Consider the following 51,526-nt stretch of genomic DNA (forward strand, 5'->3'; position numbering starts at 1 on the left):
ATTTGTATATGTGCAATCCATGGTTGTACATGGGATGTCATAGGATACTGCCAGGGCGCCAACACCTAGACAGGAGGACGATTAGGGTCCTCAACCAGAGCCTTTGGCTAAAAAGCCTAACCACAAAGCAGCGGTGTTTGGCGGGAAATGCAAATGCATTATCATTTCTACGGAACAAGTCGCCACATGTTCCAACCCCCAACCTGGAGGGCCAGGAGAGTGTGTTCGTCAGACCTCTAACCATTGACCAACCTGGTATGAGAGACTCTGTGAGTGTCGTGGGACACTCTCCAGTATAGCTCAATGGATCGCTGAGGTGCGCAAACCGTCACACCACGGTAAGGTCCAGTCTCTTCGTGACATTTCCTGTACGGAAATAACAAAATGTTTTTTTTTCTGGAAGGAGCAACCGTCAGGTCACCGGTTGTCACTAAGCTATAGCTAATCACGGTACCAACGACTCATTTTAGCAGATCCATATTCGTTTGCGAGAGTTGTCTGTTTTTGTCACCAAGACGTCTTTCACCACATATGTTTGAAGTAGGCCTACGGTTTCAGTCGCTAGAAAACAAACTGGTTGCCATTATGGCGAATCTTGCTCCCGGTTCTATAGCGCGGGCTATCGGGGGCATTCATGAAGCCGACTCGTCCTCTAGCATGGTTCAGCCGCAGTACTGAACGCCCTCTGAACGAGACACATTTACATTTCTCACGTTTTGCGGTAGCTGAGGACGAGTGTTGAAAAGCAACGCCAATCGACATCAAAATGTAGTCTTAGGTGCAAACAAAAAGTGAGGTCAGGCCAAAGCATTTTGTGCATTATTGTGTACTTACTCTTTAATCGGTGGAAAATTGACCCCTCCCAACAACATTTGCGCACAATAGGAGACTAGAAATTAACGCAGGTCTCGTTAGAAGAAACGGCGCAGAGGCGAATCCTGTGTTGAACACTGATGTCATGCTATTGATAATGAAAGCAGAAACAACTACTGCACTTCTGATGACGAGTGTTCCAATAGGTAAGGGGGGCACTGCTACCAAGGCAAAATTTACCGTCCTCGTGTCTTTCAATATAAATCCCATTTTTGTCCAAGCTATGGTTACAGAAATTTGTACTCTTCGATCAACAATTAACTGCAACGAAAAAATCAGGCGATCGTTCGTGTACTTCAAGGCTTTATCGTGTTGCTCTGTTATTTTGTGCACTCACATCACTCTTTGTAAGAGTACGTTCGGCACAAGTTCATCTATACTGGAAATATCCCGCTACTCAGATCTTCCTCTGATGGGCTTTATAGATAAGTTGCGTTTTTACGAATGAGTCATGTAAGATCACAGCTACGAATCAACATATGCGTGGAACCCATGCAGCTAGGACACAGAAGGGCGGACGCACCCACAGAAGAGGAGCAGGAATCCAAGAGTTCAGTCCGAAGCATAAACATCTGAGCAGGGCTTCGCAACACAACCCTTGGCCTAGCTTCAGCTCGAGCACACCTAACTTGGCCCCGATTAACCTATAATGACTGAGTGAGCAGAGGAAGTTGCAGAAAATTTGATTACACCCGGTTTCAGCTAGCGCTGGGTCTCTTCAGTTTGGTACTTCAATAGGGAGTTTTTCTATTATGCGCTTTTACAGCCGTACCGCAGTAAAGCATCGCTACTTAAAATTCAAACTGCTTTTATGGACCGCCACGACGGAGTGAAAACGTTATGAAGAAAAAGTTGGAGTGGGTAAAGGTACTGTACTTTTCTATCTATTTCAGCATCACTGATTATTACCAGTATTTAGGGAACTAGTAGGGACTGAGGCATCTTAATGACGTTCCGTGTCGTTCCAAACTGGTTCGTTTGGCTGATGAAATAAATAAGACTTATTAGAGGACCACTCGTTCTAAGCGGATGACCGAAAACACATGGTGTGATAAACAACCTGTCCCTTCAAAAGGAGGCCCAGCTGGATAAACATACGAAAAGCAAAACAAATCCATTTGCAAGTTCACTACTGCCTTGTTCATATGGTAAGATTATGTATGAAATAGTCCTGTATGGCCATCTGATCAGTTCAGGTCTGCGCACAACACTATTTAGGTCAATTGAACGACTTAATAACATGAATTATGAAGAACAGGGAGTATTACCGAAAGTTTGATGTACGGGTTGATCAAAAGCGCGAAAAGTAAAAACCCAGGTGGCCGTCAGATAAACGTATGACACTTCAGTAAACTTAGAGTGAGACCAATGATTTAAATCAGCCTTCGGCACAAAGTGAAGAATAACCGGCTTCCTTCAGCCTCAGTAGGAAAACGATAAGAGAATCACAGTATGATAACAAGCAAAAGATAAACAGATGAAACTAACCCGGAGTCCACTACTTCTTCGACCATCTGATCGTGTTGACGGGTCTTCGTTGACGATCAATTTCGATGGTGGCAATGGCGGTCCAGGGTCTCGAAGCGGATGACCAGCCTGAACAGCTGTGACAACATCATCCATGGCACCCAGAGGTACAGCATAGAACGTGGTTCCACTTGTAGACTGCACACGAGGTGTCCAAACAACCAGACTATTTATACGGACACTAACACTGGTTTTTGCGCCTACATCTCGTTTTGTACGCATCATCGAAGAGTCCATGGATATGGCAGCATCCCAAACTATGTCTGACCCGAAGGAAGCTATCCGCAGTTGCCCTGGTGGTACATTATGCGTGGCTAGTACACTCCCATCTGACATGATCAAGCTAACAGAAAGTAGGTGAACTGGACAGGTGGCTGAAGAAGAAGATCGAGTAAATTCCGGAAGCTTTCGACTGCTCGGATTATCTCTGTACAGCAATGATCGCAGAAACTCCGGGCTGCGGGTCGCCGAGGATGCAGCAGATTGGATCAAAACGTCGTTGGGTGAGTGAGATCCATGAAGTTGAACGGATAAAAGTTGTGGATTGGGAAGGCTAAAATCCGGAAAGGTTTTCGGAAGCTCAGACGGGTATCCAAAAGGACTAGGTCTGCCAAACTCGGTTACATGTAATTTTTCGAATCCGGTCCCCTCTGCGCCAATTGACAGATTTGCTGTAGATAAATGACCAGATAGCCGAACAGAAGGATCCTAAAAGAAAGTGGAAGGTCGTGTACATGAGCTGTCGAAATGCGAACGGATAAACGCAGCTATCAAAGCTATGGATAACCGAGAAATTTCACTAAGTGAAGCTTGAAATAGAAAAATCGCTAGCAGCAACAAAGAGGGGAACAAACGACAAAAAGATAGCCCATCTTTATAGAAAAGGCGTTTCCGAACGCCCAATAAGCTGATTACATGAGAAGAGGAAGGCCATAAACCAACTGCTGCTTTGCAGAAACTAGTTTCGAGACCTAAAAAAGCAAGTCGGGCAATCTGGCATATCAGACTGACTGCAGCGACAGTAACAAATTCCAAATTGGATAAACTAGGAGAAAACGAATGAAAGGATATCACGCGGCTACCAGAAAACATTATCCACCAGCTAATCCACACACAGTGATCAAGAAGGCTGAAAATTTACGGTGATACAAGACAAGCAAGACAATACTAGGAAGCACGGCACTCCATGACAAATTCTATCAACTGGATCACTTCTAAACAGCATTCCGAAAAAAGGACAACGAACCCAATCACAATACAAATAAAGCTGATTATCGGGAAAACAAACCTAAACGGGAACTCATGCGGCATCATGTTAGTGTTTAAGGTGAGGACTGAGGTCATCATACGGGTGTTGACATGCCTAGGAGACAGACCGAACCCACAGGTCATGTAGGATTCAAGCAATGAGAAGACAAATTCATGGGTCTACAAGTGAAATAGCCCAGCCAAGTAACCAGTCATGTGCAATCAATTGTAGTCTAGACAGCGGGATACTCGAATATCGCACGTTTCATCGTAGCTAGAAGAGTAATACACTGTGGAAATTGATCGGCACCAGGTTCAATACGTTACCATACAGGGGCTCATTGCGATGAAAATAAAACGAAATCGTAAATGGTTAAATGAGAATTTTTGAACTGTCTTTTAGCGCAAACTGAAACAGCTTCGAAACGGGTCGTTCGGCCAGCCGGACATTGGAGCTCGCGAAGCGATTGGTCAATGCCAGTAGTCAATAAGGATATCGTAGTGTGTTGCTGATGAGATCAATATCCTGATATAGAAACTGTGAAGCTCTCTGCACGTAACTGGAGATGTTACAAAGCATTGCTGAAAGCCTAAGTCAATTGCGGCAGCCTCTGTCCAGGGCGAATATTTCGCACCTCAGCATGCTGGCGAAAAACCAGAACCATAGTGCAGGCGTACCCGAGGTGCGAGGTTGAATCACGATGCACTAAAGTGGTGCACTCACAAAGTCTCAGTTGACAGGTTATTGGGGTTGAAAAAGCGTCAAAAATAAGCACGCTTTAGAAAACGGTATGATATAGCTAGATTTTAAGGTTCCAATCACCCACAAAATCGAGCGTCTTGAGAAAGGAAGAGAAAAACTCACGTCCAGTTCAAGGAGCGCGGAACTGTCTGTCCTAATCAACAGAAATCAGAGCCCCGACACAAAAGAGAGAATCACACATCTACGAGGGACCTCAGAGGTTACGGTGATCTCATTCGAAGAATGGGATTTGGTCTGATAAACTGAGGGACAGAGACATTTTACTTGGGGGGGGGGGGATCGGAAGAGAATATCAGTCACTTACCAAACACTCAGCACGGATGGCGACCACATTGAGAAGGTCTGGTCCTCCGTTCGGATTACCAATATCAATATACGTGGTGGCCAGGGGCTGTGAGTCTCCAGATGTGGCGACGAGACTGACCATCACTCGTCCGGGGCGTCTGCCAATCAACTGTGGACGGCCGCTATAAGCGTCATGGAATATGTAAGCTGCGGGTGTCGGGTTCGCTGGTTGATGCTTATCCAATACGGGTCGGACGACCAGCGCCCAGTGAGGAAGCATGCGGGTGACATCAAATTCCATGGGTTCCGCACCATTGTGATCTTTCGATGTCACCGATCGGTAGTTGTCCATTGAGACGTCTTGCGAAGTAAATCGTGATGTGGGCGATGTGAGATAAACTCTCTGACCGGTACCAGGACGAATAGTGTAAATCCTAAAGAAAAAGAAAATTCAACGAAAGCCATGGTTTCAGATTCCAATGTGAAAAAGAGTGTTCTTCAGGTACTCAAAAAAAACTGAAGACCAATGACGCCACTTTTGTTGTGTAATGCCCGAATTCGATCAGACATAGTTTTACAAATAGTGTCTTATGAATAAATCTAATGGGTTTCCCAACTCCATTCTGGTCGAGCGGGATTGGTTCAAAAAGGCCCCGCTAGTTGATGCAGATGGGTACTTATGATTGACCTTGAACCCAGAATGGGTGGATATACACAGAAAAGGTGTATTGAAAAAAGTTAGTTAGCCTCCAAAATATATCCGAAAAGGAGGAGCTGATGTTAAAACGTCAAACAAACCGCAAAAGCACTCAATCACCGTGGACTGTGCACACTCAGGTGGCTCACGTATACCCTGAAATTGATCGCCGCTAGTTCAGTGATTAGCCGGCTAGTAAGAAGTATGCCTTTCGTTGGACTGGGCGAACGTCTCTTGAGACTGATGGGAACAAACGCAGGATTAACTTGCAATACACACCGAGACAACAGGTTACAGTTCTTATAGATACGAACGGGGTTATGTTTTCCTGATAGCGATCTACCGGTAACAGATGGTATTTTTCCTGTCTGGTTAGCCCATTCCGGATGAACGAGTAATGGGTGGGATAAACACACGGTATGCCATTTGCGAAAAACATGGGGACTTCATCTTAGTGGAATCAAGCCTTCATTAAGATAAAGGGAATCCTCCCTGTATAGCATTCAACCCACACTACTGACCAAGTAAACGAATGGTAGTCAATCATAGGTGCAGCTTTGCTCTGATTTTGATGCCAAAAGTTTTATCGTTATTCTATCAGTGTTCAACGCATTTATATTAGGGTACGATCAAAACGATAAATGGACTAAACGGTCATCTTACAGTGAATCACTTTTTCATTTCTGGAATCGGTGACCGTGGATCCTTCGATTACAAGTAGCAAAAGCAAAAACGGAAGTGGTTTCCACGTACATACCACTCACATTTACACTCGGAGAAGTTTCGAACCAGCGACAACCTAAAGGTGTCACGTTACGACAGAATTTGGGATTTACAAAATTAAAAAAACACGGAATCAGATCATGTGGCGTGTTCGAAAAGCTGGCTTATCAAAAGACGAGTTTCCAACGACTGTCCTTGTTAAAGCTGCTCCCCCTGGTGGGAACACACCAAGAAAACTAACTCTAATGCATTTACGTATCCAAGAAGAGAGGATGAGCGTGCAGTGAAACATACAATCCAAAGTTTCGTGTGAGTTATCTCTACGTTGTGACCCGAAAAGTTCACTCAAAGGAATTTGATTAAAAAACTGATGAATTTTAGCGGGAGAGAGAGTTAGAAGTAGGCTACTTAATTCAGTAGCCTACTTCTAACTCTCTCCTTCCCGCTAAACTTCATTGGCGAGATGGTCCAAATGGCTAGAGCGCGAATTTACTGACCGAAAGGTCCGTGGTTCGAATCCGACCTCCGCCACTCGATTTCCCCTGTCTAGAGTTGGGCAACCTGGCAGTATCCCAGCCCTCGTGCTTCCTTCGGGTGGCATGGCAGCTAGGCACGGAAAGGATGTTACAGCCGAACGCTTTTTTCTTTTTTTTCTACTTAATTCAGATGATGCGCCAAAATAGTCTATTGTGGGGCGACTTCAAGTCTTCGAAATTCACATGGAGACTTCAATTGGAACGCGGAATATGGCAATGAGTATAAGAGATACGTTTGTAGGGGTCGAGTCTCTCCATCCTGTATACCAGCTACGATTGATGAAGTGTCCTCCGAGTTTAGCTGACCTGACATGATCAATCACAGGGAAGCAATAAAGATGGATCCGCAATCAGACTGCGAAATGACCCGATATTGGACCGAAAATTATCGTGTATACTCACCTGGCCGTCACAGTAAGCGGAGTTTGTTCGATACGATCCACGTAATCGTTTGAGCTGTAAAAGTGGAACAGGTGGAATTTATGTAAAGCACAAATATCTTTCTTTTATTCTGTCAAGGAGCACAAGCCAAATTACACACCATTCACAAACAAAACTTTATCACTCGCGTAACGAACGAAAACAGAATAAAAGTTGGTGAACTGAGTCATTCAACTGTCCGACTAAACCAAAACAGTTCAGCTTCGACCCAGCGGACATCTAATGTAGCCAGCTCACTGAACTGGCGGTTGGGCAGTTCGTCGTTCTATGTTGGGGAGGAAAAATAAACGGACGGAATTATTCGTCCAGACGAAGCGAAGAGCTACAAATAAGCGAGAAACCCAAAACGGGCCATTCCAGTAACTAATACATCGTCATTCATATTTCTGTCGATTTAGAACAAAACGGAATGAACTGTTCTGATCTCTCTCCATAGGACTGATTGCCATCTGCCGCTACACTGATGCGGGTAGAAGTTTTCCGTTTTCAGTGTCGTACAGTCCGAGAAAACAACTTGAGACACCTTCAAGCACAGGGTTGACCTACAAGAATGACACATTACACCTCCTGCCCAAATTATAGGCTCAATCGCCGAAATTTGCTACCCAGATCTACTGCTGGTATTCATAACGCAACATCAAACGTTTGACTACGTTGTTTTTTTACCAAGGCTGGAGTTCTTTTAGCTTACTCTCCAAAGCCACCACGGATCGCACGAAAAAGTTGGTCATCGCAACCATTGGTTGAAACTGATATCAATTTTGGGCTCGAATATCACCCAGCTGCTAATGCTTCGGGTTATGCGGATTCGTCTAGCTTATCACTGACTTCGTTGCTTCCCACAAGAGCTCCCACAACACAATACTAGTTTAGCAGAAAGCAGGAATACCGATTATTAAAATTGATTTGTTTGTTACAGCAAATGTTATCATAGATAAGAAGGATTTTCGAACCCGGCAGCAATCTCCTTTATAGTATGCATTTCGCCAATAGCTTTTGGAAAGGCAGGTTCTGTGTGAAGTGCTCGTTGGGACAGGGCGGTTCCCAGGAGGGTCGCACATAAATGTTTGCTTCAAAAATTGACGCAAACGTTAGCATGTGTACAAAAAATTCTGTCTAGTCTTTCTTTTCTCGAAGGCAGCATTCTAACGGTGACACGACTTTTTGTCAATTTCAGAGACCAAGAGTAAAATGGCATTTAGCATCCTCGAAAATGGAGCCGAAAAACGATTTCCTTTGAATCCAATGAGGACCTACACCAGTTGACGGGAGCAAAGTGTCAAGTTGCAATGGGAGAGTTAAAAACACTGCACCATACCCGAGGATATAAGTAAAATGTTCGCCCAATGTCCTATATCCTTATCTCTAGAGGTGTTGGGTAACATAGGCACATACTCTTTTCATCCAAACCTGTACGGAGCAAAATACACCTTCTATTTAGGAGGAGCTGGGAAGGAACAACTATTTGCCTCTAAAACATCGGTCGGGGTCATTCGTAGGTACGCGGAACATTCATTGCGGACGGAAGATTCAAGGCGTACACATCCATAGTTGAATGTCGTCCAAAGAAAGCCCACTGAAGCAGGTAATAAGGGTGATCTGTAGAGCAAAAGACAATTGCATATCCCACTTCAAAAACTACTATGGAGGCTCTACTTACTTTAAGCCATCACACCAAGAACACCGGACACGCAAGGAACAGAGGCTTCCCATTTGTGAAAAAAAGCATTTATTGACCACTGCTACCTTTGACCACCACTACTTTTGATTGACAGTGGTTCTAATGAGAAGGTCACGTAGCAGATGGGTTGGGTGGTTTCTCAGGTCACAATTCGTCCAAAATAGGCGTGCTTCCGGCCCAAGTCCATTCCCACATGACAAAAGACGTTACCGCCCAGAAAATCCGGCATTCACAAGTACTGGGCACGCGAATCAAGATAAAAAAAATTTGCTTAATGGTCCTGTCTTGACAGCAGTCCGAAGCAGTCTACCTGGTTCATTCTGTGCTGAATTTGATGAGTATGTGTATGGTTCCAAGGTTTCCCATTTTTTAAAACAATGTATCAGCTGAAATTCCGAACAGGTCACTACGTGTAGGAGATGCGTTCTTCGGAGCTGGCCAATAATGTCTTGTGGTGCAGTTCAAGCAAGGAAAACATCTGCACAACAGATTGCGTGAACGGAATACGAGTGTTGCGAGATAATTTTATGATCGAAAGGTAGCAAGAGGTAATACCTAGTTCAGGATTTCCAAATACATATCAGAATGTGACTGTTCAAGAACGATCAGTATTTGATGAATAGGCTATCGGTTCCTTTCTGAACCCGTAGTAAACCCACAAGTAAAAACGCTCGGGTGATGAGAAAAAGCATCAACGGCAGTGATTCCTGTTAAGTGAAGAGGCTCTAACGTGGTTAAAAGTTGGCCAACAGTAGGTCTTCAATAGCGTTTACCAGAATATAGAAGAACTGGTCTTCGCAACGGGGTTGAATGTCTTAACCCTACACTAAATTTCCGTACCAGTAACTGGGGCATCCTAATCATTCAATGCGGTGAAACTGTATGGTCGTCGTTCGTGTCACCTAGGTAATGAGCAATGGGGAGTTCACCTTAACCAGCAGGCTCGAATGAGAACAACAAAGTAAGGTGCAACGATAATTGAAATATCGCACTTCTTGGGACCTCGATAAACGTCAAGTAGTCCTGTGTGGCCCTACCCTATTTCCCATCATTATTATTTTCAATCTGTAATACGACTGCGTGATGTGTCGGAATTGACGGTGTCGATCGTGCCAAAGCACGTTCAGAAGAGCGTGTTGATGCCGCATGATTTTGTAGCAGTAGTATTGCTCGTATGGCCTGACAGTCGATAGTAAAGGTAAAGGAACTATCATTCTACTTTCCCCCTCCCCGGCAATAAAAACTCATTTATGAAATCAAAAGTGCCTTCTGCATGATCGGCGGGTGAATAAAATGACAATGCACTTCTTGAACTAGCAAAAGATTTCGTCGGTGACGAAACCCTCCTAAGAAGGCCTTGTTGCTGTACATGGCTACAGTAGTACAACCCTGCTCTTCCCCCTTTAATACGACTAAATTCGCTGGAGTTTGTCAAAGTTGTACTTAGTGCGCGACGGACTTCATTTTGTACACAAAGTCCAGGCACGCAATCGAAAATTAAAGTTAGGTATTCCGGCCAGAAGTTAGGGCCTTGGGCACTGAGCTACCGCCATGGAGTTGCGGTTTCCATGTGCAGAAACTGTATTTTAGAAAAGCGTGCCACAAAGTTTTTTCACATCGAGATGAGAATATGATTATGTGAAGGCCCGTGTTCGATGGAAAAACGAACGAATTAACATTACCAGCGAAATTCCAATCACATCTGCTATAACCAGGAAACCCAAAGAGACGATACAACACACAATGGGTTCATTCGTACCAAAGGCTCCATGGCTCACAGTATGCAGCATTTATTTTCCTCTAAAGTCTTCGTGGATCTACAACGGATGACCACTATGATCAATCAAAACTGGCGACAGCTAACTACCACCCCGACCGCAATGGAAACTATGTGCATTTCTGTTACTCCACATACGAATGTTGGTGGCGCCTGTGGAAGAGCGAAACGAAGGTCGTAAACAGAAAGTGACCGCGCTCCAGAAGATTATCCGTGATTTCTATTGTATCCATACCCCTACAGTATGCTGATTCATTACCCTGACAAGCGTTCCGTTTCTTTTCTGGTGGTGACATTACAAAGTGAATTGTCAACCTATTCTAATAGGAGATTGCTATCACAAGGTGGCACAGTGGAAAAGTAAACCAAGGGTAGACAATTAATAATTTAATAACGGAAAATCCACACTAGCACTCAGACGCATCTGGCCAAAGTCCCTTCCAAACAATTCCATTTCCTAAAAAAAATCCTCCTACTCAGGAAAACGCAGTTTCAAAACGTACCACAATGCGCAAAAAAACCTCGCTGGTGAGGTGAGATACAAAAGGAAACCTTTCCATTGTGTTCCCATAGGGAATTACGGATGCGTGTTAGGCAGGCTTCTACGATGAACGTGGCGGTGCGGATTCGTTCATAGATGAATAGAATACAAACCAATCTAGGTGGTCTGTATATCAGAACAATAGTAGCTACGTTTGTCGCTATACGATAAAATTCATTTGTGTTCTTTCGTATGTGTGGAAGTGTCCAAGTCAAACAAGTCAGGGTGGACACGTTTCGCACCCACTTCGTTTGGACGGTCTTCGCGTAGTGACGAGAGCTCTACCACTAGTTCAATGCACTGTTATGTCTAAGAAAAAATATGATTTCCACTTTTAAAACTCACCAACAACCCTCTCCTAAAGCAACACCTTAACTGGGTCATATCCTTCGGACACACAGGCCATTATTCTACCTGAAGTAGTTGGGCGTTTGGCGTCAGTGTTGATCATTATATCAACCTGTTGGAACGATTGGGAGCCACTAAAAAGTCTCTGCATGTTTGCACAACTATATTATCCACTCGAGTCCGCATATAAGCCTGTATGAAGCACCATGCTGTGCTCCTGGTTCATCACAACTCGAATGTCACACCTCAAAAGTCCCATGCAGATGAAACACGATTGCCTTGAAATTCATACTCAAAGACGTTCGCAGAAAAGGTAAGGCATGTTTTATAGGAGCTTACGCGAGCTGGTATTTGCAGTACCAACAATTCACATCCGACTAAACCATCGGAATGGGACAACCTACATGAGTGCCTTCTTCTGAAAACGTACCGATTAACACCAAAAGTTTGTTCGTTGTCAGTTACTGCACCGATGCGCCACCCCACTATACGTCGCAGTCGTTTGCTTGTAACATGAATGGTGAATCCTTCTAACATCCACCGACGTACAGTGGGTCCACGCAAGTCTCTCCAGGCCCAGACCTGTTCACTGGAACGCAAAGGACCGTAGATACTTGGGACGATTGAAGGTTGTCGAGATGAGTCAGCAGTTGCAGCCAAGGCTAGCATTAAATAATCACTCAGACTGGTTGAAATTTGGGACACTAAGGTCTGTTTTGGATGTTGGAGAGACGGATCGAGAATTGGACCCAAATCTTCAATCTCCGCCGGAGCCAGATGCATTCCTACAGGACATGAGGGGTTGGTCGACGAGCTAGTATCCATTAGTCTTTCGTTTGGTCCACTTCGCACGGAGACAGGGCGGCAAACCACATGATGAGTAACATCGGTCAGGCGGCCAGCAGAAGAGGGACCGAAGGGAGAAACAAATGTATCCAACAGATTGGACCCAACTGGGTTTGGAGTCAAAGCAAGAACACGCAGTTTGAAGGGCTCTGGTGATGACATGGCAGGAACCCACGGTGGTTCTAACGTATCCTTTGGCTATAGTAAAAGAATTAGGAGGAATCCAATAGTCAAACTCAAGTTGATGCAAACCACAACTCATAAGCTGACCACAGTAAATTCCTCTGTTGATGGATAATTCTCCCACACAAGGATGCTTGTACTGCAACACAAGCAAAAGTGCAACCTATCGTGAAAGAAAGAATCTGATAATGAAGATAAACTCCAAAGCGGTCTGGAAAGACAGCGGGTGGTTTACATCCTTTAATCTTCATTCAGAACCCGAATTCTTTAGCCTTTAGTCCATCACGATTCCAGACAAGCAACTTTGCATCCGACAAAGCTACCGAAACATACTGAGTATATATATACTTGACCAATTAGCAAAACGGCCAATAAGAGTAGTCTTACAAGTAATCACAAATAATCAAGATTAAATAATAACGACATAAAAGGTAATTAATACACCCCACTCTATTCGGCCACATTGCGTGGAGATTTTGGAAACAGAACACTTATCTAAATGCACGATGAGATCAATAAACAGCAGACCAGTAGGAATTGCATATGAGCAGAGCTCAGCCGAATGTTAACTGAAAACCATTTTCAATGAAAAACTGAATTATCTGACTTTTAGTCGATACATATGGGACGGGAATTCGTAATGGAATCCGCGATGCTATCCACAACAAAAATAACAGTGTGTTATGTCCGTCCGCCATAACGTTTCATTCGAGGTCAGGCTCAACCTACAGCAGTCTCTTAAAGGAAGATCAAGTAACCAAAACCAAGAAAGCAGTTGGGTAAACGAGTAAGCGCCACCTGTTGGACAAAAATGAGTATTCGGCAAACAAAGCAGGATGACATCATCGTTGCCACTAAATCCATAAGTCCATAAGTTTGCTTGTCTTCGTAATCGTGGTTACATCAGAGCTTTGGTTGTTCAGGCGGTCATACCAACCTTTTTTTAACGAAGCAACCAATCTAGGGAAGGATACAAGGAGCCCTATTGTGACGGAAAGATTTATTGAAGTTTGCGCAATACTACCGAAAGTAACACACTTCCAAGAATTTTGGCCAACGTTTGAAAATGAAAGCGTCACTCATATAAATAAACTGACAGTTAGTTGCACAACTTTCAATTATCAGGACATACGCTTATCTACGAAGCCATCATATCTGATTTGGAAGTGCTGAACTGAAGCGTAGTCGTGAGGCAGAGTTCGGGATGACTTGTCGCTACAGTATACGTTCAAGTATAAGTGACGGAAATCTGTCTGGCTGAAATGTCCGAGAAATAACATTGACAGATCCACTGAGAGTGAGTCGTGTTGCATAAAAAATTTTGATGAAGAGACTGAACTATGGTTTATAGAGAGCAACACCAACAACTAACGACCAACCACACGTGGACAATAAATGACACTAACTCAGAGGAAAACAACGCTGGAAAAAAAGCAACCGGAAAGAAACAGTGAGGGTCTGCAAGTTTCTCATTCGGGTTTTGTTTTATGCAGACAACCACTAACCCTGTGCATTTATTGTGTGACAGTTACAATAAGGGAGAACAAAGTCGAACGGAAGCCGTCACAGTTTTTACGCCGTCCGCTGAAACTGGTGTGTGGGGGTGTCAGGATGTGGAACCCGCCACAGGTGCTACTTTATGCATCTCATTTGACTGTCAGTCATGCACAGGTGATGTTTCACTACATCCTCTCGTCTTCCCGGTATACAATGGGGAAGGGGGTGCGGCAAGAAACGGATAACCCTCCCTCTGGGTACTAGCGTCTGCAGGGTTGTCAATGTATAGAGTTGTTATGCACGCATCTAATCACCTGTGGGAATGATGAAGAATGTGATGTCCTGTTGCACTACCGTATCGGAACCACGAAAGCCGAATTTCCTACTGCGTTCGCAATTTCTTTTATTACTCTTAGACATTTTTTACACTGACTTTAGCCGGGGTTGATCACTCTACATCTATTGTTTTGTTCAGAGAGACGCTAATGAACTCGTGTGATTGAGCGGTGGGTTGTCCGAATGAGCACTCTGACTACTTACAAGTGAGCTAGTAACAACTGACCGGAACCTATTGAACTGTATGGAAAACAGGCGAAGTTTTAAAAGTAGTAGAATTCTGCGCCGACTTGAAAACGATAGACCATGTGCCGAAAACCCAACACACACGATCGATGTATTCTTCTTGGCACGACGCTATAATTCTAAACAGCCCAGTACCTGTTGCACATTTTTCCAGTTCATCACATAGGTCAGTTTCATTCATTTTTATTTCCAAATTGGAGATTGGAAATTGTACCCAGGTAAAGTTGTGCACTTATTGGAAAATTGCTTACATGCTAACAGGAGACTTAAAATAAGCTAATTCTCTCGTTAATAATACCGACTTAATGTATCAACCGCCCTCAAAGACTTCACCGACCGATCTGTGACAGAACTCATGCTTGTGGTGGGGATAGAAGACAACCCGAACATGTCTCTTGGCGCAAGACGCCGTTTATATGACCACCCGTATCGGAGACTTAGTCGGCATGTAGGTAGTGGTCAAAGCTAAAAAAAACTTGTATCCTGGATACGGTGAAAGAAAATCGGTGGAGGGAAGCGAAGATCGCTGGGGTGAGTCACCGGTGATGCAGTGGATTGGACCACGAACGTTAACAATCCAAGAGGTTCGATTAAGATTTGAAATATTCACCCGGGAAGACTAGACAAGCGGTGGCATAACTAGTATACGTATTTGCTCGAATGTTCTGTTCACGATTGGGTTTAATCAGTATTCACATGAGCTTCTCAATGCGGAAAACGGAAGCTAGCAAACATACGTTTATAGGACAAAAAGAATTCGCCGTCTAAATGGACCCAAATGGTGACAAAAAATGAAGCAGTGTTTATGTTACCCCAGTGTGTGTGCACGATCCTTTTACAGGACCATATCTGTGATTGGCACAAATTCTTCCAGTCCGTTGGTTCGTGCACCATTTCGCATAAACAGAAGCCAAGGTGAGAGGCAGATCATAGGTTGCAAGGCATGCAGCCCAAAAGGTAGATCAGTGTAGGTAACCTTAGGGCAACAAAACAAAATTCCATGGACCAAGTAATGGAGATGAGCCGATGAAGGAAGATGGACCAACATACCCAAGCTTGTTCGCATAAGACTGACAGCATAAAACCAAAAGAAGAACACGAATGGGTGTATGTGGTGCGAGGTATCCCTCGGGTGGATGATGTCAATCTGCTTTCCAGATAAAACTTCTAAACAATGGTCGATGAACCAAAACAATGGTTGACGTGACATCTGACGTGTCTGTGTCCGCGACTACAGGGCAAAGAAAAGGGGTCTGCTGACCAAATGAGCGTTAAGACAGCCAGCAAACTTTGTAAATTTAAGTGCTGACAAGGAATAAAGCGAGTGGAAGTATGGTAGAAAAGCTACATAACATAGCTGCTAGTATGCAATAGTGAGAGAATGATTTGGGTAGACATTCGCAGTTCGTCGTATTCTTGAAAAAGCCCAGCTCTATTGAGAACCACGGCAATGTAGGTGAACAATTATAAGCAGTCAAACAAGAGAGGCAGTTGATAAAATACACTCGTTTACGAAATAATTTGGCGTTAACTAGCGACTCAAATGGATCCCGGAGAAATTTCCCGTTTATGACATATTTCAAACAAATGTGCTGCCCAAAGGCCGCCTCATTTGCTACGAAATTCAAGATAACCTAATTTCCCTGCACTCGGAAGAAATGTTAAAGCCCTAAAACACCGCGGCTGTTGTCTGACTTACTACTTGCCTATACTTGTGTGTTGTGTTCTTTGTCCAGTAGCATATGGCGACCTTTTGTGGTTTTGAATAACTATTTCTCCTGTCTAGACAGAACACACTACTCTTAGGTTGCCGAAACTTTCAGAGTCCATGACTGGTTTCGCACTTTTCTGGGGCTAACCAGGTGGGCGCGTTTCCCGAGTATTTGTCTACAGCATTTTTAACATGAACGCGAATTGTACGCAAGTCATCAAACACATATTTGCAAACTAATGCGGGTTTTCGGCAACCTTACGAGTAGTGTGTTCCGCCTAGACAGAAGAAGTGGTTGTTTGAAAGCACAAAAATCACCGGAACGTTACGAGACAATGAACATAACATATCCATCACGCGTTGACAAGCCACACAACTGCGGCGTTTCAGGGCTCAACGTTCCATTCAAATTCAGTGAAGTCGGGCGCATCAATAAAAAACATTCTTCACATTTTTATGGCCAAAACGACAAAGTTATCCAGATTGATATAAGCAGGTGACCTCAAGGGGTCCAATGCAGGGCCATAAGTAGGTCTTCCCAGTATTCTTACCTACTCAAATCGGTTATTGACATGCAGTACAAGAATGAGTTGGAGAACATCAGCTGTCAAGCATACTCAATGCATACTCTGCGGGTGATTAGTTAGTGCACGCAACGATAGAATAAATTCGTGTTTGCGGACGACTACAAAGGTTTGAGCGGAACCCTGAATTGACCTCTAACTCCCACAACAAAATACATAACTCTCCTAAAGTCTGTAAGACGAAGTTAGTGACATATCAACCCCACATCCATCCTACCAATCGTGAAATCACAATGTTGGTTACCAACAGTCGAAAGTTCACTGATCTATGTGCGAGACTGGTTGTTTCACCAAACTTTGGATTTAGGGATACCTACGTTAAAGCCAAAAATATATGAAAATCGTTACAGTAGGAGACGAATGAACGAAAGTCTGGTCTGAAAGCAAGTTGTCGACTAGTACAGCTGTCCTGAATACAACACTCAATTGGGTAATGCAGATGTGTGAAAAGTTAGGCGAAACGCCTGTGAATTGGTGTTAAAAGTGACATTCGAAGAAGGGGCTTTGCTGTCCAGGAGAAAACGGACATCTCGGTTGTCACTGGACATGGAAAATCCAGGAAAAGTGAGACTTATATAGCCCATTGCCAGAAAACAATAGCTTCTTGTCTAGAAAATTTTCGTCTGGTATTCATTCTTTATACAATGGAATGCCTGAGCCCAGTCTGTCAAATTTTGGAAACGACCGGTGTGTTACGCAGCCCCTCAAAAGGACACTTTAAATGGATCGTTTCGTCCCACTTTAAGTTTAGTCTAGTTGGTGTCTTGCTACACCGCATTTGTCCTTTCAATCGACCAAAGGTCATCTGCTCCAATTATAAGCTCGGGCGAACGGATACGAAAAACAATTAGGTTACGCTAAGCGGAGGGCTCAAATCCATACCGGATTTAAAGATTGAGACTGTTAAATTGTTTTTGTGTGTGACAGTGTTGGACGAAGTTAGCCTGTGGAAAAGCGTCGTTTCAGTTCAGTTTAGAAAACCACAAAACTCGCTACCAAAAACCGGCAGGATAGCTAGTTGACACTCCATGCGTGCCGGTAATCCAACCCACGAAACTAAACGCTCACATTAACGAGCGAAATCGACGACTCGAAGCTCCATGGTTGAAACCGAACTCCGTCCTTCCGACTATTCCTGTTTAACTTTCGGCAAACCCTTCAACAGCCAGGCTCCGATAGGATGTCACAGTTGGACGATCGGTTTTCATTGTTACTAAAACTTTCAAAAGGATTTTGGAGGGTAGATTTTACCAAAAGCATCAGTTATTACTCTGCTCCTCATTCATATATTTCCTAAATAGCCCAGCTGCTATGAAGGTAATAATCCGCCAGTGCCTATACGATAAACCGAACACACAGCAGTTACCTTATTAAGCAATGGAGGACTGACCACCTTTGTTGTGGGCAGATTCTTGGTGGAAAAGTGGCTAAAAATTGAAATCAATCAAAGTCACTGTCAACCAGTGACGTTTTGGTGTGTTTCCCAGTGTGCAGCATCGAATCATCGATGAAGAAATGCCAAAGTGCTTGATTTTGAGGAAGCATTGCTAGTGCGCTTTTCCGAAACGGAGCTGACTGTGAATACACTGCATTTACAACCGTGTATGGTTCGATTGATTCCACGGATCAGTCAGGGAAGCCCGTTGAATTATAGTGCGTGTGTCTGATAACCTTGGGCGCATCTCGACCATTCAGGCAAACTGCGTTGGACTGATTACGTCACACTGTGGCAAAAATTGGACCTGAAAACGAACGCCCTCCATCATCTGTGTCTGGATTCAAGAAGACTGAAATTTCGCCCGTGCATGCCCGATCAGTGTCCGTATTCAACATGTGTCCCTTGTGCACCGCTTACGCAATTGTCAGGTCAGCACAGGATTAGGGTATAAGAAACGCAGCCACCAAGTAGTAGCTGGCTCGGTGAGGTTAGATTAGATTGTGATTGTCATGTACTAAAGCCTGAGAACACCAAACGACACGCGCAAAAGATGTTGAGGCGTCGGTAAAAATCAAGAGCGATGAAGTAGTGAGACCCTGTGTCACTTACATAATTCACATGAAGTTGGTTGGCTTACTTATAGATAAAACCACGTCTTGCTTCAAGTATTAGGATGATAAACATCAATGAGTCTGTAATTTCATTATCATCCAAATTTAGAGCGTCGTTCGGTGTCAGAATCCTTTTTTGATGAGAGTATGAGAGTCTCTAGCCTACCCTCGCTCACTTTCCATGGAACCTTCTAATGACTATCAGGTTCGTTCGATATCCTTCCAAAATCGGCTCAAAATTTCGCACAGATGATTTCGACTGTGAACGAGATTAGAAGCTGGAAGCTCCAATATTCTAGTAGTCAGGCATGTTTTTTCTTGTTTTTGGCAATCTCGCCATCAACATGGGAGGCGGGTGTAGGCGGAATAATGTATATCAATCGAAAAGTTGAAATCGACAGTGCAGTCATAAATGAAGTTGACCAGTAAACGGATGAATGACAATCGTCGGCTACGTGGATGCACAGATAAAAAACGGATCCGAGTATAAAGACGAATATGCCAATTACTTTACTTAGTCCGGCTGATTACAATCGTGGAATGTCATTCCAACTACCCGGGTTGTGCCTCATGGGAATTTCCTGATAGGCCGCTGGTCCCGTCTGGAAAATTTGAAAACCTGTTCCTTCAGAAACGAAAGTGTGGAAAGGCACCTAAGCTATATTTGGCATTGGTGGTAGCGTTCCAGAATGTGACGAAATGCCATAATTTCGCCTGCCTAGCCCACTCCGGGGCAAATGTTCAAGCGAAGATGTCTCATCCTCTCGGAAAATATCTGAGGAAAGATTTACGCGTAAGGCTTCTAGGTGCACCAAAGCAGTGCTTCAAAAGGAGAAAGGGGAAAGAGCAAATCGGCAACGTACAGCAAGAGTGTGACTAAATTCTCTACCTGTACGGATACCACATCCCAACTGAATGCTAGGGAGGATGGTTCTAGGCTTTAATGTTCAAGCGAAGATGTCTCATCCTCTCGGAAAATATCTGAGGAAAGATTTACGCGTAAGGCTTCTAGGTGCACCAAAGCAGTGCTTCAAAAGGAGAAAGGGGAAAGAGCAAATCGGCAACGTACAGCAAGAGTGTGACTAAATTCTCTACCTGTACGGATACCACATCCCAACTGAATGCTAGGGAGGATGGTCTCTAGGCTTTTTTTTCAGATACTGCCTTCAGTACAGAATTCCGTCCTTGCTAGCAGCCTTGTTCGGCGATGTAAACAACCTCAGATCCTGTGATTGTACTGGAATACGGTTCACTGGTGGGGTGAAGTATATCGGAAAAAGTTAACGGTATGTGTGTAACAATTCTGACGAAAACTTGACCCGGTGGGAGATAAGTTTTCATGAAGTAAAGGGTCCCAAGAAGTCAAACTGGTCTTCCTCCGTGTGAGGCTGGTCCATTCAGCATGAAGGAGTTACAATGGCCGCCCACAAAAATGGCAGCTGACATAGGGCGGTAGCCAGAACAAAGTGAAATACGACGCTGCAGCCAGGTAACGTTACCCCTTAGCGGATAGGCACTATTATACCAACTACGAAAGGGTATTAAGGTATGACTTGCTATTAGCCTCATCATTTGGTATCTTTACTATTGGTCCTATTATGGCGAATTCCACTTAAGTTTAGCCTGTTAAAGTATTTTTACATGGACCAGGTTGCAAGGCGGAGCAGCATGTATTAATACTTGATTAAGCCCGATGGGCTGGCATCTGTATAGGCTGATAGTCTGCGGTGAATTGTTTTGTCGTCATAATTTTCCGAAACTTTCGATGCATAGGTTTGTGTTCCATCCAGCATCCTATGCAAACCAATTTCAATTTGTCATTTTGTGCATCTCTTCGGTCGACTAATGAAGCATCTGTTCACTTCAGTTAGTAAACCAGTAAGCACACAGTGTCAGGCGTACATATATCACTTAGGAATGTTCTTTGAACCGTGTTGTGTATTTCATTTTGCACTTGGCCTTCCCAGTCCGACAAACCATCCTATGTCAGAGAGAGGTGTATATGGTTCCCAGTTCCCACGAAAGTGTGGTGACACACATTTTGTGGTGCGTGGAACTTCATTTACGTCCGAACGAAACTGTAGTTCGCAGACTAGTGGGCTTTCTCTCCACCCCACCATACGATTTGACAGCCAGATATGGGACACTTCGGTCAATCAGATTAAGCGGGTGAAGCGAAAACGTTCTTAAAAGCTATATTTTTTCAAAGCAAGAAATGTAAAAAGCGTGCGAGTAGGAGCACCTGACCTCCTGCACACGTGGAACAAGATAAGATGGATGGTGTCAGAAACTGTCCGTAATAGTGTCCATGCTAGTTCCTTGAATGACCCGCGAGAGACTTGGCTATGTGAAGACATGGTGGGAGCAGCTAAGGTTGTTTTTTTCCAACCACATTTAGCATTCAGAAACCCTACACTAACCAAATGAGGGGATTCTCACAGAAATGATGACTGGTCTAAAATATACGATGATATATGGGCAGGATGCACTCAAACAGTCAAGCTTTCGAAAGGGCTCAGTAGATTGCCTATAAATAATCCTTTAGAAAACAGTCCCTTTTCTAGAATATCTAGAACGATATGGTGCGTGGCATCAAAAGCGAGATCATACAGACAGGTGTTAATTAAACCTGTTTTCTATGACGATCTGAAATAGTCGTGAACACTGTCCATGTGTTAACGGCAGTCATTTTACTCTGAGTAGCACAGAAACAGAGTAGTCATGAAGTGGAAGAATCGATTTCATCCGACCTCCTGTGAATACTACGATAAAAACCCATAACGCGCATCCGACCGGGTTATGGAGATGTTTGCCAATCTTACTCGAGCATATTGTGTACATTTTACGTTACACACACTTCCTGAAAAGAATGGCTATGACATCCATCATTTATTAAATACTGAAGTGAACCAAGCAGAGTTACCAGCTGTAACAACATTATCTTGGGAATCAGTTCGCCGCACACTGTTAATTGTACTTACATACAAAAATTGGCATTTCTCATTATGGACGCACTCAGTGTTTTGTTTAGGGGCCGACGATCCTGTGTGCCCTAACGAGCACAGTGTGTGCTCAAGCCAAAGTTTGCAGTCTGATGACATGTTACTAGTAATAACACCATCGACCTAACAAAGCTGAAGTAGTTTTTAAAGCAGTCATCACGACTCTTTCAAAATTACACACCAAACGCCACATGTGTCTGTTCCGATTTCACTAGCTAGTATTCACACACCGAACCAACATCTGGTATCATTGTTTTGCATAACGTAATCCTACAGACAAATTATTACGGCTAGAATGAGATAGAATGCCTCCCCTATGGGCGGTGGTGTAATCAGACAGATTGCATACTAAACTGTGTTTGAGGGAACTCGGTCATGATTCCTCTGGTGACTGACGCGTTTTTCCAAGTTCCTCTACTGTGGGGCACCACATACAGGATTTTGAACCGTCATACAAGACAATGCACATGAAAGAGTGAGGAATAGAGGGGCCACTGTACCAGTTATGGGTTGCTGACTACCAGCTACAGTTCCGCGCTACCTTGTGAAAGACGAATGCTACCCCCCATATGGTCTCGATACAATCGATGCAGTGATTTTCGGGAAGCACATATTACTAGTTTGCAAGACGTATAGATTGAGGGAAGTTTGCATTGTTCAACACGACTCTCTATTCCAAAAATATTTACCGTAGAAAATAAAGAAATCTCTCAACTGCGGTGCACCAAGCGGGCTATCTAGTCCGACCGGTACAAGGTAAAAAGATTAACAGATCGTGGGTCTGGTAAATGAGGTTAGAGGACATTTATGCTACGGCCGTGCACTGTAGTGGTGATCTTAACAACAAATTTATTCTCCGATTTCTCTACGAGAACAAGACGTCTTGTTCAATGAGCCTATTAGAATAGTGCATGGTACAAGTAATAAATGGAGCCGCTGGAAACACAGTAGGCAAAGTGTGGAAGGCCAATCACACAAGTATCTTATGAAATCCAAAGTTTCATCAGAAAATCAGAGAAACAGAAGGAAAGTCCGCTTATTCTGCAAAAAAACCGAAATAGAGACGCTTTTTGTCAAAAGCAGTATTGCGTTTTCAAACCAAAATCCTCAGGATAGTTACACGACAACATGTGGTTGTCGTTCTTCGAACCATTCGACGGATATCCTTGTTAAATACCCTAGTTGATCATCCTAAATTCTCATTGATACACCCGGAGGAGAGGCGATTGGCAAGTTGTGATTTCATTTGTCTAGCTCCTGATTTCCCAGAGGTCAGTTCCCCATTAATCTAGTTTTATTAAAGAGATAATGAGAATTGCGACTCCTCTTAGGGCAAGTTATTATCGTAAGCTTTCATTCTGAGCGCCCATGGATGACGTTAAAGATTTTCAGTACAACACTGGGCGATCCCCGAAAGATTTCTAGTCATATGTGATGAATTAATTAGGTCCTATGAAGCACCGTCTTGTTCCTAAAGAGTGTGATGTATTTTCCAAACGCCGCCTACTGAATCACGCATTAAAAACTACTTCAATAGCTCGAGTTAAAACCAAAAACAAAACACAACAAACTCCTAGTGTGTACACGCCATGCACAAAAATGGAGAGTAGATAGTTGTCACCTATCGTTTTTTCTCCGAGAGAAAAACCATTCCACGGTGGACAAAATCATGCATCATGTAGGAAGTTGAGGGGAGACTTCTCAGGAGGTACGAGATTCTGTGAAAATTCAATGAGCAAATATTGTTACGATCATCCGTGTGAAACTCCTCACCTTTGTAAGGGATAGAAAGAAAGCGTTCAGCTGTAGCACCTTTCGGTGCCTAGCTGCCATGCCACCCGAAGGAAGCACGAGGGCTGGGATACTGCCAGGTTGTCCAAGCCTAGACAGGGGAAGTTCAGATGGACCAAGTGGTTAGAGCGCGAATTTACTGACCGGAAGGTCCGTGGTTCGAATCCGACCTCCGCCACTCGACTTCCCCTGTCTAGGCTTGGGCAACCTGGCAGTATCCCAGCCCTCGTGCCTCCTTCGTGTGGCATGGCAGCTAGGCACCGAAAGGGTGCTACAGCTGTACGATTTTTTTTTGTAAGGGATTCCATAGATCTAATCATGATGGTTTACGGACACGATGCTATGGCATTGAGTAATCCTGTTAAGTGCAATACTGTGCTATCCCTACCTAACACTGTTCGGAAGCTTAACTATATCCGAAATCCGCAAGATCAGTAGTTGGTGATAGTGTCGAATTGAACGGGGAGCAGAGAAAAATAAAAAAACGTGCAAGATGAAACACCGAATGGGATTGCTACTCCTTCAGCTCTACGCACAACTGAGTCGGATATTCATCCAAACGAAGTGTGATCGTCATGAAAATCGAGCGATCTAAAAAAAAACTTGTTAGGATTCGATTTTCTTCATGACGATTTGCTTAGACCCCTACGATTTTATGTTTCGATGAAGCAACCGGCCATATGGATATATGTACTAGTGTTTTTTGGAGGCTTTGGATACCAGTTGACTTTGTCTGAGTGCACCATTTGATTTCGCAAAAAATGTGCGTAAGCTATGAGCAGCAAAAACATGAAGTTCATATCACCAACATCCCTCCGAATAGAAGGAAAGGTCTTCATCTGCTTGCATCGTCCGTCACCCGCACTTAGCTTACACTTACTTTCAAAGCGGCATATCGGGAAAAGTTACAGGAAAATACATTCCTGATGGATAAGTGAACGTGAGCTGTCTTTTGGGAAAAGGTATGATAAGTGGTATTTATTGGCATAGTATCACACATTGTATCACATTGTTCGTCGTGAGAACCACTCAGTCGCAAACGACCAATAAACACACCATGTGTGTCGAAGACGACAGTGGGAAAACCCTTGAAATGCGTTATTTGCGGTAAAAGCCAAACAAACAAACAACCGCGTAATAAATCGTTGGATGGAGCCAAACTGGCGATGGCAATGGTTTATCGTGTTCTTCTTTGTTTCTACCTAACCAACCAGAGATGTGGTTGAGCCGTCTCGATTTTGGCGCCTTAAAGCCTACCATAGTTTGCACGAATGCCACGGTGCCAAAGTTTACCAGCAACAACAAACCCACGACTGGGAACTAATTAAAGATACACTTTTCCTTAAACTGCAACAACCTCTGTCGTATTTATAATTTATCATGTTCATGTGCACCCAGCTTCCGTACAAACCCAAATACTGTGCCTGTGAGTCATACCAGCGACAGGACGGAATCCTTTCGGTCCAACTGTGGCACATCATACTACGAAGGTAAGAATTTCTGTTTTAAAGTCTAGTATCACTGATGAGCCACTGTGGCCGTCTGTTGTCTGCTATCATATCTTTGCAAGATGAGGCAGCGGGGGTGAGCTGGGAAATACTACACACTTTGTTGTACATACGGCGCAGAAGAGAGACGGGAAAAGAGTGTGGGGTGAGTGAAAACATCAAACACTACCGCTGAGTCGGTATTGTCGTGGTCCAAACTAATTATGAATGATGAATTTTGAGGTCGGTGCCCGAGAGTTGACGGAAGGGTGTGGCTTGTGGTTCACAGTAAATTTGAGAATTCCGATGTCCGTAAAATTTTGTGCGAGAAATACTGTTAGCCAGAAGTGATTTTGGCCTATCGGTTGGATATTATGCACAGTCAACACGGAAAACAAGGACATCAAAGCGACTACCAAGGAAGTGATAACGGGAACTGGAGAAATTAGAGCCCAGCGATGAATCAATAAGTGCACATAAAAAGTACAGTCCTGCAACTTACTTTGAAAAAGGACAGGTAGCACGAGACACTATTGAGTAGTGCAATATGTTCGAATACCATATATCTACAATGAGGCTGTGAAACCAAGACGCCAAACTCGCTTGTGAAGCACATCAGCATATGTGTCACCGGGAAGCCTGTATTTTGGTCAGAGCTAGCGACGGATTTCTCATTTCTTTCGAATGACCAGAGAAGAACCACAACAGACTTCGATAAGTAGCACCATGAATGTACGAAACCAAATTTCTTTGGAGAATATGGTGTTATTTAACCAAGAGATAATCTTAACCGAAGTACCTACTGCTGACAACCCGGTAAATCTGAAGCACTGACCACGAGGTCAATACCGGTTCGGTCTGAAAGTGGTCTAATAAAGCCCAAGGGAAGGGAAGATAGTGGTCAGTGACACCGATGATCATCGTTTCACGCACACACACACACACACACTTCTTGTTTGGAAGTAAACCTAAATGGTACCATATACGTACGTGTGCAGTAAGCACAAGAATGAGGTTTCCCCAGAACCAATCACACTCAATGGGACCGGGTCCTTTTGGGCGGAATATTCCGCTTAAGGGACTTGTACCGGTCATGAGGGTGATGCATACCAACGAGATCGATGAAGGAGAAAAAGTAAAAAAGTTTATCTTTGTAATGTACTACTCATAAGGTTGCTGAAAGTCCATCGACAGCCCACGACCGGTTTCGCCCTTCTTGGGGCTCATCAGATAGACGCAGTCCCCGGGTTTCCGTCAACCTTATGTTCTACTTGAAACCAAATTGCACGAAATTAGCGAATATACACTCATCTGCAAACTAATTTGGTTCTTTCGAGAGACTCACCTGGAACCCAGCTGAATCTCTCGCTTATGATGTTCTCAAAAAAAGATGTTAAGCTGTAACTACCTTTCGATGCCTAACAGGTATGCCACCCGAATGGAAGCATGAGGGCCGAGGTACTGCCAGGTTGCTCAAACCTAGACAGGGGAAGTCGAGAAGCAGAGGTTGGGTTCGAACAACGGACCTTCCGTTTAGTAAATTCGCGCTCGGGCCCAAAAAAATAAAAGTCAACAGATACTCATGCTTAGGAGACTACTACCTAACACCCGTGAGGTTTGTAAGGTTTGCAATGTGCACGTAAGTTTGTTCATTCCTACTGGACGAAATTTACCCATCGTTGGAACTTTTTTCTCTAGGATGCACCCTGCAAACATTGATACTGATAAGTTGATGTGAGTGAATTCAAATGTGGAAGGTGAGGATTGTATATAAACACCAACACTCAGTGCTAAAGTGGATACTAATACTCATGAAATTGATTGAAGCTTGCCAACACCTTTATAACTGTTTCGTCCTGCTCATGGTTCCAGTAATATGGTGAATCGCAAATTTCAAACAGTCTGGCGTTTCACCTGACCAACTCCAAACATGGCAAAAAAGGTCGGAGATTTCTAAACAAGCCCATAAATTGAGGTGAGTGCATCGTTATGTTGATTATCAAACACGCTGAATCCTGAAGCAATCTTCTCGCCGAATATTTGGTCACAAAAGCTGCAGGCGTTTTAATGAGCTAACCGACTTATCCCTAGTTGTCTGCTCATAGCGCATAGTAGAATATCCATGCAAACAAGGCACCCGCTCTGGTGGCTTTTAGATGAGCATGCTGTTTAAAGCAGAGCTTCGAATTTACTTGAGGAGAGCACAACTAGAAACATGCATTCAGAATACCAATATAATAACTGCCAATTGAGTCATTAAATTGGGACTGGAAAATTAGCTTCGTTCAGACTTAATGGTGCGATTAAATAGTTGACATAAAACCTCTGACTTTAGCCTGGCAGTAGAACATCATAATACTAAACAAAAACCAAATGGGAATTTTAACTGCATTGCACGGCCCGGATAGCGTCTTCTAGATAAGGCCAATTTACGGTCGGCGGTATCTGTGGTAACCACGAAACATGAAAGCACTGGTCTAAAGTACACGACCTAATTACAAAATTCAGTAACGTGGTTTTGAATGACAGGCCACGGCTACTGCGTGTGCACCTGCGGTGGAACTGCAACTCAGTGCGCGCCAACTTGGCGTTCTAACATGCAATTCCTCAACCAGATTGTGCGATAAAAGCGAAGCACCGATGGGTATAAACAAACGCATAGCGAGAATTTTCGCACACACGTGCGCACGTAGCCAGTCGCTGTACGCAGCTGTGTACGACAAGCGTATTACGCGACAGTCAGTTTGGTGCGAGTGAGCGGTGCTGGGGCGAATGTTTACACAAGGTGTTCTGTTGGGTACGCTGACTTGGGCATACCTTCCGACTTTACCGTTGGGCTGTATGGAGAGGAGGGGAGAGTTTGTTAAAGGCGGCAAAAACCGGGCCAGTTTAACTGCAAATACTGTGTTTAGTCAGTCAGAGGATAATGAAAACACCGAGGACATCGGTTAGAGAATAAATACAGAACAGAACTAAGTATACCGTCCAAAGTTTTGTGTAGTGGAAACCGTCGGTGCTGCGGTGTTTTGCGAATTGATAAGCTGTAGGAAATGAGGACTGTGAGAAGCGGAAATACTGATGAACAGGAATACGCGTGCAATTTGAATATTTATGAATCATACCAGGCCCCATAATACACCAGGATTATTAAAAAATGCCCATAAAACTTGGACAAGCGTATCCAACTCACTTCAAATTGTACAAAGATGTGCATTGCATCTGGTTTGGGGATCATGTCGGGGACTACCGATAAGATTGTTGGGATAGGACTGTCTGTTCCTATCTCGCTCTTGTTCGCCTGTACAAGCTGCAGCAACTGTATCTGTATAGGAAACTGTCCTGTGGGTGCTTTATCAACCAACTGGGCCTCCAGCTCTGTACTGTCTGTCGAACTGGTTGAGTCCATGTAATCGATGTCGTTCTCTTGAGAAGAGACGAATTTCTCACGTGAACTTGATGTTGCAGGTAGCTGTGCATCCGTTTGTGGCACTTCTTCCAAAACAAGATCGGCGATAGGTTTAGGGCTGTATAAAAAGAGACGCACACAGATTTCGTTACTGCGATGATCATTTACTACTGTATAGTACAACTGTGACAGCAGAGCACTGACGTGTACAACCTGTATTCGGTGTGCAGTTAGAGAAGACTAGAATTCGTTCTTTCATCTATGAAGAAATTATTGTCCCAACTGATTTTCCTGGGAAATCGTCGGGCAGACGAGTAAGTGAGGATGCGAATAAAGTACAGAAAACCTTGAAGGTATCACACACGAAAGGGCATATTCTAACTGGTAAATAATTAGGATTTCTTCGTATCCTCTTCTTTTCAACGCAGACTGTCGCGCAACTAAGAACAGAGGCATGCTGATATGAAGAGTCAGAGTCCGTTCCAACCACAGGAAGTATACTACTCTGAACACGCACCTTTAGCTATTGTTTCAACCTGATGACATCGAAGTTCAGCCCCTTCAGGGTTGTATGAAAATCGAACCGGATGTCATGCGACTGTTCAAACCATGGGCAACAAAAACCACGATAGACTGGATAACATATCACGTGTCCAGTCCTAAACACCAAATGGTAGGTGTTCATGGGTGAAGACGCAGTGAAAGAGTATTTCCATAGCATCCGGCCGTCGTGCTCACCAAGCGACAATAACTTTGTTTCTCATCCTCAAGAACGTGTGAAAAATTCAAAAATTATCATTACGTAGTGAATAATTCGAGCAGGTCGGAGTTCCAAAAGAGGCTGCAGTCACAAACAAGTTGGTGACTCACATAATAACTGAATCATCTCCGTATTTCATATCTCAAATTTTGATGCACATTGAGCTGAAGCAACTGACAGCGGCATGCTCTACTATATGAGGGTTTGACAACTGTTGAGACCAAAAGCACTAGGGTCTGAACGAGTGAGTGGTCATTTCCACGTACAGTGCGCGTGATAGGGTCGGTATTCAACCGGAGTCTATTCCAATGGGCACGTCAGCACATGTGACAGGTGCAACTGATGAACAACAGACACAGAACCCTCAAGCGAAAATATGTCCGTTTTGCGCAGCTTGTGTCAGATAACTTGGTTGGCAGCCACTCAACTGCCGAGTATGCAAGGTGAAACGCGAACGCTACCCGTTTTAATGAAAGAATTTGTGGTTCTGTGCACTCGGGTGATAACCCCCCGTAAAATTATGGTTCGCGTGTTCGTACCTGATCCCTGAAGATGAGTAACATCATAAAGTGCACGAGGTGAGCGTGAAACCCCTAACCAGCTTTGTCATTACTCTACCGTTGTCAGCTATCATATTCAACCATCTACCTGGCACAATATAAATCACTTTTAGGAATTAATTAACTGTTCTGAAGAAACCCTTCTGCATAAAATCTATATCCTCACTTTCATCGACGGTAAACCAGTTAGGTTACTCTGAAGATTTTGGCAAAGATAGCAGTCGTGTGTGCAAAGGTCCTGGGGAAGTGGGAAATATTACGTAAGACATTGTTTAATCTTCAAGTTTGTAGAGAGTAAGCCTACATGGGACTTCGCGCAGTCGATCTGAAAAGAAGTCATGAGGAAGAATAAGCGGTTGTATGGTTAATAACTCTATCTATCTGCACACTCGTTTTAAGACCACCAATTAAGAGGACAAAAATAACCAAACTGCAGGTTAAGTGGTTTTGGTAACAATGGGAGTAAAAAATATCCGCATCAGAGACGTTATTTGAGAATGTTGGTGCCAGGATAAATGCAATCAAAAAGTTTTAAAACTTTACGTGATAAGACTTGAACCAACAGAGGATCATGGGTGATCTCGCTGCTAAGTAATTCTGTGTGCTGGTCCCCGGTATTCTAACTTGCATCAGTTTAAATCGACCCGTTTGCTAGCAGCTTAAGAACGAATGTATTCGGAGATCGTAAAAGCCCTCTAAGGGAATTAACAGAAGGGACCACATATTTGAGCGAATAAAAGAATCCTAATCTACTACCAGTTAAGGGATTCCTTCTTTTGACTGCTGAATGGATAGTGGTTACATAACTAAAGGATGCTGAATACAAACGAAAAATAGTAAGCCTACAACCAAGAGCATATAAGTAAGTCACTCAGGCCTCACTGATTTTTGATGTAGCCGTTGATTGTTCAGATCGCTCGAAATGGTGCTCTTTCAATCTTTCCTTGAAGGGCGAGTTACAAACCTCGCGGCGAAACTACACAACGTCTACTGACTAGCTCAACTTAGGTAATTTTGCAGAAAAGCGAAGGTGACAAATACATCGGCCTCCAAATCTCTGCTTCCTAAACTTTATAAGAAAACTCGAAAACTGCCCGGGAAAACCTTGTTTTTCAACATGCTTGGATGTCGCCTTAAACAGACCTGCTTTCATGAGACGTTGTTCAGCTGGAAGTTTATTGGGAACAAGCGAGTAATGATACAAAGAGAATTTTGCCACCCATCCTCCTATCTGAAAATTGACGCCCAGGCGGTAGCCTGAATCTTCTATCCCCAGAAAGGCAGGGTTAGTACACAGGATAACTAAGGCCAAGGTGCAGTATGCTGGAATAGCTACAAGTCAGTTACTCGATCTGGACTAGTGACCCAGTTTAGTAGGTAAGCCATCCTAATTGTCTAAGCTTATATGGGGCACGCGGCCACGCAGGATTCAGGCTTTTTTCGGTACGCCACTGTTATGATCCTTCAACGTTGTGGCACTAACCTGAAAAAGCAAGGCCACAACTACGAACCCCGAAATCATACAATCACTGGACGGGTACTATGCTGATCAATTAGGTATATAGCCAACCGAGTCATCTAAATGCGCCCGCATTTGATTTATTCAAGAGAGCTTGTGTAGACAGATGGCACCAGACTAGAAAACACGGAATTCTCAATAGTTTAATGATGCACCTTATAGCGCAGTGTGTAACACCGCAGGTCAGAATGAGTAGTTCGAAAACCTTGGAGAATTCGAAAGGACACAAGCGACCGTGGTTACGCGACGAAAAATGTCAGTGAGTTTGTCTTATAACTATCATTTGAAGTGATATAGCTTATCCTAAGATTGTATTTAATTATTTTCATTCTATAAGGAATATACGAAAAATAGCAGAGTTATGAAAGCAGAGTACAGGATAATGTGGGTGTACGCCTTTCTCCTTAGGCTGTAAATTCAGTGGATTTTTCTGTCGGTTTTATCTGCTATATGATTCGACACGGTCAAGGTGATAATGGACACTTGTAGCACGCTGTCACGTCATCTGAGGGAAACAAGAGTCGATAGGTTGATCAGGACAGTTCCTAGGTTTACGTATAAATGTGGATTTTATTGGAGAGCACACCTCATCGATCTTCACTTGGATAGGTTTGATCCCCATTTCCGGGCTAATAAACATTTTCCCAAAGATATGAGATCAGGACGACCGCGTACTTTTGCCGCGGCCATTTTCCGAATTTTGTTCGACTGCACATCTCCTGTGGAAAACAGACTTTTGGTAAGATCGCATGCATTTGTTGCACTTATTTACCAGCGAATTACCAAAAGTCTACGAGTAACATTGCGGAGTAACAGAGTGACCACTTAACTCTGCAGTAGTGATTTTCCGTGCATGTTTCAGACACAATTCCGTTATGATGAACTTAGCCTTGGCCTAAATGACTTGGTGTAACAGAATCCCACAGTAAATTTGGTGCTTTGATTTAGAAAGCTTCAAAATACATGGATGAAATTGAATTCTGGTCTACTGATATAAGCATTTAGAAATATCACATACTCCAACCGTTATCATATATTGGTTATTGTCAGCTCTTTCAGCTCTGGCTGAAAGAGAAAGTGATCTCGCACCATGGAAGAAGGCTGCACATTTATTATCAACTCCTTACATTCACTGAGGACGAACTAGTTCGGCGACGGTCCTCGCTATACTTTCATTTATAGTTAAAAGCGTAGTCCTTAACTGAAAATCACCAGAGGAGTAATTTAATACGACCCCACTGTGTAGGCGGCCATGTGAGGAAGTAATCCGCTCGGAAGTAACGTGGACGTCAAGCAACAAGGGAGCAGTCAATGACAGATCACAAGAAGTGGACTAAACGCTTGAATGACTCATGGTGGGACGGACTCTCTGAGTGTAAGTCGTTCTTGTTAAACTCGACTGAAATCCTTGAGATTTCGTTTTTTTTCGTTCGATGAAAACAGCTGTACTGTGATTTCCGGTTTTTTAAACACAGAATGGATTCACTCGCAGGATGAAATCTTGATTTCAAACCAAACTACTCTAGAACTCCCTGTGATACAGTACCTGAGAATTCGGGGATCAAGAATGCTGTAAAAACGTGGATAGTCCAGATGAATCAGTAAGTAACACGAAAGAAATTTCTCCGCCACGCAATTCATTGGAAAGACGCATTCCCAACTGCATTCCCAACCACGTAGCAGAACCTAAAACAGCTGACAGTCCACTGCATTCGCAATGAACCTTGCACCCATAACAGAATGCCCAGACTGACAGTTTGGAAATGTGTGAAACAGGACTCAAACACCAGAATTGGTCACGCCTACCATTTTAGGAGTTTCAAACGTAACTGTGTCCTATCCGTGTGAGATAGACTGAATACCGTAGTAAGCAAAATAAAGATGGCAAATAGACAACTATCGAGATACATTCAGGCATTCCCACACATAACAACAGAGGAAAGTACTGGTTTTGAAGTGAAATATGCCTCTGAATGAGTGACGAGCCTAGCAACAGACCATTATCTGCAGGTCCCATCTTCCTCCTCTAAGAGGAAAGCTGGAGCGAGCCACGCTGGAATCTCTGCTTGCTGTCAATGTTAATCTTAGTTGTCAAAGCGTGTTCGCTCCAGTTGAAAGGGGCTACATGACCGACAAGGGAGAACAAGAGGTTCAAAAGGACAGAAAACCTGCACACACATTCACGGTAATCGGTTTGACTAGCTAGCTCTTCGGAAACACATCTGTGGCTATGTCAGCTTTGGGTGCATTCCGCGTGCTTGTGACAAACAATGATAAATGACTCGCTGCACATCACAGTAGGAGAAATGGTGTGTAAATAGGCATCGCCTAAGATCTGACAAGTGGACTTCCATAAGACCAAAACTCACGCCACAGTGGGTGGAGGAACATGAATAATGGATGAATGGGTCCAGATGGCAATGTGGCTTCACGGATACACACTCATATCACTAGCTTTTTAGCCTGTAAAGGAAAACAAGGCCGAGCGGACCGAACAAAAGTAGTATACAGGGCTGGACAATATTAATCTGTAGAGAATACTCCGGAGTTTTCCACCACTCAATAAATCTTCGGTCAGCAATATTTATTCAGCGGTTTCAGTCATTTGAGACCTATTCAGAGATCACACCGAAATTCACTCAGCATTCACAGTGTGAGAGACGTTTTCGAGCAATCTGGAGTACCTGTTATTTTCAACTTCTAAGGTGTGTGTTGCCTACGGAGCGTATCGCTGCTGAGCATGAGAAGAGCTAGTAAGAGACCCATAACTTAGAAACAAAAAAGTCGAGCGAAAAATGGTGTCAGTTTTTAGTTTGATGGACAACATTTTAATTAGAAGTTATCGTTGTTTCTAATTAATTGTCTAGGGCCCAACCCAACAAGGTGAGGAAGTCAAGCACATCAAGTTGTACTGTCTGAGTTGTCTGAGTGCCGGTGGGACTATGGGTGTGCAACATTTTGAGCTACCGAAGTGAGTCAGTCATGGTGACTTGTTGGCGTCAGTCCGTAGGCCTTGGTTCCTGTCAATCAAGGAAATACGGAACGACTGCTACGTTAATCGTTACCCATTGCTGAGATTGGGGGGAGGAGGAGTAGAACTTGCACCAACACCAAGGTCCAAAGTGCATGCATAAAAAATAACTACAGTCGAGTCGGAGAGGACCACAAAGCGTGAAAAAGCAAGTTGAGTTCTACAACAGACTATGACTTTAGACGAAACAACTAAAACCTGATCACATTTTAGTCTCAGTAAAAGAGATTTTAGTCGATGAAGCCAAAACGGGTTGAAATAAATTTTCACCCAATGTGTGCACCAATCTGTAGTAATTGTGTTTAGTCGTCAACGACGACAACGATGACCCGAACTGCCAAATTCATTATATTAACAAACGACAAAGTGTTCACCACAAGAACAGCCTGGTTTTGTGGCTAAGAGCGTGAGACCAGCATTGTTGGAAATAGTCGCCAGGATAATTGGCCAAAGGTTATGCACAAACGCAAACCAAAGTAGGACAGAGAAGCAGGAAATCTGCCCCTATCCGCTTTACTTAACACTTTATACTTGTCGAATTTACGTCGACCCAAGCGCATGTCCATTTTCAAGAAAAAAGGCATCACTTCAGAAAGGTTTGGTAAAGAATCTGTCGATTTACCATGTATCGCTGGAAGGTCTTCCAACTGAAGGCTGAGGTACATTCAACATCATAATGGAAAGCGTTTTATTCAGATACCGGCTTGACATAGTTGCCATTTACAAACACTGTTCGTGGCGGCATCGGTAAATCTGGCGCGCTACGCAAAGGCATCAACAATGAGGTTGCCAAGCGGAATACATTCCATGCTTATCAATGTCTAACATCAGGGATTTGCCTGAAAACCGTGATCGAACCACTGAACGTCTTCCCATGGTCAGGCAACAACATTCAGTTTGCGCGGAGCCGAACGTGGTGCAGGGTGCAATTCCTTGGAAATGATGTACAACTAAGGGAATTAGATCAGCTGGATAACATGCAAAGGGCTAAGATGCGGGGATAGGCATGATAGGACAAACAACAGTTATCTGTTCATCATGAAAGTATTGGCGTTATCTTTAGGCCCTAGTTTAGTACCATACTCGTTCTGTTGTATTATACTAATGTTCCCTTTCAATTGCTAATGGGGAACATGATGGTATTTCACTCACCATGCGATTGATAGTATTGCCGTCCATAGGATTGCGGTGTCAGGCACATTACATGTTTATAACAAGCACCAACTGTGTTCAAGGTAAATTACTGTGCAATCTCTGTTTTGAAGCTAAATGGTTGGAGTCACAAACTTTTGTCTCACCATATGACCACATCCGTGGCCAATTATCAGCAAAAACCACCACACCAACAAGTCCCTGAATCAATGTTTTGTTGAGTCAGTACTGGGTAGGGTCCAATAACTGAGGTAATTTTGTGTCCGTGCTGATTCGCACATTCTCTTAAGCGGTCATGACTGTGTTCCGAGACAATCCGTTTAAGCTAATCGCTAATGCGCTATCAGTCAATCGATCGAGTACACTCAGTCGCGCATGGAATGCGCCTGTAGGCCACGTGCAAAGTTTTTGTTCCCGACCCTCGTCCCGTGGGAGTGATTGGACGTTACGTAATTCGAGAGGATTACTTCTTAACTCTGAATGGGATGGCACAAATTATGGCGACAGGTGGGATGATGTAGGAGTGTCACCAACGAAGAACCCAAAGAACCCATTAGGCGTTCCTAAAAGTGTTCAGGCGGTCGAACCGTAAAAAAATATCCTGCTCTGGTGGGACCTGTTTCTAACTAACGCTAACAAAGTGCTCTGTATGGTTGAATAGAATGCTCGGAAAAAAGCGAATCAGAAGTGTGGACAACATGCACAACACTAGCTAGTCGTACCTGCTGATGTCGTGTCTGGACGACTCCCCATCTATCCGTCGGACACGAATTAGCGCTCCATATCGCTTGGAGGTCACTTGGATTTTCCAGAACTTGGCTTGTTCGGAAGGGGCTCGATTTTGAAATCGGTAACGCAAAGTTGGTCCAAGCACCAATCTGGAACAGCAAAAGACATGAACGTTGAAGATTTGGAGCAGTGGAATTTATAAAAATATTCCTCCTATTAGATCAGTAAACAACTAGCAGTCGCACTGATAGAAATAGCTGCCTTGCTTCTATGCCACTCTGCTCAGGGAAGTTCATAACAATCCTGTTCAACATAGATCTCGTTGGAGATAATCCACTCCCCTAGGTGGTTTCATACTAGCACTCTCCGTCAGCCCCGACTTAGTGAGAGATGCTCCGAAAACTGGGACACACAGTATAGAATTAGATAACCCCTTTCTCCTTACCGGTATATCGTGGAAGATTACTATGTTGTTGTTGTCACAAATATTCTTTCTTATTAGTATTATTACCAAAATTGTTACTAACATGGCTACTACACCGCTATTATCACTGTTATCGTTACTATTACTGAGAACATGCTTTGATTTCAGGAGATATTTTGGCATGGCAGAACCGTAAATACCAAACGTCGCTTGGGAAAACGTTCCAAGAATGATACAGAGAATACAAAATCCAGTACTCTATGGTTTATAGTAACCCTCCGTCGCCAGCCACCTACAAAAAGCGATCTAAATGATCTGAGTTGGAGTGGCAGGAAAAACTCTCCATCGAAAGTACAAGCAAATAGTACCTGGCAATACACTGATTAAGTTGGGGCAATATTATGACCCATTTTGTTATACCTGCTACAGAATTAATCAATCCTTACGAAGCCCACTTTATCGAACACAGACAAAAATTTGGGAACTCAGTTACGAAACCACTTCATGAGCATCAACGAGAGTCCTTTGTATCCGATCTTGTGCACAACACCGTCATAAATATTTTCACTTTTGCAAGCACCATAGATCAGAAAGGAGAGATTAGCGTGCTACTATGGTACTATATCAAATTACAGTGAAGTGCAGTGGGCTGCATGCTGTATGATCAGCACGCACTAACTGGCGTGACGCCGTTCGTTTTTCTTAAAGAACTTACCTTTCCAAAATCTGTCCAAAAATTGGTCTGTTGGTTTAGTCTCTCAAGACAGCATGTCTTAATGAGGCACCACCTGCAAGCGATAACTTGCAGTCACCAAAGGTGTAATTCAACGGTAAACTCCTTTGCAAGAGAGGCCAACACAGAAAACACAGCCTTGACTAGTGGTCTGAAGTGGCTTCTGAAGAACTAGAAAACGTACGGTTGACTTCCCAACGGAACAAGGTTACTGAAAATTATCCTATGGCTGGTTTTTTCTTGGGGCTTATCGATTAGATAGTCTTCAATTTTCCCTCTACTTTGTTATTTCAGAACGCACTGTTGAAAAAATAATTGGTCGATCTAATTCAGACGCGTTCGGCGTTGATACAAACCTAGTTTGTAAATGCATGCATTTTGCGAAGTACGGCTGTCCTATTGAAGAGGTGACACCCGAAGATTATTAGTAATTTCGAGCGGTCTCCTCAGAGCAGGAAAGATCAATTCCACCATAGGATCTGCATATCGTTCGTACTACCAAAGTATAATCCCCGTATTCTGTCCCCAGAGATGATAAACCAGGGCAACAATATCCAACCAAAGGTAAGCAAGTCAAAACAACAAATCAAACGCTTGATTTACAGGCGAGGCAAGACTGACGGATAAAACTCAATGATACACTGCTAATACAAGAAATCCTTAAATTCTGGTTACCGATAAACCTGGCCCGCTTCGGAAGATACACGAATCACTCAGAAATAGGCCAATTAGTATGACATCTTGTCAACAACCCGCAGGTTCTCCTTAACCGGAACCGGAAAAAGCCAACAAGTCATTCAAGACCCATTGGCTTAACCGCGGCTGAGGTCCATTAACACACTTTCAGGAATTCAGGACTTCGTTGTGCTCTTTAGGACCTACCCAGAAGATGAAGCAACATTCTGAACTTGAGCAGAAAGGTAATATCTTGTTGTTTCAACTTGCCATGCGCGAATCAAGTATACTAATGTTGATTCGCCCGAAATCGTTTGAGTCCGAGTTGTAAATTACTAGCAGCTACAACATCTGTAATTATCTATGGATGGTCAAAGTAACACCCGTTTTGTAATAGCAAAATACCTACTATGAGAGACGGGTTCAGTTTTCTAAACAGTATATATATACATATATGTATATGAAATAACTTTACCAAAATCCACTTCAAATGACGTACGAAAGCGCAACGAAGAGAGTGATAAATACCTATGATTCACAATCTGGTCCCATATTGGATTTTGGAAATAGGTGAAATGGCATTTACTGAAGCACATGAAATGCTTTTTCGCTCAACTGAAAATGCAGTCATCTGGCGTATTCTGTTCCCATTACTGGGTCTCTAAGGAATCGCGCAACACCCCCAGTCCATTGTATTAGTATGTGCGGCTATGTAGTGATAACTAACGTCTGATACTGTCGAACCGGTAAGCGAATGCAGAGTCCAGTCGCGTGGTTATCCAACAAAAGTCAAAGCCCTAGATATAAGCGCGCAGTCGGTGTCTCCAGAATCAGTTTGGGTATAAGAAACTCATTAGGTATTTCCGACTGATTAGAAACGACGGAGAGGTTGCAGGCCTAGTCAAACCTTTAATGCATAGGGTCAAAGGCAGCTAGGCGAATTTTATTCAACTGTTTTCAGTCAGTCACCTCACGACAGACAGTTGGAGGAGCATTTATTTACGAAATCGGTCGGTATAATTAATCGTCAGCAAAATTCGAACGGTAAAGACGTAAAAACGGAAACTGTTGTGAAATAAATAAAACACGGAGGGAACCCTCCAGATAAGGAACTGGATTCGTTTTCAGATCCAACGGTCGTCTGGAACTTCAAACACAGAAACAAAGCAAGAGCTGAAGGTAGAGAAAAACGGACTTACAAACTACTATCAAAAGTAAGTTATGGAGAGTGAATTCGATTCGTTTTGACTAACATCAAAACTAAGGACCTTGAAATGTGTACGTTTCGTAAAAAGTTTATTCCACGAGATTTATATTAAGGTAGGCTGGTAGATCACATTAAAATTTTTCCAACAAAGAAAGCTAAGCATTATAAACCCATCCGAACTCGCAAATAGATACGACCAGAGATTAAGGTTAGTACAATTTTTTGCTCGGCTATCGGGCCAGGTGACCTCATCAACGAAGTTGGATGTGCAAAACAAACCAAGCCGCAGGTCACGCGAATGACTTTTATGAGCAAGGGTATGAAAATCTAGCAGCGAATCAAACAAATAAGCGGAGATCTCGTCTCGCCATAACGCTGTCACAATCAGAAAGGATGGCCCAGCCAACAGACAGCACAACATGGCCATGGATCTGCTATTCTAGCCAGTTGAAAGTGTGATATGTTATAAAGAACTTCGAAAAAAGCATCCTTTAAGGGAGAAACGACATAAAAACACTATCTTCCAGCTGGGCCCTGTTCAATCATGAGTGAAGGCTACGATAGTTTGACAAACAACCAGCGGTTTCGTTCTTCTTGTGGTTCACCAAGCAGGTGAAGTTTCCGGGTTCTCATTATATTTATGAGACGATTTTTGTGTATCGCATTCAGTCGAAGAGATGAGGCTGACATTCATCTACATCTTCCATTGGTGCCAATGTAATTTGCAAGGTAGTGTACAACTACATAAACAACTAATTCTTCGACTCAACCGAGTTTCAAATGATCTTGACGACCAGTAAAATAAAAACCAGCAACTCATTGAGAATGCAGCTTATCAATGGGTCTCGATATATGCGGAATGCAGATAGCCATGTACAGTTACAAGTATTTGAAAGACTTAATAATCGCTGTACACCAATTTCTAACGAACAAATTCCCCCGCAACTTTAATAGGAATCTCTGGTTCGATGCAGGAGAGACAGAAATTTGTGATAAACAGCAACATGCGTTACATCTTGAAACTAGGCACTCTGGCCTCTGAGTTATTCTGCAACAACCGAAAATTACTTCAAGAACGACGTGATTCATGTGCCACGGCATACACCAGGTTTTCATGATTGGAGCTGCATTGAAAATTGAACAGTAATTGGTGACAGAAAAACACAGTAATACAGGGAGAGGCCCAGAGGCATAATGCCTAAACAATTCAAGTAATCGGTATGAGTGATTAGAAATCGAGGAATGCGACTGCCCTAGTATGATGTATCATCCACGATACCACTAATTATAAAAAACACCTTTTCAACAAATTGCAGGTGGTCAACGACAGGGCCTTTCACAAGGTATATTTACTGTACCCGCGCTATTTTCCCGCTACTGTNACGATACCACTAATTATAAAAAACACCTTTTCAACAAATTGCAGGTGGTCAACGACAGGGCCTTTCACAAGGATATTTACTGTACTCGCGCTATTTTCCCCAACGCTACTGTTAAAGGTGTCGATAGAGAGCCTATGTAGAGTGAATTAAACTATAATGACATCACAAACGAGAGACTCAGCTGGGTTCTAGGTGAGTCTTTCGCAAAACCAAATTTGTTTGTAAATGAGTGTATTAGGCTGATTTCGTGCAATTTGGTTTCAAGCATAACACAGGGTTGACGGAAACTCCGTGACTGATGAGCCCCAAGAAGGCCGAAGCCGTTTGTGGGCTGTCGAAGAATTTTCAGCAACCTTATGAGTAGTGCATTACGAGTATACACAATGACTATTTCTTCCGAAAACCAAAGTTATTGATTAAACCAAAGTGGGTTCAAATCAGTTGACCTTGTGACCGATCTTTTACGATCGTCACGTCTGGAGTGTGAAAATCCCTAAAGGTATTTAAATTCTTGAAACTACAAAATTTTTCTTTATTTCGTATATCGTTACCTATTACATCCATTTGACTAAGGTTGCTTTCGACGAGTACTGCCCAGAAAACATTTGGCCCACATAGTTGCTACATTATCCGTGTACTGTTACATTCACACTATATCGTGTGACTGATTAATGAATTCTTTGTTGAATCCCCGGAAGAATGCTTTATTTCCGGAAGAATGCTTTCGTATCAGCGAATTTATAAGGAAGAATATGTGATGGCAGTTCCACAAACACTCGAGGCCGAAAAGACTCAGATTTAATGCACCGGATAGGACAAACGATATAACATGTGCAGCGGCCCTTATGAGTAGTGCATTACGAGTATACACAATGACTATTTCTTCCGAGAACCAAAGTTATTGATTAAACTAAAGTGGGTTCAAATCAGTTGACCTTGTGACCGATCTTTTATGAGCGTCACGTCTGGAGTGTGAAAATCCCTAAAGGTATTTAAATTCTTGAAACTACAAAATTTTTCTTTATTTCGTATATCGTTACCTATTACATCCATTTGACTAAGGTTGCTTTCGACGAGTACTGCCCAGAGAACATTTGGCCCACATAGTTGCTACATTATCCGTGTACTGTTACATTCACACTATATCGTGTGACTGATTAATGAATTCTTTGTTGAATCCCCGGAAGAATGCTTTATTTCCGGAAGAATGCTTTCGTATCAGCGAATTTATAAGGAAGAATATGTGATGGCAGTTCCACAAACACTCGAGGCCGAAAAGACTCAGATTTAATGCACCGGATAGGACAAACGATATAACATGTGCAGCGGCAGATCATTCTGTTTAGCTAGTCATTTCCTGTGAGAGTGGACTAATGTAAGAATTATGCAAACCAAGAATCACCTTTCGGAGAAATGTACGCACGCAGTGGAACATAACCAGATCATTCTGTTTAGCTAGTCATTTCCTATGAGAGTGGACTAATGTAAGAATTATGCACACCAAGAATCACCTTTCGGAGAAATGTACCCACGCAGTGGAACATAACTCACAAGAAATCATTAGCCCATATTTGCGACCATATTACTTATGATTCTGCCCTATAGCAAATAGGCTTCGCTTTAATACGCCCAGAAGTTGGCACAGATAGAATGTATTGCATGACCACTATTATCATCGCTAATGCCACTATTATTATGTCATTTACAACTAATTAGTCCATGTATGCGAGTGAGTATTGGAAGTTTCAGTCTGCCTGCTTGGACAGTCGGATAGGCGGTCAGGCCATTCGAATGAAGAATGCACACAGGCTATTCAATACCAATATGCACGCATAGATTGGTAGCATACTCATCGAGTACTATCCAATCTGATAATTTACTGACCTCTTCATTAAAGAACTGTTAGAACCTCTTCCGGCCAGACAATGGGTACTTCTGAACTAACTAATTCAGGTAATAAAATGTGCACTTTATATGCTCCAAGCAATCACTACAAATTACGCTTAGTCTAGATGGACTTGTCATCAGTGGATGAATGGTCAGCTCGAGAAAGTTCAGTGCTTAAGGTGTGAGCTTACTGACTGGGAGGTCCGTGGTTCAAACGACTGCTCCTGTCTAGAGCTAGGTCAACTGGTAGTATCTCAACCCTCATGCTTCCTTCAAGTGACATGACAACTAAACATCAAAAGGGTGTTACAGCTAGACACGTTTGGTGGTTAGCTGTGCAGTGAGGTCGAATGAAACGATAGGATTGGTAGATATATGTCAGCTGCACGTTGTCAAAACACATGGTCATTGCATGGGAAACTTCATACTGCCTGGATTTATCAAACGACACACGACCTTGAAAAGCAGTCAACTTCAACCTGGCGATGATCCAGCTGTAACTGTCCGACGTCTAAGTTCAGCAAATGGCTCCCCTATTTGTAGGGGTGTGGTTAGTGCTGAAAACAATCCACAATGTTTTGTCAGCAGGCGCAGCTAATGGAATCGGTCCTGTGTCCCTTAGTTTGACCATATTCACTGTTTTCCGCAGAGTCACAACGAACTGTTAGCAAACCAACACTGTAGGATTAGAGGCTAATGACAGGATTACTCTGGTGCCTCCTACAGACCGTTACTTATAAGCACTCGTTGGCTAGCACAAGTTTTTACCTAAAAGGCCAAGGAACCAACGTAAGTAAAGATCAGTTTGATTCTCTTCTGAACAAACAACGCACATTTATGTGCATACCAATAAGTAGAAAACGTATACACCTTTCTTGGAGGATAGTGCAAAATGATCAGCCTACAAGAAAATAGCTTCATCGTGCTGGTTAGTCTGGACCGCCGACAACCGCAATGTCATGCTGAGGCACTAAGTTGGATGGGAACCAGAAAGAAAAATTGGAATACATTAGACTAGGGATCTACTCATGGTTCCACGACGGGAAAGAATGATACACGATGCCACTGTTGGCTGTAAGATCCATGCAGACCTTTTGAACTGTGTAAAATTGCATCGCAATAGACTATTTGCATTTACGATTGCTGGGGTAATTCATCCACGAAAAACCGTCTGCATAAAAGTGCTTTATACTACCTACCACATCGCTTCATCCTAGAGGAGAGTACTTTTGTGAAACTAGTCGAGATTAGTACTCCGTGTGGACAGTATTTAAAACGCTGGGAGGGGGTGATTCCTATGAACACGTGGCATTAGTGTTTTCTGTTGCACAAACGACCGGTCTCTTGCTTGGGATGAGGATCACTGCAAATAAAAATGTCACCCCGTTCACCGCCAGTTCACCTCAATTCAAGAGAAATAGACAAGGTAGAGGATTCGATTACAGTTGAAGAGGCAGAATAACCAAAACCTCACTGCTTTATTTGATAACCTCCGACGGCCGCAACGATACTGCTTACGACAAACATATGAACTGAAATATGACTTGGATATCGTAATGCCTTCCTTGTAGCAAAGCGCTCTTGGTATTCAACGTGAAAACATCTTGAAGAAAGTTCCAAGCCATCCAGTGGTATTACAGTTAAGTTAACTGAGACTGAATGACCAACAGATGGATCTTTTGCTTCTTTATTAACACTTAGAAGGTAACGTTCACTTCCAGGACATTCGGCCTTAGCAGAATTCGAGACTGGAAGAAAACCTATCATTCGATTCGACCACCCTACGCTGACTACCTCCCTGAATAAGAAAAACTAAAAATCGGGAAAGCATATTCCTTTGCCTTGTAGAAACAAGCTTATCAATCATTTTCGCACAAACTTCCATAGCTGCAAAAACAGACCAAACGAGTCGTATTCAGTTTCACCGGTCCCCCTGCAGTTTCCCAACGTACTTTCAACACGAAAAAATTGGTAACTGCTGCGAATCGGCACCCCACGGACCATATCTATGAAAATTAATTAAACAAACTGACCGGCTGCAAACTCTCCAAGCTAGCGGTTCATCGTACACAGTGAATGAGTTTCCTTCTTCACCACTCACTTGGTTGCTAGTGGCACTGATGATAATGTGTCAACCTCACTAGATTATTTCCGTGGCCTATTATTTATAATTACGATTGGGTTGCGGTACGCACATGGACAGATTAATCGACCGCTTCTGTTGAACAACGACATCTCAGTTCTTCTACAATATATTTGGACCAGATACAGGATGGCGTTTCCCTAAGGGAACGGGAATGTCAGAGCCCATATGCATGACAGTTAGACAGGTTGACGTGATTGCTTAAGACGCAACTCAGAAAGGAAACGCAGTCGTCAAGGTGGAGTTGAGTAGTGCTTAGGAAAGGGAAATGGTCCAGTGAAATATTGTGTACGGCATTGTGCATAAAAAGAGAGGAACCAAGAGAATCCATGGATGAGGGAGATAACGAAAATAGAACTCGGAAAACCATACTTGTCAGCCGAAAATATGATATAGCACGAAGTTTCCGTAACTGCCGAAGCAATTGATAACGAGAATAGATAATCTGATAGACAAAAGAGCAACACAATGATTTAGACGATGAGCATACAAATAGCAATTGAATTTGGATAAGATACTATATGGGAAGATCAGTGCGCTTATAATGGCAAACCTCTACCAGTAAAGGATATGGAGTGCACATATACAGTAACGCGTTTCAAGAGGTCCTCCTAAAAACAGGCTAAAAGAAATGTTTAACTAATCAGTTGCGCTGTGATGGTCACTGTTGAGTATTGATGTAAGCGAAAACGAAACGGGATGGGCATCGTGTACCCAGTGGGCCCGTGATAAGCTTTTTTCGACTTTTCCTCTGCCAGTGTGGAAAAAGTTGAAGACGCCGCACTAAGAAGCAGTGGCATGAGAGGCTGCCAGGATTTCATGATGACATCATTAAAGATGCGTAAACAATCAGCAGTTACTTTTAATCTTGCTGGACTGTTTCGATTAGACTGACACCGAGTTAGTAATCCAACATTCACAAAACCAACTCTGTAAAACGGTTTTATAAAGGCTGTTTGTTTTGCCAGCCCATAGCGGTGAGGATTTTACGATAAATTCTTTCCAAAATGAACTGCGCACAAAGGCATAAATTCCAGTTCAGGATAACTCTGTACGTAAACAACGCACATGAGAAACTAAAGAACTCTGCCCTTGTGTTTGTTTTTCTGACTGTAAATAGACAATAATATTTCTTGATCAAAAGCCCTTAAATCAGATTCACATTGGCATTAGAATTGCCACCGACATTAGGCCGAGAATATAGGTGTCTTCTGTCGAGAACAGCGTAAACTAACTTCGCCTCTGGTCATTCTACGATATTCCGTGTTGGAAGCAAGACTGGGTGAACATCTGTGCAGATCTTACTGCGGATTGTTGGGAATTAGCAGCTGTAGTACGTGGTATGCATGGCGACGCTTAGTCTTCAGACTAGCCACCTGAACTACCCCAGCCACTAAAATTCTCTTCTAAACGATGAATGCCCAAACTAATTTGTCTGCATAATCTTATCGGCCGCGCTGCATAATTTGTGACTGATATGACCATAGAACAGTTCCATCCATTAATTTATTTACACCACCCGCACTATTACAGTGGACCGACACATTGTTTAAAAACTTCTCTTTTAATTTTTTGAGTTCCAAGTGCAAATAAGAGGCGAAGATAAGTAAGAAATCAAGGAACTTTATCGAGGAAGCGAGTGGCGCTCGCGAAACACAAATAGGCCCCAGCGACCATAACGGCCACCAACAAACAACATACAATTACGGCTTTACGGTCTATTAAAGCTTGATATTTGAGGAAAAAGAAATGCTTAAAATATCCGTAAAAAACAATTGAACGCTAGAAACATACCAAGGAGATAAATAACCACCACTTAAGTAAACTGAAAATAGGAATTTTGCACCTGATATAAGTCTATTGAACAGTGTCGTTGGTCATTGGCGAGGCTCCGAAAAATCCGTCAGTAGATCTGTTAGATAAGTTAATAAACCTAGAATTAAGTTTCAGATAAGATGAATAGTAACTTTGCCTAACAACGCTATATAATTTCAGCCGACGTTTTATTGGTTGGTCTCTAAGCAGTCAGGACGCTTTTGCAGTTCACTGTGTGAAAAAAACGACGGATGAGAATTCAAGGGCCCATCAGAAGGAAGGCAAAAAACAAATGTTTTCATAGATATAGAACGCGAAATAAATTGGTTTTCACAAACACCAGCGCTGAAAATAAACTGAGAGCTACATTTGCTTTCGTTGTGTTTGGACCCAACCTTGGAATCAGCACGCTCTGAACATTTAACAGGCAACTATACTCCAAATCGAGCGAAATGATAGCACATTTCCGCCAAGACGCTTAGAATCGATACTGTTGTCCAAGTTGCTTGTAATTGCTAGACAATTTGACTTACATTCGTGTATTTGATACCTGATCTAACAAAGTCAGTAACATTTCGCCCAACTTACAGGAACGCCATTTGATTCATCACTCCAAGACTCTGAGATGGGATGCCGGTCTATATCACTCACCGAACAAACATGAACATTTACACCGAAAGGATAACTCGTTCTGATCTCTCAGGCGAACGCTAAAGTTAACAGTATAACGACCACAGACTGAACTGCAGTAGTACCTCAGCCGAACGATCCTCTTCCCCCATCTCGTCCTCCATTTTGTTCCACACTGAGACCCGAATCTCCGGATCTAGTAAACTTCAACTTCCAAACGTTTTTCTCTTCAATTCTTCCATTTTAGGGGTGAAGTGTCCGTTTAAAGATATTATTTGTGGTCTGTTTACGAGCTTCCCGTCCCTCTACTGACTTTCAGCTGTCGCGGCTCAAAGTAAATCCGGCCCAACTGCAGAGCTTTACGTTCCCAACGACCTCAGAATCCATTTTCAACGATGTATATAAGAATGAACGCCACTGCCTGTCACACTCGGAAAATGAGCATTCGAGTTCACCGAAAATCTGCACCATCTTCCACACTCCTCATACTTTATGGAAGCGGAATTCAATCGTCCACCACCTTTTCTATCTGTATCTTTACGGACAATGCCACTCTGGACTTTTGAACTTACGTCACCAGCCAATTCACTGCTTTCTAATCATGTGAAAACCGGACATAATTCATTATGGCTCCAAACACCAACCCCGTTAACGTCCCCGACTCAGGATCGTCGAACTTCAACAACGTTAAGTTTTCTCGAAATTCTTCGTGAATTTATCTTGTGTCGCAATTCTTTCTAGTACACCTGGAGGTTTTTTCGACGACGGAAGACTGGTTTTCTTTTTCAGGTATGAATAAACTTCGCCCTGTCCGAATTCTCCTTAATAGGTCTCAAGCTTGCTCTCCATCAGGATATTGCTGTCATGTTAAGGATGGGTTGTTTTTCTTTACTTATCCCTCCTGGATTTCATCCAGCACAAATTGAAAAACCTCAGCCAAAACCCTGATAAGATTAAGTCGATTCCCCATTCTCAAGACATCATACTACCTTATTTTACTGTTGCTACAATGGAAAGTAATCATCAATGCATAAATTTATCCCAAATATCTTTCAATCAGGTGATACGCCTTTGCTAAATGGGTCACTCTTGTGGAGTTACTAATATAAATTGTGGGGAAGATTTCCTTTAATCTATTTCCATTGAGTGTCCCGTCGTTGGAACACTTCGCTTCTCCAAGCCTGCCTGATCCATACAGCCCCCGGTTCTCATGAAAGCTAGGTACAGAAATGGTATTAGGGATGCAATCTCAGTTCACGGTTTCGCAACAGAAGTAAATACGCTTATTTTTATATAAAATATTTTAGCAAAATCAACTTTAAAAGCGCTCTGATTCCGTCACGGTATGGAGCACAGAAGTTTGGTTCTGCCCTAAATTGCCGAAAAAACACGATCCACCCGGCAACCATAGGATCATTCTGGCCAGTCAAACCATACCACTCAACCAACTGCTTCAGCGTTTCGCTAGCAGCGATGAATTTGCCAAAACACTCAGTTCTCGTCGGATTCTCACATTAAATTATTCGGCTTTAAACTCCTGTCCCAATGAAAACTTTGAAAAGCATTTGCCCGCAGTCGGCCAGTTGCAGCCCTGTCAGATGACCATTTTGGCGTCGTTAGCATCTTCAAGTGCCTGGAAAATCAAATGTTCCCTGTCCCAATGAAAACTTTGAAAAGCATTCGCCCGCAGTCGACCAGTTGCAGCCCTGTCGGATGACCATTTTGGCGTCGTTAGAATCTTCAAGTGCCTGGAAAATCAAATGTTTGAAGACGGAAGCCGCAAAAGTGAAAACTGCTTCTCAGATCTCACACGTCAACAGTGCATGCAGTTACCTTCAGAACCTACGGTGAAAGACAGAAGTCATTTCTTTGATGTTAACCGCACGTTTTAGAACAAACTACATCTCTCTCAATCAAGGACAGATGCTAGTACATCTCAAGTTTTCTATAGCATTGAAGACGGACTCTGGGCATGTGAGGTGTGCGAAAACCTGGTGGTAATAAATGCAACACCACTGTACTAGATTCCACCGAAAAACCGAGGACAGATGCTAGTACATCTCAAGTTTTCTTTAGCATTGAAGACGGACTCTGGACATGCGAGGTGTGCGAAAACCTGGTGGTAATGAATGCAACACTACTGTACTAGATTACACCGAAAAACCGGAAACACTGCTTAGACCAGATACAGTGGAATAATACCCACTATAGCATGCCATGGCTTAGGTCTGACTTCAGATTTTCAGCACACTGTCTCATGGTACCTCCTGAGTAAGAAGCTCGAGGCAAAATCAGCCAAGAATTTTCGACACTCGCCCAGCTGACCAAACCAGGAATCCAATATTGCCCGTTGATTCACATAACCAATGCTTCATTAGTTCAGCTTTTAAGTCTTTATCAATTCCTATCAACAAACAAGCTTAGACCAATCACATTCACTGCGCTTGAAGTCCGCCGGACATGAGTGAAGTCTTCCGAGAGTAAAACGTCCTCTGCTAGCGGCAAAAACTTCCAGAATAAACAGTGCGCATTCACTCAAAAGCCTACTTTGCTTCATATATTACTGTACACGTCGTCCTGTTATGCTGCATACTTCTGTGAAACTTTGCCAAAATAGTACCGCAAAATATTTACCAACATTACTGGATTGATTCCAAGAAGACATCATGGTTACAGTTGGATTGGACAAGGTCCTAATTATTTCCCACATAAAACTTCAGTATGCGACATATTCCTGGGAGAGTGCACAACGCTTTTCTTGGACGCATTATGAGCAATAGTACTCCTCATTTTCCGATTAACATGGTGAAACCTACCGGAGACACAGAGGAACGTGAGGTAAAATGCATTGTTGAAAATGCGCGAACGCTTTTAGCTCTATGTGGATGAGACCGATGCCCAAGTCGAAAAAGTCATTCGAAACCGACAAACACAGAGCTGAATAAAACCAATGAACGTGAAAATCGGGAGATAAAGGCATGATCTAGTTTTTCTACTATCGCACTAGCTATTCATAAAACGGGATAAATACCAACCAAATTCACAAATCCTTACTTCATTTTTAGCTCTTGAACCGGAGAATCCAGAAGGACACTAAGGATAAGCGAGAATAAATCTTGAGTGCGAACGGTCGGTAGTCCCCATTGTACGAGGGGTACATCCGTGTGATCTTTCACAAGGATATGCCAAGCGAGTTCTGGCTGGATTATAACGGTAACAGGAGGGAGCGTTTGCGAGTGGTAAATGAGGGATTCTGTAATGTCAGGCCGTTCGTTGTATTGAGCTACGCCTCGATCCTGCTGCAACTGATAGGCTGTCACGTTGTATGCTAGCATAACGGTAAACGTTGAGGCCAACGAAGAGTACTGGAGCTTCAGGAAGTCAAGGTCAAGTCGTGCGGCACATTCTGACCCATTAACGCAGTTTATGGAACAGGATGCATTGGCGAAAACCAGGGTTGATGAAGGAATATAAAGTTGGAAAGTACACACCAATACAGTATCCGGTTGAGCAACCAAGTGAGCGTTGTCTACTGCACAAAGCGCATAAAGTGGCGGGGTGTATGATTTCCTGATATACACTGTGTGCGAGTTGAGATAAACAGAAACGCTCGCCATCTTGTAGAAATGCTTGGATGTCAAAGGTCCAAGCTGCGCCACGAGGGAGCCCTCTAACTTGGGTTGTATAATGTATAGAGACTTGGACGACAAATAATCTCCCGTATAGGCCTGGAAACCAAGCTCCTTTGGTTCAGTATACACATCCGGATGTATGCCTATAGTGAGTGGTGAATTGTGAGAAAAAAGGGACTTACCCTGACATATTTTGGAAACTAAAGATAGTAAACACAACCTGGCAGTTACAGAAAATATGAGATTGGGGACAGGGAGCATTTCAGCCCATTTTTTAAATCGCCGCTCGGTTGCTATTGTTGCAATTTTGAGTTACTTAAACAAACAGGATTGAAAAATTCATGGGAATATGTCAATGGTCCGCGAGTCTTTCATAGCAATCCGAATGAATTAAATTGCTTGTCGAAATTTGTTCTCGTCGGATTTCGTAGATCACATTCAGATTCGGGTTTCACGTGCTTGTACGGACTAATGCAAATCGGTCAAGTCTTTTCAGATTTGCCTTGTCTCTATTTCTCGGAGTTGCTGCCAGTAGGTTACAGATTCCAGCGCAGTATAGATGTTAGGTCGAATGTGCGGTACCTAAACAGTGAAAATGTTGCCTGGGTATGTAAGACCGCCACACCGATATTATTTGTTGTCTGATGCCGGATGGCGGGTGGAGTTGTG

At 43.1% G+C, this 51,526-nt stretch overlaps 2 protein-coding genes across 2 annotated transcripts; one reads left to right on the forward strand and one right to left on the reverse strand.

The window, feature by feature from the left end:
• Window positions 1-1,816: 1,816 nt before the first annotated feature.
• T265_14696 (hypothetical protein) lies at window positions 1,817-51,133 on the reverse strand (the record flags this gene model as incomplete). The annotated part of the gene is made up of 8 exons (XM_009174834.1): window positions 1,817-1,855; window positions 2,362-3,108; window positions 4,716-5,130; window positions 7,055-7,108; window positions 11,871-12,484; window positions 28,363-28,696; window positions 36,323-36,478; window positions 50,280-51,133. The coding sequence occupies 8 exons, from the start codon at window positions 51,116-51,118 to the stop codon at window positions 1,817-1,819; spliced, it is 3,198 nt and encodes a 1,065-aa protein (XP_009173098.1).
• On the forward strand, window positions 25,210-26,494 carry T265_08887 (hypothetical protein; the record flags this gene model as incomplete). The annotated part of the gene is made up of 2 exons (XM_009174815.1): window positions 25,210-25,338; window positions 26,345-26,494. The coding sequence occupies 2 exons, from the start codon at window positions 25,210-25,212 to the stop codon at window positions 26,492-26,494; spliced, it is 279 nt and encodes a 92-aa protein (XP_009173079.1).
• Window positions 51,134-51,526: the final 393 nt, after the last annotated feature.

This window comes from Opisthorchis viverrini, assembly GCF_000715545.1.
Source record: "Opisthorchis viverrini unplaced genomic scaffold opera_v5_244, whole genome shotgun sequence".
NCBI lineage: Eukaryota > Metazoa > Platyhelminthes > Trematoda > Opisthorchiida > Opisthorchiidae > Opisthorchis > Opisthorchis viverrini.